We start from the raw sequence: 72,089 nt of genomic DNA, 5'->3' as shown, positions 1-72,089 counted from the left end.
TTTTCTGCATTTAGATGGAGAACATTCTGGCACACAAGACACACAAGACCAAGAGTGTGCAGAACTCAAGAGAGAGGTGGAAAACGAGAAGGAAAAGGAAGCCGCACAGAAAAAAGAGCTGCAAGAGGAGACGAATCAATGAGATGAACAGGAGACGAAAGAACTGGAGAAAGCGCTTGGGCGTCTCCGGGTCTCCCGGGGGGGGCTGGGCCGTGGACGTGGGGGCCCCACTCGGAGGGCCCGGCCCTGGGTGTCTATGTCTTATGTTGTCAGTATGAATGGGAGGATGTTGGACCGTTTCCCTCCGTCTGGGGGCTCCGGCGGCGCCGGGGGCGCCCGTGGAGGTACGGTGGGGCCCTGGCCCGGCTCGGAGGGCTGGCCCCCGTCTACTGGATGGCCGGTGGGGGGACGCGGGTGTCTTATCAGGGCCGGCTTTGCTGGTCCTGCTTCCTGGCTTCGGCCTCTTCTCCCCCTCCTTCCCCCCCTACACGATTCATACGTACATAGGCGAAGGGCGGGGGGCCCGGGTCGTGGGGGGCATTGTCCCGCGTGGCCCGGCACTCCCCGCCTCACGGTTTTAAGCAAAAGAGACACTGCACATTCAACACTTAATAAATACATTTGACAAGGACACGTAGTTCGGGGGGGGGAGGGGGGGGGGGTCGGTGTCAAATCGATACTTGGCCCTCCCCCTCCCTGTTTTTATGGCATTAATCACATGCACTCAACACCAGGGGCGGGAGGGGGTCCCACATCACCCGCGCTCCCTCACCGGCCTGGGATAGGTGGGTCGGGGTACCCGGGCCCGGCGGGGCTCGCCGTGCAGCCTGGGGTGCCTTCTGGCAGTGCTGGACCCCCCAGGGGAGGGGGAAACGGTGCGTGATTGTGTGTCTGTGTCTGTGAGAATGCGGTATGGAAGGGTCCTGCCATGGAGGATTTGAGCCTCCATTGGCAGGACATCAAAACTTAATAATAAAAAAAAAAAAAAAAACCCTCCAAAAAAAATAAAAAATGATAAAGATCAGTCCGCTGAGCATCTGTTCTGTAATGTTAATATTACGGTGTCATGTTAAGCCATATCTCCTGGGATTATTACAATATAACTGAATGTATTTACACAGAAACAGGTTTGATGTGAACTGGATACTAGAAATCTCTCATAATTTTCGCTAACTTCATTTTTATTTTGCTCATGTTTATGCAACTCTTGGGGCCACATTTTCTCTGGTTAGCATGTTTTAGCCACAATATTGTTGATTTACAGATTATAACAACCATTGCAACAGCAGCTGAGTGTCTGTAATTTCTGAAATAAGCCCCGAAATGTGGTCCATCATTGTTACAAGAGGGGAGGGAAAAGCAGGAGTTCTTGTGGTTGAGGAAAGAAAAAGTTCTCTGATATCTGCAGAGAAGCTGAGATGACAACAGGTCTGTCTGAGGGAGCACGACGGACCGATACCGACGCTGAATGATCACAAGAACTCATCTGGGCTCAAACAGAACCTTTAAGGAAGCTTCAGAATGAGCAGAGCCGGATTAACGCAAAGGCAGACTAGGCACGTGCCTAGGGCCCGACAGGGGGGGGGCCCAGACAGAGGGACAAAAAAAAAAAAAAAAAAAAAATCTTTTTTTTTTTTTTTTTTTTTGTCTGCACACATATTAATGGTTGATAACATGCCGGTAAAAACCTAAGGCATATGTATATGTGCATTATTACTATATTTAGTATACATACATATATATATACGCATACATACGCACAGGGCCGCCGCAAGGGATGTGCGAACCGTGCGACCGCACGGGGCCTGGCGCCCCAAGGGGGCCTGGCGCCCCAAGGGGCCTGGCGCCCCAAGGGGCCTGGCGCCCCAAGGGGCCTGGCGCTATGGGCCGTTTTTTTTTTTCCCCCAATTTTTTCTTTTTTTCCTTATAAATATCAACAGTTCCATTACAGACCTAAATGTGTACTAGTCTGTGCATATCAATAAATATATGTGCAATGATGACGCGTGTCTGTTGTTCAATACAACTGATCAGACCAAGCGCGGACACAAGCTGCTCTGATCCAGACGGGTGGAGTTGGAACAAACTGTCACACAATGTCGAGAGAACGAGACAGATTCAGGAAATTTCCATCAGGGGATGAAAAAAGAAAAAAACAAAAGAAAATGGAAGAGTTTAATGTCTCTCTGAAAGGCACGTTTGATAAATTTGTTACAAAAATCACGATCCGCCCGGGTCTCAAGCAGCCATGGGGCCCCGCGTCGACGTAAGCCCAGATGATGATGAGGCAGGGGAAGGTATCCAGTATTTTGCTAATTGGAGAGTTAAAATTGCGCATAAAGACACCCGATCCGACCCGAAAAACCCAAAAATTTCGCGCGCGCTCGCTACGCTCACGCGCAAGGGCCCCCCTGGCTATTTCACACAGGGCCTCGCAAATCTCTCAAACGGCTCTGCATACGCATACACATATGGCGCTTTTGCATTAGTATCAGTTCAGCTCGGTTCTACCCGTTTTGCGCTTTCGCACTAGGGCTGAGACGAGTAGAGCCGCTCCAAGTCGATACTTTTTTCTGTAACCATTTCAGTGAGGTTCTGAAAGCGGGCTGAGAAGGGACTATTTCTGACGTCACCACCTCCGCGCCTCTGATTGGTCGGGGGGCGGGGCCGTCACCACCCTCCACACCTCTGATTGGTCGGGGGGCGGGGCCGTCAGACGTTTGAATCAGGAAGCGGGAGTCAGCGCGAGGGGACTCGCGGCTCGCGGCGATTTTATTATAAAGCGCAAAACGTCTGTTTGGTGATCCAACTCTGAGGTGCAGATGTTCATAAACCTGGTGGCTGTCGAGAAAAAATTAAAAAAGCGATGTAGACGGGCTGTTTTTTTCTCAGCCGCTCCCGGCTCCAGCTGATTTCTCATCAGCGCTGACATGAATAAAGCGGTTGCGCAATCGAGTACGTCACAGCAGCTTCACCCAAACCTGCCCGCTTCTCCCCTGGCAGTGCGAAAACACATGGGTGGAGCCGTGTAAAGCCGCGCCGAGCCGAGTCGGGCCAAGTAAGTCCTAGTGCGAAAGTGCCAATACATACATATACACATACAGACATACGTACTACAGCACACTTTGTCTTACTGCAAATTGTATTGGTCTTTGTAGATTTGACTTCTTATTTAACTATTCAATTTAATCAACACATTTAATTAAGATTTTCTGCAAAATGCTCACAATCGATAAGATAAGGATAATTTAATAGCATTTAATAGAGCATTGTAATAACGTATAAATAATAAAAATCTAAAAATAGTCTGATAGACTGTTTAATATACAACACATGACTTATTTTGGAATACAAAGAACCAACTTGACTATGACTATGCTATGTAAAATGTGAATTAAGTTTTATTAGTAACTTTGGTAAGTTTAAGATTTCATAAATAACATCGATGGGGGGGGGCCCAAAAATCACAGTCTGCCTAGTGTAGTCCATTTATTTAATCCGGCTCTGAGAATGAGGAGATGTCGATTTCGATAAACAGAAATAAACACTGATGGAAACTTTAGATTTCTGATTCTGAAATGATGCTATCTATTAAGAAGTACAACCAACATGCATTACATGGATGTTTGTTCATGCAGTAGAAGAAGAACAAAATGAATCAAAACGTTTCCTGAAAGCAGCGTTTACTAGAACCGAGATCATTTTGAGTTGACTCTTTGCAGAAGCAAGCACCTTCTAACGTTCAAGAACAGTCTGTTATATATGATATATTACCTATGATCATTTAATATTAACAGGGAGCAAGAAAAGACATGCTGTTCAAGGCTGGAAAGACGTCCCAAAGATGTATTTCAGTGGATCAGACACATTGTAGCTGCTGAATGAGGGTGCTGCATGTTAGAATAAGGAATTGGTCTACTCATGTTCCTGGTGATCTTTCACTGTTCACTTACGTTTCAGGGAATGAGAAAGTTCTGTGTGGAGGGGCAGCGGGACTTTAGGGAGTATTTTAACACAAGACCTAAGTGTCATGGGCAGCACTAGAGGAGACTCGAGGTCTAAATGTGAACAATGCACCGTTCATAATCACTGACAGAACCAAAGTTACAACTTTCTATGTGAGCTCACGATGACACCAGTCTCAAAACCAGCGCCTCAGACGAACAGTTGCTGCTGATGTGTTGTGGCTTGGACAGATCGCAGCTAGTCCTCAGAGGAGAACAGCTATGAGAGGTTTTATTGTGGAGGAGGGGTATTTTTAAGGTTGAGGTTGTGTGTAATAGTAATTAGGGTGGAGGTTGAGTTAAAGAATCTAAGAAACATGGTTTCATAGATGCAGCAGCTCATTGAGCTCCCTAGAAGAGGCCAGAGTGTGAGGAGGCGACTGGGAGGGAGATCCAGGAGCTGCAGTATGGAGGTGTGGACTGATGAAGAGGAGGTTACCTGAGAGGGGGAAGAGGGCGAGGATCTGGCTGGACCCCGCGCAGCTGCCGCAGGTTCCACCACAGACTCACTGGGCTCCAGTGGTGGACAGTAACGGAGTAAATTTACTTGAGTACTGTACTTAAGTACATATCCAGAGGATTTGTACTTTACTTGAGTATTAGATTTCTTTGGTACTTATTACTCTTACTTGAATACATTTCCAAGACAAATATTTTTACTTTTACTCGAGTAAATTTCTAGGAAGGCTGAAAAGTACTCGTTACTTTCAGGTCTGCTCTTTTATCTTCTTCCCTAAAATCCTATTTTTAGACGGATATTGGGAGACAGGCACAGAGACAGACATTGGGAGACAGTTTGTTATGCTCTATATTGCTATATTGTGCTGGTACATGTCCTTCCTGTAAAGTTAAGTGACTTCAACATTGAGTTATTGAAAGCAGAGATGTAGTTTTTTGTAAACAGTGGTCTTTGAGGGGGATCCAGACTTTGTTGGATGGTGCAGGTTCATTTGGTTTCAGTCCATGATTGTTAATAAACTCTGCATCATCTGCTGTCCTCTTATGATGCCATTCATTTGATTTGTTTTTGGTGTTTCTGCAGGTTTTATATAACATTGTGGTTCTAAAAGCAGCACAACAGTGCAGCTGGTTTCAAAGAGTTAATTCTCAGAAACAATAGTTAAAAGATCCTTAAATTAATTTAGAAAAAATATAGTAATTTACTGATGTGGAAAATAAGAAATTTACTCTTACTCTTACTCTTACTTTTACTGAAAGTAAATTTAAAAGCATTTACTTTTGGATACTTAAGTACCTTTAAAAGCAAGTACTTTTCTACTCTTACTCGAGTAATATTTTGACTGAGCTACTTTTACTTGTAACGGAGTAAATTTTGACCAGTAGTATTTGTACTCTTACTCAAGTACTGGGGTCGAGTACTCTGTCCACCTCTGCTGGGCTCCTCCCCACTCATAGCAGTATCTACAAAAGCAAGCGATCCCATTCATCAGCCTTACTTAAAGTATAAAAGTAAAAGTAATGTAAGGGGGAAAAAAGCCATTAAGGACAAAAGACATTGAAAATGAATGCATCTTAGTATAATGCAAATATATTAAAGAACCATATATGTGTACTATTGAGCATTAACATGTGTTTCAGAGAGCAGCAGATATGATGACTAGTTGCCTATAAGTATTGTAATGGTGCAAAAAGTCAAACTTCAGAGGCATGTTATCATTTATTCTAACCTTTATTGGAATGTACATCCAAGTTTAGTTGCAGGAATCTGAGGGAACGGATGTAAGAACAAAACTGGACAAGAACATCTGAAACAACCACAACCAAATTCACTCTATCCGGATGGAGCAATTTAACTGGATAGTTTTTTTTTAAAGGCCGAAATGAAATAGAGTAACAAGGCTGTTTTTAAAATGTAAGGAGTAAAAAGTACAGATAATTGCGTGAAAATGTAAGGAGTAAAAGTAAAAAGTCGTCTGAAAAATAATTACTCCAGTGAAGTATAGATAACCAAAATGTATACTTAAGTAAGGTAACAAAGTATTTGTACGAAGCATACAAAGTGATTTTTATTTTCTTGGCTGTTATTGGTGGTGCTGTTTCAGCACATGCTGTCCCGTTTACTTCACGTCTGCCTGGCTCTCAAATGAAGATCCAGTGCCGGGGCTGAAAACTAACGCGTGTGGTCAGAGGAGTCTCGAGACCTCTGAACATGTGCTGATCTCGCATTTTCCTCTCATTACATCCGCCATATGAAAACCAATGTCAGCGATGAGCTAGTTAGAGAAGCATGTAATCCAAGCCCTCTTACTTGATAAGTAATCAGTTACAACACAAAGTAACTGATGTTCTTTTGCTGACTGCTGGATAGAGAAAAGACTTTGAGTTGTTCATATATTTTCCTCCTGCTCTGTAAGCTTCAAAAAGCTGTCAATAACCCTTTTAAAACCCTGGCAATAACCCGGATTTGCACGGCCATGTAAACGCCAATAACCCTTTTGAATAACCCGAATTTGCTCATATTCCGGTTTTTAAAAACCCGAATATGACCCCTGGGTTACTCCTTTTAAAACCCAAATATTCGGTCATGTAAACGCCAAACAGAATATCCCCATCAAACGGAACATGAATTTGTTTTCTGCACATGTTCTGTTCACAAGGAATCCTGGTCTTTTTTTTTTTTTTTTTTTTCTGGTCTTTTGAGTCCAGGAAGTTCTTCTAAACACGGTGAAACGCAAGACCACGTCACACTTTTGGAGTGAGGAGGAGACTAATCACTTCATAAATGTAATGAAGAATATGAACATTTTGGCATTTGTAGACAGTAGAAAGTACGGGGATAGCGAATTTTACAAGAAGGTGAGCGAAAAGTTGCGCGAAGCAGCATTTGTTTTGAATTTGAATACAGGAAGAAGAAGCGGAAATGGCGGGAATTGCGTCATCACGTTCTCCGTGCGTCACTGGTTTTATCCAGATATCCCGAATGATTAATTACCATGTAAACGGAATATTCCGAATGTTTCAGTAACCAGAATATTAGCAATAACCTGAATTTTGACTGCATGTAAACATAGTAATTGTTGTTGCCCACACGACTGGGCCGTGCCCTGCCGGGCCTCATGGCTGCAGGCCGTGGTTACTCACGCCCAGACAAGGGGGACGAGGAGGACATGACATTTATATCTGTAAAAAATGTTATAATGCAAACTGTAGATGCTGCAAGGTAAAAGCTGAAGGTCCACAGAGTAAAAAACAAAAATCCCAAACTACAATAAAGAGTGTGAGTGACTGTCGTTCCTGTTCTGAGTAGCCGTCCACTTGTCTCATCGAGCTAAATGTCTCTGCAGGGAAGAAAAATCACTGATGAAACAGTTTGGACTCCGTGCAATCTGGAGACGGGAGACAGGATGTGTTTCAAATATCTAAAATGTCAAACATGAGTACCGGCATCAGAGACGGGGATGAAGGCATCTCTTGTTTTAGTTGCTCAGTGAAAAGTTCAGGCCTAAAAAGCCAACACAAGTTTTGACACCCAGGTTCAAATGTAGCATAAATAAGGAAATATTACTAAAAGAGGAAGGATATCCATCTGCATCATGAAACTCAGGTCTGTGAAGATTATTTGGTTTATATTTTACCCAGCTTTTGATAACAAGCTGGATCTGACTGCTGGCATACAAGATCTTGCATGATGTGGTCTTCCCAGGGAGATTCTCTCTAGCAGCCCCGTCATGAACAGATCTTCTGGAAACATCTGGAACTTGGAGTACGGCAGCTTGGCTGCTTCAGGAAGACTTCAGCCGGGGAAGAGGAGATCATGTGTTTATTGATTTAAATCAAAAGTCAGGCTCTCATATTTAGTGTGTTTGGCCTGATTTCAATGAGCGACCACAAAATTATCTTCTATGCAGTAAGTCTGATTTTTAAGTTCTGGGAGCATATACTGTATTTTTCGCACTATAAAGCACGCTTAAAATACTTCAGTTTTCTGGGTTGCAACTTCAGACAACGTTAGATGACTAATTATGTAGTGCTTGCAAGCAACCGTCATCCAACATCTAGTCAACGTCACCTTAAAGTTTGAATGACCTGACTGTTTTATATGTTTTATCATGTGCTTTATAATGCATTGTGCTTCGTGGTCCGCAAAAATCGGTATTCACCGATGCTCAGGTTAATTAATCACCATCAATACTTTTCCCTCAATGACAGGTTTCATATCCTGTTTGTCATATCCAAATAAACACACAAATAAATCTCCACTCATTTGATGAAATCAGCCCCACAATCAAGTAAATATCAACAGTGAAACAACATCCATACGCAGTACTCGAGTTGTAAAAAGAAATCAGGGGGGGTGGTGGATTTTATCATATGGGGACAGATAATTTGTGCTGATTACAAATAATATAATATATTACAAATAATAGCAGTGACCAAAACACCTGCAGAAATACTGCAGGAATGACATAGCAGCAGTTAAATGCAGCCTTCTGTAAGCTTTAAATATCCACTGGGCTTACATCAAATACATCAAAACACAACAATAAAAAACACTTTTCTGAACTTATCAATATGACTCTGTCCTTCACAGGATAAGTAACATGGATCACTGCAAAAACTCACAATCTTAACAAGAATATTTGTCTTATTTCTAGTTAAAATGTCTCATTTTAGTAGAAACATCTCATTACACTTAAAACAAGACTCATCACTGGAAAAAACAACAATTTTCACCTGTTTCAAGTAGATTTTCACTTGAAATAAGTAGAACAATCTGCCAGTGGAACAAGATTTTTTTGCTTGTAATAAGAAGATAAATCTTGTCCCACTGGCAGATTTTTCTACTTATTTCAAGTGAAAATTTACTTGAAACAGGTGAAAATTGTCAAATATTTCTGGTGTTATTTTTCTGGTGTTATTTTTCTGGTGATGACTCTAAATGTTGAAATAGCAGTGAAACCACATTCATTGATGAAATGACATAAGGGATGGAAAGGGGGGATGGCAGTTTTACAGGGGGGATGATTTGGACCATTTTTATTTCAGGGGGGATGCCATCCCCCCTCATCCCCCCTCAATTTGAGTACTGTCCATACGGGAACATATCCCCCCATTTGGGAGGATGTATGTTTGTGTGACGCTGAGCTGTGGAGTCACTGGAGTTAACTGTAACTCTCTGTGTTACCAGAAGTTTGACAAACATTTGTACACGAGACTAAATGCTCCTGAAATGATTGATGGAGAGATGCAACACTTCATGTCTGATTCTGGAGGGAGAATGTCAGAGGGTCAACTACCCTGTTACGTCACAAACTTCACTCAAGAAACACCGCATCTGCAATATTGTGTTGCAAACACCACAAGTATTGTCTGCTGAGTTACTGAGGGGTCTGGTCTGGTTTGATTTAAATCTGCATGTCTGAGCATCATAAACATTTACTGTAAATAGCAGTGAAAGATATGATCAGTATTTCGTAAAACTCTGATCGATGTCATCAATCACTAAATAAAAGGAAAATAAATCCAGTTTCACCATCAAATAATGTGAATATCAAACATTCCTCCCAGTTCAGAGAGAATGTCCATGTGTGTGAATCCTCCGTTATAATGACGTGTTTATGAACCTCATGTCTGCATTTGGTGCTTTTAACATGTGTTACATTTTTAATATCTTTAAAATCTGTAAAGGTTCAAATTAGGGCTGGGCGATATATCGAGATTGTAATATATATCGATATATTTTCAAACGCGATATGGTACGAGACAATATCATTTATATCGATTATTAAAAAAAAAAAAAATATGATTTTGATATAGCTTATTTTGTGACAAATTGACTTGAATGTTTTATTTGAGATTTGCACAAATGTTTTGTTATTTGCACAACTGTCAACCTCAGTGGAAAAGTCTGCCTGTTACTGTCTACATTGTATTAATTGCACAGTGTATTTTAATTTAATTGTTATGCAGGAAAGGGATATTTGTTTTATTTTATTCAAGAAGCATTTTTATTCTATATATGCAGGCAGTTTATTTTTATTTCATTTGTTTCATACATTTTGATATTGTGCAGACCTCTGTTCATAAAGGAACCTGTGTGACATTTGGCACGAGGCTTTGTATTAAAACTTACTGTTTTTTTAAGGGTTTGCCTCAGAAAAAATGAAGCTAACAGAGATGCTATGCTATAATGCTTTGGGGGAAACCCCAATTATGGCACAGAAAGATATCAATATATATCGAGTATCGCCATTCAGCTAGAAAATATCGAGATATGACTTTTGGTCCATATCGCCCAGCCCTAGTTCAAATCACATTTATTGACGTCTTCATCTCATGGATTATTGTTAAAAGCTAACTTGTGTTTGTTCAGTGGTGGGTGTTGCATCATAAGGAGGTTCAGCGGTCACAAAGGCGAACATTCTAGAATCCGGTGCCTATAAATACCAGCATGGAACTTTGCACTGATCTGTAGTATGTTGTACCTTCAAGACGCTGCCTGTCGCAAGCTTCTCTGGTGAAAACGACGTCTAAGACTCAGAAAACACCACAGAAAACGCTTCAGAACCTCTCACGAACAATTGATCCACTTCCTTCTGTGCACGTTGTTGAAATGGCTTTTAGAGGACGTCCAACAACGAGACCGGGATTTGTGAGCTCTGCCAACAACGGTGCTCAATCCCAGGTCTCGGACGGTCTCGGCCAACTCCAAATGGAGGAAGAAGACTGCAAAGCAGAAAACGATTTCCTGTCCGACTACAACAACAAGCTCCATCTTAAAGTTGTTGGACTTGAGGAGGAATTGAGCATATTTTTGATGATAAACCAGAACCTGTACTCACAAAGAACTGAACTGGAAGAGCAGGTCCAGCAGCTGCAGGAGGAGAACAAAGCCCTCCGTGAGACAAATAAAAAACTGTCCAAAATGGAGATTAACCATGATGAAAAGATGGAACAGGCAAGATCATGGTTAAAGCTGAAGGAGGCTGTAACGCAACTGAAAACTGAAAGACAGCTGTTGAAAGAAAAGGAGGAAGAGGTTGCAAATGAAAAAAGGATACTGGAAGAAAGTAAGAAGCAGTATCGGGGGATGACATCCAAAGTAGAGAATGATGAGAACATCCTCAAAGAGAAACAAGGTTTGGAGGAAGAGATGAGGAAAGTTACTGAGAAGAACAGAGACCTCCAAAAACAGAAAGATGAACTGGAAAATGAGAAAAAGAAAGTGGAAGAGGTAAAAAGACAGGCTGAAGAAATTAAACAAGCAATCGAGAAGGAGAGGGAGTATGTGAAAGATAAGAAAAATGACTTGATAAGACAAGGATGGCAAATGTGTGAGGACAAGAAAACACATAAGATGGAAATAGAAGCTTTCCAAGCAGCAAAAGCTGATCTGCAGGAGAAAAGTAAAGACCTGCAACTGCTGTGGCGAACGATGAACGAGGAAAAGGCCCAGATAAGATCGATGAAGGTACAAGAAAAGGAAAATTCTCTAAAAGTACAGAAAGAGAAGAAGAGGCTCTTGAGAGAGAGAAAGTTCTCAAGAGACTACAGGAAAGAACTGGAAATGGGACTGAAGGAACTGGAGATGGAAAAGACACGAATCTTTGGCAGCACACAAGGCAAGGCCAGACAAGGCAAGTTTATTTGTATAGCACAATTCAACACAATGTAATTCAAAGTGCTTTACATCAACATTAAAAGTGGCAAGACACAATTAAAACATAAATAACAAATAAAATGAAATAAAATGATAAGAAAAGAGGTAAAATAATAGAAAGCACAAGTTGTTAAAAAGTAAGGGCAGTAGAGTACAGCAGGTACACATCATATTCTTAAAATGGCAAGAATTACGTTTCTATACGGTCAAAACGTACAAAGACCGGGTCAAATACATTATTACAAAAGTAATCTGTCACAATTCGTACGGTGAATTAAACCAATTTGACAATTCTATGCCACAATGCCTGTTTCCAGGTCTTATTTCACACAACAGACGGGAATTACGTTTCTATGCGGTCAAAACTTACAAAGACCGGGTCAAATACAGTATTAGAAAGAAATCTGTGCCGTTTCGTGCGGTAAATCAAATCAATTTGACAATTCTACGTCAAAAAACCTGCATTCAGGGCTTATCCATAACTTTGCGCAGTTTTCAAAAGGTATTTAATTTGAGAGTACGCTTAAATAACAAATAAAATGAAATAAAATGATAAGAAAAGAGGTAAAATAATAAAAAGCACAAGTTGTTAAAAAATAAGGGCAGTAGAGTCCAGCAGGTAAGTATTTAATTTAGGAGTACGCTTGAGTAAACAGTAATGTTTTTAGGCCTGATTTAAAGGATCTACAGTTGCAGCAGACCTCAGGTCTACAGGAAGTTTGTTCCACCGGTGAGGAGCAGAATAACTGAACGCTGCTGAACCTTGCTTGGTTCTGGTTCTTGGGACCACAACAAACCAGATCCAGATGAAGCTCAGGGGTCTGGGAGCTTCATAGGAACTAACAGATCAACCATGTATTTTGGTCCAAGACCATTCAGGTGTTTGTAGACCAGCAGTAAGATTTTAAACTCTATCCTTTGACTCAGTGGAAGCCAGTGTACTGATTTCATGACCGGTGTAATGTGGTCCAGTTTACTGGTGTTTGTAAGGACTCTCAGCGTTCTGGATCAGCTGCAGCTGCCTGATAGATTTCTTGTTAAGGCTTGTAAAGATGCCATTGCAATAATCCAACCTACTGAAAATGAGTGCATGGATAAGTTTTTCCGTGTCTTGTTTAGACAGAATCCCCTTAATTCTAGCAATGTTTTTTAGGTGGTAATAGGCAGATTTAGTGATAAACTTTAGATGGCTGTTGAAGTTCAGGTCTGAGTCAATAATTACACCAAGATTTCTGGCTTGATTTGTAGCTGTCAATGACATAGAGTCAAGGTGATGTTTTCCCTTTCACTTTTAGGGCCAAAAATGATCACCTCTGTTTTTTTCTGCATTTAGATGGAGAACATTCTGGCACACAAGACACACAAGACCAAGAGTGTGCAGAACTCAAGAGAGAGGTGGAAAACGAGAAGGAAAAGGAAGCCGCACAGAAAAAAGAGCTGCAAGAGGAGACGAATCAATGAGATGAACAGGAGACGAAAGAACTGGAGAAAGCGCTTGGGCGTCTCCGGGTCTCCCGGGGGGGGCTGGGCCGTGGACGTGGGGGCCCCACTCGGAGGGCCCGGCCCTGGGTGTCTATGTCTTATGTTGTCAGTATGAATGGGAGGATGTTAGACCGTTTCCCTCCGTCTGGGGGCTCCGGCGGCGCCGGGGGCGCCCGTGGAGGTACGGTGGGGCCCTGGCCCGGCTCGGAGGGCTGGCCCCCGTCTACTGGATGGCCGGTGGGGGGACGCGGGTGTCTTATCAGGGCCGGCTTTGCTGGTCCTGCTTCCTGGCTTCGGCCTCTTCTCCCCCTCCTTCCCCCCCTACACGATTCATACGCACATAGGCGAAGGGCGGGGGGCCCGGGTCGTGGGGGGCATTGTCCCGCGTGGCCCGGCACTCCCCGCCTCACGGTTTTAACAGCAAAAGAGACACTGCACATTCAACACTTAATAAATACATTTGACAAGGACACGTAGTTCGGGAGGGGGGGGGGGGGGCTCGGTGTCAAATCGATACTTGGCCCTCCCCCTCCCTGTTTTTATGGCATTAATCACATGCACTCAACACCAGGGGCGGGAGGGGGTCCCACATCACCCGTGCTCCCTCACCGGCCTGGGATAGGTGGGTCGGGGTACCCGGGCCCGGCGGGGCTCGCCGTGCAGCCTGGGGTGCCCTCTGGCAGTGCTGGACCCCCCCGGGGAGGGGGAAACGGTGCGTGATTGTGTGTCTGTGTCTGTGAGAATGCGGTATGGAAGGGTCCTGCCATGGAGGATTTGAGCCTCCATTGGCAGGACATCAAAACTTAATAATAAAAAAAAAAAAAAAAAAACCCTCCAAAAAAAATAAAAAATGATAAAGATCAGTCCGCTGAGCATCTGTTCTGTAATGTTAATATTACGGTGTCATGTTAAGCCATATCTCCTGGGATTATTACAATATAACTGAATGTATTTACACAGAAACAGGTTTGATATCTCTCATAATTTTCGCTAACTTCATTTTTATTTTGCTCATGTTTATGCAACTCTTGGGGCCACATTTTCTCTGGTTAGCATGTTTTAGCCACAATATTGTTGACTTACAGATTATAACAACCATTGCAACAGCAGCTGAGTGTCTGTAATTTCTGAAATAAGCCCCGAAATGTGGTCCATCATTGTTACAAGAGGGGAGGGAAAAGCAGGAGTTCTTGTGGTTGAGGAAAGAAAAAGTTCTCTGATATCTGCAGAGAAGCTGAGATGACAACAGGTCTGTCTGAGGGAGCACGACGGACCGATACCGACGCTGAATGATCACAAGAACTCATCTGGGCTCAAACAGAACCTTTAAGGAAGCTTCAGAATGAGGAGATGTCGATTTCGATAAACAGAAATAAACACTGATGGAAACTTTAGATTTCTGATTCTGAAATGATGCTATCTATTAAGAAGTACAACCAACATGCATTACATGGATGTTTGTTCATGCAGTAGAAGAAGAACAAAATGAATCAAAACGTTTCCTGAAAGCAGCGTTTACTAGAACCGAGATCATTTTGAGTTGACTCTTTGCAGAAGCAAGCACCTTCTAACGTTCAAGAACAGTCTGTTATATATGATATATTACCTATGATCATTTAATATTAACAGGGAGCAAGAAAAGACATGCTGTTCAAGGCTGGAAAGACGTCCCAAAGATGTATTTCAGTGGATCAGACACATTGTAGCTGCTGAATGAGGGTGCTGCATGTTAGAATAAGGAATTGGTCTACTCATGTTCCTGGTGATCTTTCACTGTTCACTTACGTTTCAGGGAATGAGAAAGTTCTGTGTGGAGGGGCAGCGGGACTTTAGGGAGTATTTTAACACAAGACCTAAGTGTCATGGGCAGCACTAGAGGAGACTCGAGGTCTAAATGTGAACAATGCACCGTTCATAATCACTGACAGAACCAAAGTTACAACTTTCTATGTGAGCTCACGATGACACGAGTCTCAAAACCAGCGCCTCAGACGAACAGTTGCTGCTGATGTGTTGTGGCTTGGACAGATCGCAGCTAGTCCTCAGAGGAGAACAGCTATGAGAGGTTTTATTGTGGAGGAGGGGTATTTTTAAGGTTGAGGTTGTGTGTAATAGTAATTAGGGTGGAGGTTGAGTTAAAGAATCTAAGAAACATGGTTTCATAGATGCAGCAGCTCATTGAGCTCCCTAGAAGAGGCCAGAGTGTGAGGAGGCGACTGGGAGGGAGATCCAGGAGCTGCAGTATGGAGGTGTGGACTGATGAAGAGGAGGTTACCTGAGAGGGGGAAGAGGGCGAGGATCTGGCTGGACCCCGCGCAGCTGCCGCAGGTTCCACCACAGACTCACTGGGCTCCAGTGGTGGACAGTAACGGAGTAAATTTACTTGAGTACTGTACTTAAGTACATATCCAGAGGATTTGTACTTTACTTGAGTATTAGATTTCTTTGGTACTTATTACTCTTACTTGAATACATTTCCAAGACAAATATTTTTACTTTTACTCAAGTAAATTTCTAGGAAGGCTGAAAAGTACTCGTTACTTTCAGGTCTGCTCTTTTATCTTCCTCCCTAAAATCCTATTTTTAGACGGATATTGGGAGACAGGCACAGAGACAGACATTGGGAGACAGTTTGTTATGCTCTATATTGCTATATTGTGCTGGTACATGTCCTTCCTGTAAAGTTAAGTGACTTCAACATTGAGTTATTGAAAGCAGAGATGTAGTTTTTTGTAAACAGTGGTCTATGAGGGGGATCCAGACTTTGTTGGATGGTGCAGGTTCATTTGGTTTCAGTCCATGATTGTTAATAAACTCTGCATCATCTGCTGTCCTCTTATGATGCCATTCATTTGATTTGTTTTTGGTGTTTCTGCAGGTTTTATATAACATTGTGGTTCTAAAAGCAGCACAACAGTGCAGCTGGTTTCAAAGAGTTAATTCTCAGAAACAAGAGTTAAAAGATCCTTAAATTAATTTAGAAAAAATATAGTAATTTACTGATGTGGAAAATAAGAAATTTACTCTTACTCTTACTCTTACTTTTACTGAAAGTACATTTAAAAGCATTTACTTTTGGATACTTAAGTACCTTTAAAAAGCAAGTACTTTTCTACTCTTACTCGAGTAATATTTTGACTGAGCTACTTTTACTTGTAACAGAGTAAATTTTGACCAGTAGTATTTGTACTCTTACTCAAGTACTGGGGTCGAGTACTCTGTCCACCTCTGCGAATATTATAATATTAATACTATATAATAATATTATTATACTTATGACATATACGTATCTGCGCAGCACTTAGCAACCAAACACCGCTGCATTGCATTGTGGGAAGTTTCTGCTTAGCTAAACCAGAGACGTTCAATAAACTGTATAGAGGATCTTTGGCTAAACTGCGTCCGAAAAGAAAAACCAAAAAGAACCGGTGATAGGTGAAATCCATGAAGTAGTAACCTTTATTTTTTTTACAATTATTATACAAGTCAGATCAGCACCGCCCACTGTGACCCGATTAACTGAATCTGAACAGGAGAATCGGTGCTGAACGTTTTTTTCATTATGGGTTTTGGAGAAAAAATTTGCAAACGTAAATTTGCAAACTTAAATTTGGCAAACTGTTTTACGTACATGTAGGCTACATGTACAGTACATATTACACTGTAATGTTATTGACACACAGAAAGTGAAGAGCAGGGAGACTGTTTAACCCAAAGTCGGTCCTCGAGGGCCAGTGTCCTGCATGTTTAAGTTGTTTCCCTGCATCAACACACCTGATTCTAATTAACGGTTGTCACCACCTTGTCATCAAAGTCTGGATAGTTCTGTTGATGACCAAGCTCCTTGTATCACGGTTTGATAAAAAAAAGGGACACATCTAAAACATGCAGGACACAGGCCCTCGAGGACCCACTTTGGACACCCCTGGTTTAATCAATCAGAATGCAGAACACAATGCAAATCTGTGAAGCAGCGAGACGTGAAAGGTGAACCGCGTTATAGCGAGGGATTACTGTATAATCATTCTTATTTTAAAGATATGTCTTGTGTTAACTGCCCAAGGAGACCACTGAGACCAGCTCTGGGTTGGTCTGAAAGGGTTTGGGGGTAAGGATGAAGATAAATTCAGTCAGAGACGACCGAGAGGCACAATCTGTGTATGTGCGCAGCCTTGCGTGTAGCCTAATGCAGTGTTTCCTGCTCGTTCTCTGATATTTTCACCATTTTCCTGTATTTTACCCTTTAGCTTTCTTTTGTCCAGTAACTTCGTAAGCTGTGCCCTCCCCAACTATGTTGGTTAAGAGACTTTTAGTCGTCATTCTAGCAGTTTTGGACCCGGACACACAGTATCAGGGATCAGCTGATTACACTGAAGCCACCAGCTTTGTGGAAAGTCCAACCGATATCCCGGCAGAAATCTAGAGGAAGACACACAGAGGATGCAGGGGAGGAGAACAATGAGGGAAGAGAGCTAGGTCGAAACCACAGTGGCTTATAGGGGAGAGAAGATGTAAGCCATTTCTCCAATGTGAGACGTCTTGCAAACAAGATTGTAAGAGCCATTTGTGTTACTTTGTCAGATGTTTACCTTGTGTTTTTGGTCAGTCTTCCGTCCACTAGGGGGAGTAGTGACACAGTCAATTGGGTTCGGTCTACTTAATCAAGCTGTAATCACACACAGGTGGCTGTGTGGGGGCAAAAGTTTTTTGACCGTGCGTGTGTGTGTTGAAGAAGTGAATATAGAAATAGCAGGCGGATATTTATGTTTGTTTATTTTTGGATTACAAGTGACAAAGTAGCAGTACCTGCTTGGGAATTCTAACAGTTGCTACAATCAACCGTAACCGTCTCCGTGGATGTACCCTCAAGAGTGACAAGGAACTGTCAAAGGCTGGGCGTGGTGCGTATGAAGTAAAATACGAAATGACAAGTTGGATGGCCACCATGAAGTGGTATGATAACAAGGCAGTGTCACGGGCATCATCTTTCATTGGCCCTGATCCTGTTGATAGACGTAGAAGGTGGTCGAAAGAGAAGAAGGAATATGCTGCACTGCTGCGGACAGGGAAAGGCTGCAGAGGTGAAAGCAGCGCAGAAGATCACCGGCTGCCCCCTCTCCCCCCCGACGGACATTTACACCTCCCGCTGCCTCAGCAGAGCCACTAAGATCATTAAAGACAGCTCCCACCCTGGCTCTGACCTGTTTGACCTGCTGCCTTCAGGAAGATGTTACAGAGTCATCAGGTCCAAAACCAACAGACAGACCACGTTTACACATAGCCGGGTATTTACAAAAACGGATATTTCCCCCTCTACGTTTTGAAAAATTCCATTGTTCACACAAGATCGTTTTCAAAATCTCTCCATTTACACGAACCCGCATAAATAGGCTGTTAACGTCATGCCAGCCAATCAGAATCCTGGAAAAAACATCAACAAATGACACGTGACGTGTAACTTCCAGGCTGATTTATGGTTCCGCTTTACACCAACGCAGAGCTTACGGCGTAGGGCACGCGGGGACGCACACCGTACGGCGCGCATCGCCGCGTACCTACGCTGTAGGCTCTGCGTCGATTTAACGCGGGACCATAATTCAGGCTTTACTTCCAAGACGGAACGAGAGTCTTTCATTTGGAGTGACAGAGAAGTGGAGTTACTTTTAAGTTTGACTTTAGAATATAAAACAGGTAAAATACAAGAAAATATTGACGTTGGCCAAACTAATTGTAAACACAGGTCGCACACATGACGCTGGTGACGTGTCTGTTGCATAATGTGACGTTCTGAAGCCTAAGTTTTCACAATTGATCGTTTTTGGTGAGTTTGAGCTCCGTTTTCGTGTAAACGAACGGCCAAAAAGCATGAAAACGCCTTGGTTTTTGCTCCGTGTAAACGGGGCCTGAAAAACAGCTTTTTCCCTAAAACCATAACCGCCCTGAAAAAAATGTGAATGCCTTCATGTGTATTTACTGTTTTTACCGTGCAATACTTTTTCCCGGCCTATCTGTGCAATATTCCACCACATGTGTAATTATATGTAATTATCTGTGATACTGTAGGATCTCAGGTCTTGATTTGACTATTTAAAAATCCACCTTAACCTTTTTTATATTATTTTATATTTCTACTGTCTTGCACGGGAAAGGTGATGCTGCTTTTAATCTCACTGTACCCATGCATAGGGATAATAAAGTTTTCTATTAGAAGTGGACAGACCCCACATTGTCAAGGTGTTGTTGTGATCGAACCTGATCACCCCGGGTTTGTTGATCGAGCTGGAAAAGTTAAAAAGGACACAAGACTGAGATAGAGTTTAAGAAGCCTCTGCAGAGGGAGAAGTCAGCCTGCCTCGCTGAGTTCTGACTGCTGTCTCTGTGAAACTGGTTTTATTGCTTTTAGAAAGTGGGAGGATGACCCCTCTTATTTCGTGCCTGGTACAGAATTTCTCCTTTCAGAGACAAGTCAGAATACACTCACATTAAGTTTTAACACATAGACACATTTAGTTAATCAGCACATGCAGTTTACATATTCAGTGTGGTTTTTAATTATTTTATTCAACAGTGTACAACAACATGGGAGGAGTTGACTTGGCGGACATGTTTGCAGCTCTCTATCGCATTGACATTCGCCAACGTCGTTGGTATCTGCGCATCTTGTACTACATGATTGACCTATCACCCTTATCTCACCCAGAACCAGTAGAAGTGTGTGCTGCTTCTTGACTTCTGTGCTGAAGTTGCAGATGCCCTCGTCAAGGTTGGAAAACATGCTGACTTGAACAGCAAGAAAAGAGGGCGACTGTCATTGGAAGAGGCTCCAGAACCCCATCAAGCTTCCCACCCTCCACTTCAGAGGATCGTTGCATCATCGGTTGAAGTCAGGCTGGACCAGGTCGATCATTTTCAAATCCATGCTGATAAACGTGGACGATGCAGACTTTGCAAGACTGGCTACACGCAAATAGCCTGTCAGAAGTGCAAAGTACTTTTGTGCTTTACAAAGGACAAAAATTCTTTCTTAGAGTACCACATGAAAAAGTGACATTCAAACATGGCCTTGTCAATTAGGATTTGAGACATTGTTTGTTATTGTTCTGCCACTTTAAAGCAGTTTGTAACATTGTTTTGAAAAGTGCTATACAAATAAAGTTAGCGTTCATATCATGTTCAGTTATTATTCTAATTAGTCGTCAGTATTAATTTACCACTCTGGGCCTATGATGCAATCTGCAACATTCCAGAATGCATTGCACGTGAAGGTCTCTCTCAAAAAAAATTCAGAATTGTATATTACTACCCCATATGATAATTTTCACCAAATATCAGATTTTTCCTGCTACTGAAACTTAATTTGAGCCCGAAAGGGCTAGAGACATTTTATATTTCCCAGCTTAAATTTGATGGCCGTAAAAAAAATACTTTCCAACTGAAAACCAATTCAAAAAGAAAAGAAAAACAAACCCTGGATAAAAGGGTTTCCATCTTAAGCTCTTCTATACCTGTCAAAGCAGCTTAATAGTTTATGTATTTTATATTTTATCATTTATCCTATTGTGTAACTGGGGGCAAAACAATTACTAACAATTAAGATTGTTACACAAACAGGCATTAACAATAATAGATGAGAAATCTGTCCATTGTTGGTAATCTTATCTAAATGTCCACTTCCTGTGCTGAGTTCTGTCAATAAGAACATTTTATTGTATTTATTTAATGTATTGTCTGTAGTATTTAAAAAAAAAAAAGTTTCTTTTTAAACCTATCTTGATGTTGAAAACCTAAACATGGAACGATGTATAATGCATTTGTCCCTGTCAAATAAGCCTTCATAAAAGAAGCACCATTGTCCATCCTTGCAGAACATCTAGAATCAGTACGTGGATTTTATTTTCTCCCGGACGGGAGTTCAGGATTTTCCCCTTTTTTTTCCTAAGGAGCTGAAAGCTACAGATGTCTAAGTTTTGAGAAGGTGTTTTCCAGCAATTAGTCATCAGTCCGTATTGACCACCGGAGTGTAACACAAGACGGTGTATAAATGTGTTTTATGTGTCACATGAAACTCTTGAAGGAAAACAGAAGCCTGTGATGGTAAGACAATACAATATGTGAAATAACTACATTTGTTTTGTGGACTTGAGGCTACGTCTTCCAAACCCTGGTCCTCAGGACCGACTGTCCTCCATGCTTTAGATGTGTCCTTACTTCAACATGTAGGACAGGACAGCGCGTCCCGAGGGCCGGGACACACTGCTGTAGCACGGACAGAGTTCAGGAAACTCTCTGGGGAAGGAACCAATAACCTTTGGTAAAACCAAGTGTGATTGAAGATTAAATGATAGAAGAAATGACAATCAATAATAAAATTTTTTTTCATTTTATATAAAGATTTTTATTAATAAAAATTTCCTGCTGATCCGATCCTATATTTATTACAAATAACCACAAAAAGCAACAAACAATTTTTTTTATAACTTACAAACACACAGAGTCCATAAACCACAGCTTGTTCTTCTCTTATTTCCTGAAAACACAAAACTGTTTATCAAATGTTGACATCCTCTTTTTAGCTGTCTGGCTCATCTGACACTGAAACTATATTATATTAATTATATACATTAATTATTCACTTTTAACTACTGCTACTCACCTGTCCACATAAACTGTATCAGACGAACTGGACACACCCATGACATCACCAAGTTTTCGGAGGCTCGTAGCTGTGGGCATTTGTACACGGTCATATCTAAGGAGTGGCTTGATTGATAACTCTCAGGAACCTTCACAACCAATAGAATCCATAGAAATTCACAAACACAAATCCAGATCCAAACACAGATTGAAATAAAACTCAGAAAATGTAGTTTCTTCTCTTTCCTTCCATCCAGTTGTTTCAGTATATTAACATACCCAATGATATTTTCTTATCCTATATGTTCATTCAGCTGTAATATGCAGCAACAGTCTATAAACAACGAAACAGTCACTGGTGCAATTTCACAAGTACTTTACGACCCCCTCCCTCCGCCGCGGCGCACTAGGATACAGGACCTTTCCTCTCCCGCTGACCTGCCGGAACGGTACCCTCTCGATGTTCCGGGACCTCTTCTTGGACAAATTAAGCACTGAACATGGGGACGAGTTATTACAGTTAAGGTAAGACCGTGTCGTTAAAAGAAAGTTGGGATGAGATGAAGGGAGTTGAGTTTGCACTGGAAACTGATTTATGATGGTGACATTTCGAAAGTGTGCTGTTATTGTTTTTGTGTCAGAGTGGTCATCCTTATGTGGTTACAAGCTTTGGCTCTGACTCCTGGTTTTCCTGTTCGGAAAAGGTTCAAACATTTCCTGAGATGCTGTGCTGGGGTGTTGTGGCCTGCAGGACTTGTTCATGTGGACTTTAAAAGCAGACAGTTGTCCAAAAGATTGACCACAGTTCTGACAACAAAAGGGCTTGACGCCAGCATGCCTCCTCACGTGCGTCTTCATGTTGCCGTTGCTGGCGAATCTTTTACCGCAGATGTGACAGGAATACGGCTTCTCTCCTGTGTGGGTCCGCATGTGGATAGTCAAACAGGTACCGGCGGCAAAGGTTTTACCGCACATTTCACAGGAAGGCTTCTGTCCTGTGTGATCCCGCATGTGATTGTTCAGGTGACTGGCTTGGGAGAAACTTTTACCGCAGGTGTTACAGGAATACGGCTTCTCGCCTGTGTGGATTCTCATGTGGGTGGTCAAAGTCCCAGCGCGGTAAAAACTTTTACCGCACACGTGACACGTAAATGGCCTCTCGCCGGTGTGGATACGAGTGTGATTCAACAAGTGTAATTGTCTGAGGCAACTTTTACCACAAATTTTGCAGGTCAACTGACTTGATTGTTCGTACTTTGTTTCTTGCTGATCCGGTTTCCCAGTTACTGGAGAGATCTGAAGTTGGACCTGATCCATGTTTGGTTCTGGTTCACTGTGGCCATTTTCACCAAAAGTTGGAGTCACCATGACGACATCAGTCTCCTGCTTCAGTTCAACCTGACCATCCTTCATTTCCTCCTTAACCTGTGGAGGATCTGGTTCCTTCTGGTAAAATCTGAGGTTCCTGTCCTGGTTACAGAGCTGCTGGCCAGGAAGAACCTCATTAGCAACCCGGATGAAACCATGTTGGAGTTCTGGGGAGACAAATGGACATAGGAAAATGGTATTAACCCCTCTGAACAAGCCGCATATTTTAGAGTCCTGCTCAAAAATGACAGACCCAAACCAAACTGAGGACAAGCCAGCAACCACTGAGCTGTGTTTGTTTGTTGGAAGTCATATATCAGGAAAAACTTGGCTGTCTCTGTGGAAACGTCTCACCCAAAATAGTCTAGGAAACCTAACTTCAGCGATTATTTATTTATTTAAAGGTTTAGTTATCAGGGACAATGCACATTAATAATACATTTAAACCAAATTTATGATTATCCAATCATACAATCATATTGCCCCTCCTTGAACTGCCACCTTACTGTGGTGGAGGGGTTTGTGTTGCCCGAATGATCCTAGGAGCTATGTTGTCTGGGGCATTACGCCCCTGGTAGGATCTCCCATGGCAAACAGGTCCTAGGTGATGGGCCAGACTAAGAGCGGTTCACAAGCATATCATGGTGAAGAAAAATCAAAAGGACTGTAACGTCGCCCGAATCGGCGTCACCGGGGCCCCGCCCTGGAGCCAGGCCTGGGGTTGGGGCTCGATGGCGAGCGCCTGGTGGGTGGGTCTTTGCCCGTGGGACCCGGCCGGGCTCAGCCCGAAATGGCGACGTGGGCCCGCCTTCCCGTAGGCCCACCACCTGCAGGAAGGACTGTGATGAGCTGGTGCCATGTGGGCTGGGTAGCAGTCGTGGCGGGGTGCCTCGACGACCCAATCCCTGGACCAAAACCCTCTCAGTGGGGACATGGAATGTCACCTCGCTGGGGGGGAAGGAGCCGGAGCTTGTGCGTGAGGTTGAGAGATACCGACTAGAGATAGCCGGGCTCACCTCCACACATAGCTTGGGCTCTGGAAGCCAGCTCCTTGAAAGGGGCTGGACCCTCCACTACTCTGGAGTTGCCCAGGGTTAGAGGCGGCGAGCTGGTGTGGGCTTGGTTATAGCACCCAGCTCAGTCGCCATGTGTTCGAGTTTACCCCGGTGAACGAGAGGGTCGCTTCCCTGCGCTTTCAGGTCGGGAAAAGGTCTCTCACTGTTGTTTGTGCCCACGGGCTGAATGGCAGTGCGGAGTACCCGGCCTTCTTGGAGTCCCTGGGAGGAGTACTGGATAGTGCTCCATTGTTCTACTGGGGGACTTAAACTCTCACGTGGGCAATGACAGTGATACCTGGAGAGGCGTGATTGGGAGGAACGGCCTACCCGATCTGAAGCCGAGCAGTGTTTTGTTGTTGGACTTCTGTGCTAGTCACGGTTTGTCCATAACGAACACCATGTTCAAGCATAAGGGTGTCCATCTGTGCACGTGGCACCAGGACACCCTAGGCCGGAGGTCAATGATCGACTTTGTTTTGTTGTTTCATCTGACCTTCGGCCGCATGTCTTGGACACCTGGGTGAAGAGAGGGGCTGAGCTGTCAACTGATCACCACCTGGTGGTGAGTTGGATGCGCTGGCGGAGGAGGAGATTGGACGGCCCGGGCAGACCCAAACGGATTGTGAGGGTCTGTTGGGAACGTCTGGCTGAGCCCTCTGTCAGGGACATCTTCAACTCTCACCTCCGAGAGAGCTTCTCTCAGATCCCGGGGGAGGCGGGGGACATCGAGTCCGAGTGGACCATGTTCTCTGCCTCCATTGTTAACGCGGCGGCTCGAAGTTGTGGTTGCAAGGTCTCCGGTGCCTGTTGTGGCGGCAATCCTAGAACCCGGTGGTGGACACTGGAAGTACAGGATGCCGTCAGACTGAAGAAGGAGTCCTACCGGGCTATGTTGGCCGGTGGGACTCCTGACGCAGTAGATAGGTACCGGCAGACCAAGCGAGCCGCAGCTCGGGCAGTCCTGGAGGCAAAAACTCGAGGAGTTCGGTGAGGCCATGGAGGAAGACTTTCGGTCGGCCTCGAGGAAATTCTGGCGGACCGTTCGGCGCCTCAGAAGGGGGAAGCAGTACTCTGTCGGCACCAATTACGGTGAGGGTGGGGAGCTGTTGACCTCGACTGGGGACATCGTCGGACGGTGGAAGGAATACTTCGAGGATCTCCTCAACCCGACTGACATGCCTTCCACTGAGGAAGCAGAGAGTGAGGACTCTGGGGCGTGCTCATCCATCACCCAAGCCGAGGTCACTGAGGTAGTTCGTAAGCTCCTCAGTGGCACCGGGGGTGGATGAGATTCGCCCCGAGTACCACAAGTCTCTGGATGTCGTAGGGCTGTCTTGGTTGGCAGGCCTCTGCGACATTGCATGACTGAAGGGGAGAATGATGCTGGGGTGGCAAACCGGTGTGGTGGTCCCTCTTATTAAAAAGGGGGACCGGAGAGTGTGCTCCAACTATAGGGGATCACACTTCTCACCCTCCCCAGGAAAGTCTACGCCAGGGTTCAGGAGGAATAATGCGGTTTTCGTCCCGGTCGAGGAATACTGGACCAGCTCTACACCCTCCACAGGGTGATCGAGGGTTCATGGGAATTTTTTCCAACCAGTCTACATGTGTTTTGTGGATCTGGAGAAGGCATTTGACCGTGTCCCTCGTGCCATTCTGTGGGGGGCGCTCAGTGAGTATGGAGTCCAGGGCACTCTATTAAGGGCAGTCCGGTCTCTGTATGATCGAAGCAGGAGTCTGGTTCGCATTGCCGGCAGTAAGTCAGACTTGTTCCCAGTGCATGTTGGACTCCGGCAGGCTTGCCCTTTGTCACCGGTCCTGTTCATAATTTTTATGGACAGGATTTCTAGGCACAGCCAGGGGCCGGAGGGGATCCGGTTTGGGAACCATGGGATTTCGTCTCTGCTTTTTGCGGATGACATTGTCCTGTTGGCTTCCTCGGACCGGGACCTTCAGCATGTGCTGGGGCGGTTTGCGGCCGAGTGCGACACGGCAGAGATGAGAATCAGCACCTCCAAAACCGAGGCCATGGTTCTCCACCAGGAAAGGGTGGCATGCCTTCTCCGGGTGGGTGGAGAAGTCCTGCCTCAGGTGGAGGAGTTCAAATATCTCGGAGTCTTGTTCACGAGTGAGGGAACGATGGAGTGGGAGATTGACAGACGGATCGGTGCAGCGTCCGCAGTTATGCGGTCGATGTACCGGACCGTCGTGGTGAAGATTAGAAAGAGCTGAGTCGAAAGGCGAAGCTCTTGATTTACCGGTCAATCTACGCGCCTACCCTCACATATGGTCATGAACTTTGGGTAGTGGAGGACAAGATCGCGGATACAAGCGGCCAAGATGAGTTTCCTCCGCAGGGTGGCTGGACGCTCCCTTAGAGATAGGGTGAGGAGTTTGGTCACCCGGGAGGAGCTCGGAGTCGAGCCGCTGCTCTTTCACATTGAGAGGAGTCAGCTGAGGTGGCTTGGGCATCTGTACCGGATCCTCCTGGATCCTCCCTAGAGAGCTGTTCCAGGCATGTCCCTCCGGGAGGAGACCCCGGGGAAGACCCAGGACACGCTGGAGAGACTATGTCTCTCGGCTGGCCTGGGAACGCCTCGGACTCCCCTCAGAAGAGCTGGAGGAAGTGTCTGGGGTGAAGGAAGTCTGGGCATCTCTGTTGAGACTGCTGCCCCCAAAACCCGGGAACGGGTACTGTCCTCGCTGAGGTGTGTTAACGCCAACTAGACAGTCAGCTAAACTCTCTTATATTCATGAACATGAAGAATGCCGGGAATTCTTTTTGTAGATTTATTTTCACTCTTCACGTTGTACTGAATCCTCATTTAAATGATAAAGAGAGATGAAGAGAGTGAAACTAGGAGCAAAAAAGTAATGTAATCAGTCAAACCACCTAGTCTTCATGAACATTAGTTACAGCTATAAAAATCAACAATCAGACTTATAAGTTCACTTAGTTAAAACAAATATGAAATATACATACAAGCGATGCCTCTGCTAGGGAATCAACGGGTAAGAAAAAGTGTTTTGTCTCTGGTAAAAATGAGTGTCTGTTAACCAGCCTGCTGTTACAAAGTGTTGCCATGGCGATCCTAGCGCCGTCCCTCCCGTTTTCTTTTTTACATCCAGCTTCCGGTTTAGCTCGGAAAACAAACGCCAAAATAAGAGTCTGCAGGAAACCGAAAGACCGCCAAAATAAAAGCACAGAAGTTACAAATAGATGCCTGAAGGGCAGAACATATGTATAAACCCCTTTCAGACAGAACTGTTTTGGCGGGGGAGCGTGGGCGTCTTCCAGGGCCGGCTCTGCTGGCCCTGCCTCCTGGCTTCGGCCTCCATTCCCCCTCCTGCCCCCCTACACGATTCACAAGCACATAGGTCTGAGGGGGCAGGGGGGACACTGTCCCACGGGTTTAATAACATCTTAGACACTGCACATTCAACATTTAATAAATACATTTAACATGGATACTTAGCGTCCTGTAGGGGGGGGGGGGGTGGGTCATTGTCAATATGATACCCTGACCTCCCCCTCCTTTTTTTTTTATTGCATTAGCCACATGCCTCAACACCAGGGGCAGGAGAGGGTCCCACACCACCCGTGTTCCCTCGCCGGCCTGGGACGGGCGGGTTGCGGTGCCCGGCAGGGCTCGCCACGCAGCCTGGGGTGCCTTCTGGCAGTGCTGGACCCCCCCCCGGGGAGGGGGAAACGGTGCATGAATGTGCGTCCCTGTCGGTGAGAATGTGGTATGAAAGGGTCCTGCCATGGAGGATTTGGGCCTCCATTGGCAGGACAACAAAATGTAAATGTATTAATATTATTACTATACAAAGATGGTTATTAATATTATTGGTGGAATTATTATTATTAGTATATTATAGGAATCAGATGGGTGAATGGATGAATGGGATGCCTGGGTCTGGGGCCCTCCGTTGTCGGGCCCGCGCGGGTGTCGCCCTGTTGGGGGGTTCCCTCTCTCCGCGCCCGTCTCCGGTCCCCCCTGCTGCCTCCGCGGCGGGGCGCCCCTCTGGTCCTGGAGGGCCACTTTCGTGGGGGGCGGGTGCGCCTGCCCGCGTTGGCGGCCGGGGCGGCTCCGTCTCTCCGGGCGGGCTGGCCTCTCGCTGGGTGGGGGTCGTTGGCTTGGAGGGTGTGGCCCTCCTGGCCATGTGTCCGGCCCGGGCCGGATGGTCGGGCTCGCCTGGGTCCCGGTCCGCCACCGTGGGTTCCCTGGCTGCCTCTTCCCATGGTCGCCCCACCCGTCCCCTCGGCTGCCACTCGGGGGGGGGGGCTCGCTGGCGGTGGGTTTCCTCCCGCCCTCTGTGGGGTTGCTGCTGGCCTTGGTTCTTCCTTGTCGGCAGGGTTGCTCCCCCCCTCCCCCACTATAGGTACACTTCAGGTGGAGCTTTGATAGGACACACACACACACACACACACACACACACACACACACACACACACACACACACACACACACACACACACACACACACACACACACACACACACACACACACACACACACACACACACACACACACACACACACACACACACACACACACACACACACACACACACACACACACACACACACACACACACACACACACACACACACACACACACACTTTTGGGGTTAGTTAATCGCGGCAGTTTAGCTCAGATTGAGATTGGATCTCGAGACTTGGGCCGGTTGCTGCTCGTGTTTTGGCTGTTTCGTGTCTGTTCCGTTTTTTTTTTTTGCAGATTTCCAGTGCTCGACGTGCGCTTCCATGTGTGTTCTCGCGTCCTGGATTACCAACGGTTGGTGGTCTGTGGACATCCCTGCATTTGTGTGTGAATTTTGAGACTCCCCTGACTTGCCTCAATCCACAAATGTCTTTTTTTAAACACAGAATGATCTGCAACCAATCACATATCTTACTTGTTTCTGCCAATCATAAGAACGTACCCCACGTGGGGGACAATATATCACATTAAGCCATTCAAACCACTATATGCATGTGAATATCAGTCAGTTCAACATGGCTTCCAGCAAAGACGGCAGAGCAATAAGTCAAACATCTAATTGAAAATGTCTGACTACTTAATCCCCTTGAGTGTTTAGTTATTAATCTCAATTGCTGTAACTGTGCAACTACCAATACAAGTCTGCCAGCTCAGCAAGTGAGCTATGCTGGTCCTTCTGCATATCGAGAGGTTCAGATATAAATTCAAATATAAAGCGGCCCTTCGACACACGCCATACTACATTTGCATCGAAATATCCTGCGGGGGACAGCAGGGAGAAAGCATGTGCAGAGCGCAAGCTAGTCAGCAACAACTCTGTGTTTGGACCCAACAAGGTGACTGGAGTTCCGCTAGCTCGGCTGGTGCTTTAGCAATTATGAGAAACGGAAAGCCATTCACTAATGAGTATGCCAAAACATTTACGCTTGATGTTGCCAACGACTTTTTCGGATAAAGACAAGATAATCAAGCGAATAAAAGACTGCCTTTGTCGGCAATAACTGTTGGTGATTGTACCATCATGATGGGAAATCAAATTGAGGCAACAGAAGTGAAGGACAAAAATGCAGCACCATTGTTTTCTCTCGCTTTAAATGAGTCAACAGACATGATTGGTATTGCCAAAACCCACTTCTTTAGATTTATACAAGTTAGGAATTACATACAGGGTGTAACACCTCAATTCCCTCACAAACCTCAAGTCAATCCTCTCGATATTTTTCTCTCTGTCAACCCCACAGCTAAAAAGGTACCATATCTAACTTATACAACCTAATTTCCAGATTACACTGCTCCTCTGTGTGGTTTTATCTGCGGTTTCCTACCTGTTCTGTGCAGGTTAGTCTGTGGATTCCTACCTGTTCTGTGTACCGTATTTTTGCGACCATACGGCGCACCGAACTAAAAGGCGCCGCCTACACACACATATGGCGCGCCGCCTTACAACAGACACACAAGCATACAAGTGTGCGTATTTAAAAATAGAGCGTGAGCAAAACTGAGTTTGATTGTGCTTTATTTAAGTCTTTATTACAATCGATATTGCATTAATCAAACTCATCGAATTCCTCATCCTCCGCATTAAACAGCTCCGCTAAATCAACTGTGCCAGTCCAACTTTCCTCGCTGTCAGAGTCACTTTCCGTGCCGTGCGGCACCTCGGAAATGATGCCGGCTTTTGCGAAAGCTCGAACAACAGTCCCAGCAGACACGTTAGCCCACGCATCTACAATCCATCCGCAAATTGTGGCGTAACTTGGCCGGCGCTGCTTTCCACTCTTCGTGTAACTGTGGTCTCCCTCAATCATCCATCGCTCCCACGCCGCTCGAAGCCTCATTTTGAACGGCCAGTTCACACCGACGTCCAGCGGTTGGAGTTCCTTCGTCAGATCTCTCGGAATAACAGCAAGCACAGCGTTCATTTGTTTTACTTCTTTTTTCACATTGACTCTGAGATGGGCACGCAAAGAGTCACAGATCAACAGCGATGGTGGTGGGTAGAAAAAACCACCTGGTCGCCTTACATAGACCTGCCTCAGCCACTCTTTCATCATCTCTTCATCCATCCAGCCCTTTTCATTTGCCTTAATAATGACTCCTGCTGGAAAAGTCTCTTTAGGCAAATTCTTTCTTTTAAAAATCACCATAGGTGGCAGTTTCTGTCCATCAGCGTGGCAGCCAAGCACAACAGTGAACGATAACTTTTCATACCCCGCTGTGCATGTCGCTACTGTGCTGGTCCCCGTCCATTCCTCTGTGTGATCCACCGGGATGTCGAAAGTCAGCGGCACCTCGTCCATGTTGGTGATGTGGCTGGGCTGAATGTGTTTGTCGGAGATGTGTTTGCTGCAGTAGGAGCGGAAGTTCGCCAGCTTTTCAATATGATCCGCCGGACGCTTCTCCAATACCGGTGTCCCAGTCCGGATGGAAAGATGGCACCGTTTCATAAAACGATCGCACCAAGATGGACCTCCTTGAAAATGTTCAATTTTCATTTCTTCCGCTAGCTTTATTGCCTTCAGTCGAATAGTGACCGTCGAAACCCTCCTTCCACCCGCTCTTTGCTCCATGATCCACTGCTCAAGTCTTTCCTCCAAGTCGGGCCACCTCGCCTTGTGTCCACGGAAACTCAGCTGCGTCTTCTTCACCTGTCGGAGTTTGTCTTCCAGCTTCCTCCACTTGCGAACCATCGACTCGTTGATCTTAAATTTTCTCGCGGCTGCTCGATTTCCATGTTCCTCCGCGTAGCTGATAGCCTTCAGTTTAAACTGTGCTTCATAAGCGGTTCTCTTATCCATCTTCTGCGCTGTTAAGACAAAATTGTTCTGCATAAAGCACATATCTCTTCTTTTATACACGTCCATACTTCTCCCTCTAACGTTCTCATGGTGGCCTCAATTACGTCTGCCATACAATAACACACTGGGCGCGCCGCACATTTTGAAAAAGAAATAAGACGTTTATATGCGCCGTATGGACGCGGGAATAGGGTAGTTTTATCTGTGGTTTCCTACCTCTTTCATTTAGATAATCGACATCAGTCTCCTGCTTCAGTTCAACCTGACCATCCTCCATTTCCTCCTTAATCTGTGGAGGATCTGGTTCCTTCTGGTCCAATCCGAGGTTCATGTCCTGGTTACAGAGCTGCTGGCCAGGAAGAACCTCATTAGCATTCAAGATGAAATCATGTTGGTGTTCTGGGGAGACAAATGGACATAAGAAAATTGTATTAAGCACTCTGAACAAGCCGCATATTTTAAGAGTCCTGCTCAAAAATGACAAACCCAAACCAAACTAAGGACCTCCTTCAGACCGCTACAGGAGAATCTCCATTTGCATAACTTCAAAGACTTTATAAAACTATCGAAAACCCATGAACAAATAGCAATATTCACCAAAATCACAGGACTTTTATCTGTACTTTCAGATTAGACATTTTGTCAGTGACAAAGTTAAATGTGTAGCAAACATTTGTTAGACCAGTTTAATAATGAATCCTATAGCAGGGCATATAGCTAGAGAAAAAAGATAGAGGCATTAACTATGGCGCTAGAACAGTATCAGTATTCACAAATGCACATGACAATTCACACGTGAAGATTCACAAATGTATTTCTGGCGCACACAGGAGAGTTACGCTTATAACCGCGAATTCAGTTTTGCCGAAAAGTTAAATGAAACCGCGACTAAGAAAACAACAGCGAAACTAGTTATTACAGTTAAGGTAAGACGGTGTCGTTAAAAGAAAGTTGGGATGAGTTGAAGGGAGTTGAGTTTGTACTGGAAACTGATTTATGATGGTGACATTTCGAAAGTGTGCTGTTATTGTTTTTGTGTCAGAGTGGTCATCCTTATGTTGTTACAAGCTTTGGCTTTAACTCCTGGTTTTCTTGTTCGGAAAAGGTCCAAACATTTCCTGAGGTGCCGTTGTTGGGGAGTTGTGACCTGCAGGACTTGTTCATGTGGACTTTCAAACCAGACAGTTGTCCAAAAGATTTACCACAGTTCTGACAACAAAAGGGCTTGACGTCAGCATGCCTCCTCACGTGCGCCTTCATGTTGCTGCTGCTGAGGAATCCTTTACCGCAGATGTGACAGAAATACGGCTTCTCTCCTGTGTGGATCCGCATGTGGATAGTCAAACAGGTACCCGCTGCAAAGGTTTTACCGCACGTTTCATAGGAAGGCTTCTGTCCCGTGTGACCCCGTATGTGATTGGTCAGGGTACCGGTTTGGGAGAAACTTTTACCACAGGTGTTACAGGAATACGGCTTCTCGCCTGTGTGGATTCTCATGTGTGTGGTCAAAGTCACGTTGCGGTTAAAACTCTTACCGCACACTTGACAGGTAAATGGCCTCTCGCCGGTGTGGATACGAGTGTGATTCAACAAGTGTAATTGTCTGAGGAAACTTTTACCACAAAATCTGCACGTCAACTGACTTTTCTCTGAGTGGATTTGTCTGTCTGTTTCATTTAGATATTTGTTCTGAAAGTTTACAGATTCATTACCTGCATCAGAGTCACCACGACTCTCCGGCATGGGAGAGTTGTCCATATCTGTACCGGCATCTTCAATTCTGGTTGATTGTTCGTACTTTGTTTCTTGCTGATCCGGTTTCCCGGTTACTGGAGAGATCTGAAGTTGGACCTGATCCATGTTTGGTTCTGGTTCACTGTGGCCACTTTCACCAGAAGTTGGAGTCACCATGACGATATCAGTCTCCTGCTTCAGTTCAACCTGACCATCCTTCACCTGTGGAGGATCTGGTTCCTTCTGGTCCAATCTGAGGTTCCTGTCCTGGTTACAGAGCTGCTGGCCAGGAAGAACCTCATTAGCAACCCGGATGAAATGATGCTGGAGTTCTGGGGAGACAAATGGATATTGGAAAATGGTATTAACCCCTCTGAACAAGCCGCATATTTTAGAGTACTGCTCAAAAATGACAAACCCAAACCAAACTAAGGACAAGCCAGCAACCACTGAGCTGTGTTTGTTTGTTTGTTTGTTTGTTTGTTTGTTTGTTTGAAGTCATATCTCAAGAAAAGCTTGACTGATGTCTCTGTGGAAACCTCTCACCCAAAAAGGTCTAGGGAACCTAACTTCAGCGATTATCAAATCATACAATCACATTGATCATGGTGCATTCATTATCAAATCAACCTACGAGTCCAAGTTTTTAGTTGCCAACAAAATGGTCCAGGTGACATCACACAAGGATGTACGTATAAACCCCTTTCAGACAGAACTGTTTTGGGTTTGTTCAGATCAGCTGACCTCTTAAGTATGAGGGCTCTTCCTTCAGACCTCTACGGGAGATCCCTCAGACCTCTACGGGAGATCCCTCAGACCTCTACGGGAGATCCCTCAGACCTCTACGGGAGATCCCTCAGACCTCTACAGGAGAATCGCCATTTGCATAACCTCCAAGACTTTATAAAACTATTGAAAACCCATGAACGAAGAGCAATATTCACCAAAATCACAGGACTTTTATCTGTAGTTTCAGATTAGACAAAGTTAAATGTGTAGCAAACATTTGTTAGACCAGTTGAAAAATGAATCCTATAGCAGGGCATATAGCTAGAGAAAACAGATAGAGGCATTACCGATGGCGCTAGAACAGTCTCAGTATTCACAAATGCACATGACAATTCACACATATTAAGAGATATAAAAATATAAATTGAAATATAAAGCGGCACTTTCGACACACGCCATACGATGACATAGCTAACCGGATTTTAAATATAGATAGACAATATTCAAATTCAGTTTCTGCTGAATTATACAAGGCTTGAAACTTCAGACAGAATTTAATCTTCTTACTTTTCACCTCGTCGAAAGACAGTTACTTAGGACTAAAAGCTACTATTATGAACATGGCAAAAAAACAGGCAAACTCCTGGCCAATCCGCTGCGTGGGTTGGGAGCGAAGCAACTTATTGATGGTGTACAGACAGATAAAGGAGGTATAACTTCTGACCAGAAATTGATCAATGACAAGTTTAGAACCTTCTATGATTGTCTTGCGTGGCAACGGGAAGATACAGTTGATATGAAAGGCAGGAGTTGAGCTTAAGGTCTCGTTGTATGCGGACGACTTACTTTTGTTTGTCTCAAAGCCAGCCTCTTCTCTACAAGTACGCCTTTCTGTGTTGGAGCTTTTCACTCTACAATACACAATAAAAGAAAACTATTCCCTATTAATAAAAAAGTCTCTCATTGAAGGTGGTGAAAGATCACTTAAACTATCTTGGAAAATGTGTAACTAGAGACCTTAAAGATTTATTTAAATTCAATTTTCTCACTCTATTTAATCAGGCGAAAACACTATCTAAATGGTCTCCTTTCAAAAATAAGAAAAATATAGAAACATATTTTCTCATTAACAAAGCATATTTTACATTTTTATACATTATATTGTTATTGTTATTTTATTGTCTGAAAAATTGTTCAAATATGTTATTTTGTTATTTGAATTTTTTTTTATTTGTTTTGTTGATGAAAAAATATTTATTTTTGTGAGGGGGGATATATATTGTTTTTCGGCACTACCTTGTTCTCTATAGCTGATATAACATGAATTACTCCTATGAGGGATCAATAAAGTTCTTATTTTTGCCGCCTGAAAAAAAATTAAATATATTATATTTGGTGCCTAACTGTTTCCCAAGTATATTAGTGCGTGTGTGAATGAATAAATGAGACGTAAAACGTACATTTCTTTGTAGAAAGGCGCTTTATGAAAATAAGTCCATTTACTTTATTAGTTTGCAGCGCAGTCTTGCCACATCCAATATGGCGGCAACGTCAGTAGGCGATGCAATGTGCTGATTGGCTCTCCAGTTTCACCTTTTAAGTTGAATTATTTAAATAAATTAACTTTTACGCCATATTCTAATTGAATTATTGAAATAAATTAACTTTTACGCCATATTCTAGTTGAATTAAATTAACACCATATTCTAGTTGAATTATTAAATAAATTAACTTTTACACCATATTCTAGTTGAATTATTGAAATAAATTAACTTTTACACCATATTCTAGTTGAATTAAATTAACTTTTGCACCATATTCTAGTTGAATTATTGAAATAAATTAACTTTTACACCATATTCTAGTTGAATTATTGAAATAAATTAACTTTTACGCCATATTCTAGTTGAATTATTGAAATAAATTAACTTTTACACCATATTCTAGTTGAATTAAATTAACTTTTGCACAATATTCTAGTTGAATTATTGAAATAAATTAACTTTTACACCATATTCTAGTTGAATTATTGAAATAAATTAACTTTTACACCATATTCTAGTTGAATTAAATTAACTTTTGCACCATATTCTAGTTGAATTAAATTAACTTTTACACCATATTCTAGTTGAATTAAATTAACTTTTGCACCATATTCTAGTTGAATTGTTAAATTAACTTTTACGCCATATTCTAGTTGAATTAAATTAACTTTAACACCATATTCTAGTTGAATTATTGAAATAAATTAACTTTAACACCATATTCTAGTTGAATTATTAAATAAATTAACTTTTACACCATATTCTAGTTGAATTATTGAAATAAATGAACTTTTACACCATATTCTAGTTGAATTAAATGAACTTTTGCACCATATTCTAGTTGAATTAAATGAACTTTTACACCATATTCTAGTTGAATTATTGAAATAAATGAACTTTTACACCATATTCTAGTTGAATTAAATTAACTTTTGCACCATATTCTAGTTGAATTATTAAATAAATTAACTTTTACACCATATTCTAGTTGAATTATTGAAATAAATTAACTTTTACGCCATATTCTAGTTGAATTAAATTAACACCATATTCTAGTTGAATTATTAAATAAATTAACTTTTACACCATATTCTAGTTTAATTAAATTAACTTTTGCACCATATTGTAGTTGAATTATTGAAATAAATTAACTTTAACACCATATTCTAGTTGAATTATTAAATAAATTAACTTTTACACCATATTCTAGTTGAATTAAATTAACTTTTGCACAATATTCTAGTTGAATTATTGAAATAAATTAACTTTTACACCATATTCTAGTTGAATTAAATTAACTTTTGCACCATATTCTAGTTGAATTAAATTAACTTTTACACCATATTCTAGTTGAATTAAATTAACTGTTGCACCATATTCTAGTTGAATTGTTAAATTAACTTTTACGCCATATTCTAGTTGAATTAAATTAACTTTAACACCATATTCTAGTTGAATTATTGAAATAAATTAACTTTAACACCATATTCTAGTTGAATTATTAAATAAATTAACTTTTACACCATATTCTAGTTGAATTATTAAATAAATAACTTTTACACCATATTCTAGTTGAATTATTAAATAAATTAACTTTTACACCATATTCTAGTTGAATTATTGAAATAAATTAACTTTTACACCATATTCTAGTTGAATTAAATTAACTTTTGCACCATATTCTAGTTGAATTATTGAAATAAATTAACTTTTACACCATATTCTAGTTGAATTAAATTAACTTTTGCACCATATTCTAGTTGAATTATTGAAATAAATTAACTTTTACGCCATATTCTAGTTGAATTAAATTAACTTTAACACCATATTCTAGTTGAATTATTAAATAAATTAACTTTTACACCATATTCTATGAGTCCTGGCCGGGATGGTCTCTGTGCCCCCCCAGGAGGTCTCATAGCTGCGGGCTATGAGACCTCCTGGTGTGGACGACTCCCTGTTACCGTTTCCTCACCTGGATCCTCTGTGCTCAGCCATGTCTGCACCGTGTGTAACTTGGGTGAATGGTGGTGTGCTTGTGTCTGTCTGTGTGTGTGCGGGGAGGGGGGAAGGGGGCAGGGCATTAATACGTTTTATGTTTATTTGTTTTATGTAAAGCACTTTGTGTTTATGTATGAAAGGTGGTTTATAAATAAAGTTTGATTTGATGATAAACACATTTCTATGCAGTTTAGAAGTGTTGGGGCTTTTTTTTTTGGCTCCTGCGCTGCTGAAATTGGGGCGTTGTAGTGGCCACTCTTCTTCCACAAAAAGCGTTTCTCTGCTCTTTTGTTTCCAAACTCCTACAGCGTCCCTTAATTCTATTTCTGAAAAGGTGGCAATCCTATTTGGGAGGTTTTATGAGATAAATATAAATCTGCACAATAAACACAGTGAACGTCTCCAGAGTCCAACACGAAACTAACTTCGCCATAGCAGAGCGATAATAGAAGTATTAAAGACATTTAAATGAGGATTTTACTTCACCCAGGGTCTGTAGACCTGTAGTTGTATCTGTGGTTTCCTACCTGTTCTGTGTAGTTTAATCTGTGGTTTCCTACCTGTTCTGTGTAGTTTAATCTGCAGTTTCCTACCTGTTCTGTGTAGTTTAATCTGTGGTTTCCTACCTGTTCTGTGTAGTTTAGTGTGTGGTTTCCTACCTGTTCTGTGTAGTTTAATCTGAGGTTTCCAGGTGATTTCCAGCAGTCTTCTCTGTCGGTCGATCTCTTCTTCGTACTGGACGATGGTTTTTTCAAACTCTGTGAATATTTCTTCAGCAGCAGCAGTTAGTCGCTGACTGATGAACTCTCTCAGAGACCCAGACGAACTCATCCTCACTGGAAACACCACGATATCCAGATCGGACCACGGAAAACACAATAAAAGTGAAAAACTATTCAAAACACACGTGATGGTGTGGCGCCCCCTGTTCACTTCCGCCGGATGTTACACCTTCTTCTTCTTCTCTGTTTAATTGGCGGGTCGCAAGCAGCTTTAAGGTGCATACCGCCACCTACTGTACAAGAGTGTGTAAGATCATTTCATTTAGCCTGTTTTTAAATTCTATTTATCAGCCTAGTGTATTTTAAGAAATGAATCAGTGCCTTTCCGGATGTTACACCAAACGTCTCCAGTGAAAAAAAAGTTAATTTTTTGTTCCGTGGGAATATTCTCTCTCTTTTCCTGGTCTTGGTTTCAAATATATTGTAGCGACCCTCTCTGCCTGTCACCGGGAGGTTTAGAACTCCGGGGTTTCCTTCTCCTGTTGTTCTTGTTAAGGGGTTGTTTTTAAGTTCTACCGGAGACGTTAGACGTTAGAGTGTTTGTCTGCCGTTGGGATTGTCAGAGAACCTGGTTGTTTGTTTTCCTGCTCGGGAATAAACTGGCAAGAAAGTACGAGCCGTCTCCTCCTTGTCTGTCACACATTACACTGGTGTCAGAAGTGAAAATTCGGACATCGGACAAGCCAGAGAAGAAAAAGAAAGAAAGAAAGAAAGGAGGAAAGGAAGATTAAAAAAAAAATCTTCAGTGACGGCGGCTCTAGTTAACGGGCTGGCTGGCGGCAGTTGGAGCATGAATTACGGTGCGAGACCAAAGACGGGAGAGAGGAGGGGCGGAGAGGAGGAAGCTGCAGGCGGGTGGTCAGTAGACTTTGCCAAAGAGATGGAGAGACTTTCACGGGAGGCAAAGGACCGCCTGAGAGAATCAGCTGTTAGGATGGCTAGTGAGGCGGGCATGACGCCTTCCCCGTCAGTTCGAGCCGGTCCCCCAACCCGCTTAAATGAGGCTCGGGAGGTAAACCCCGCCCCTCGCCCTACGTCATGCTCAGCTGTCAAAACACCCAAATACTCCGGTAGGTCAGAGTGGGAAGCCTTCCATGCCCAATTTGACCTACTAGCGGAGGCAGAGGGATGGACAATAGAGACTAAAGCCCTCCAGCTGGCTTTGTGCCTCACAGAGGATGCCCTCTCATGCCTGCTGATGCTCAGCCCTGAGGAACGTCGTAGTTATGAAGCTTTGGTGGGAGCTCTGCAGAGGCGTTTTGGACAGTGTTCTCAGCCGGAGCTCCTGCGGACGGAGCTGAGCAACCGTTGCAGAAGATACGGGGAGCCGCTGAGGGTCTTAGCCAACGACATAGAGAGCCTGACACGTCGGGCTTATTCACACATGCCCCCGGGAGTGCAGAGCGAGTTAGCCCGAGACCAGTTCATCAGAGCTCTGTCCCCCACTGACTTGCGTGTTCAGGTTCAGCTGCAGCATCCTCAGACCTTGCAGTCGGCCTTGGAGCTGGCCGTAGAGAGAGAGCAGGTGTGGGGCGGAGCCGCTGGGAGCGAGCAGAGGGTGACTTCACCTGCGGCCCGGGCTGCAGTAGGGAGCTCCCCAACAGAGGACAGACCGGCTTGAGTGGCTGAAATAACCGAACTAATACGTGCAGTCTCGCTGCAGGCGCCACGCAGACCACGCCCGGGCCCTAGGGTCTGCTGGGGCTGTGGCCAGCCTGGGCACTTAGTGAGGGAGTGCCCCCAGTCACACACAAGGCAGGGAAACGGCTCGGGGCACGCGTAGAGAGGGATATGCGGACCCCGGGCCCCACCCCACCCTCAGCGGTTCCTACCTCTCCCTCGGCGGGGGGAGGAGCCCCATCTGACAGCAGCCAGAGCCGGGCTCCACCCCCCATGGAAACAGAGGACATCGCAGCCTGGGAGCCTGTCGTAGCAGTGGGTCACACCGGTGTGGGGGACTCATGCTATGTCCCGGCCTCAGTGGAGGGGGTGCCCTGCTTGGCCCTAGTTGACACGGGATCAACAGTAACCCTGGTGAGGCCTGACTTCCTACCAGCGGGGACTCAGTTGGACTCCACCACAGTACGGCTGCGCACGGTCACGGGTGAGATGGCCCAGCTGCTAGGCACATGCCAACTGACTGTGGAAGTTGGTAAAAGAGCAGTGCGTCATCCAGTGTGGATAGCTGCAGTACAGGACCAGTGCATCCTAGGTTTGGACTTCCTGAAGGCCATGCACTGTCACCTGGACCTGGGGAGGAGCATCATACGCTTCCGAGGGGGGCCAGCTATCACTTTGACTCCCTATGACCCCACCTCTAGTCCTCTAGTCAGGCTTTTCATGGCAGCCGATGTTGCAGTGGAGAGGGGAGGGAGTTGCCTCTCCTCCTCTTCCCCCCTCCCCACTAGTACTATTGGGAGTGATTCCACAGCCGATCCGGCCAGTCAAATACGCCACTCGTCCCTAGCTCCACCTCTGGGGCCCCCGTCATGGAAGCAGGGGGCGCTGCCTGCAGTAAGAGAGGTGTGGAGTAAGAACAGTGGTGGCCTAAACCCCCTGCAGCAGGAGCAGCTGTGGCAGCTGTTGCTGGAATTCCAGGACAGTTTTGCATGGAGCGAGGAGGAGGTTGGGTGGACTCAGCTCATGCAACACGTTATTGATACTGGGGACCATCGTCCTATTAAGTGTCGACCACGCCGCCTCCCCCTGGCTAGACAACAGGCTTGTGATGAAGCTGTGCAGAACCTGCTGCAGGCCGGTATCATTGAGCCATCTGACAGTCCCTGGGCAGCAGCCGTCGTCATGGTTCCTAAGAAGATGGGCAGCTGGCGGCTCTGCCCAGACTACAGGCCGGTGAATGGAGTAACCACAAAAGATTCATACCCCCTACCTCGCATAGATGAGTCGCTAGACCTGGTCTCAGGGTCCTCCTGGTTCTCCTCCCTTGACCTCCGCAGTGGCTACTACCAGGTCCCACTAGCTCCCGAAGCCCGACCAAAGACAGCCTTCTGCACAGGTCGGGGGCTGTGGCAGTTTAAGGTCCTCAGTTTCGGACTTTGCAACGCCCCTGCCACTTTCGCGAGGCTGATGGACAAGGTGCTGGCTGGGGTCCCCCGTCAACAGTGCCTGGTTTACCTGGATGACATACTGGCGCATGGCAACTCCTTCGAGGCCGCCCTGTCAGCCCTGCAGCTGGTACTGGAACGGATCCGAGCCGGGGGCCTGAAGCTTCACCCCGACAAGTGCCACTTTATGCGGAGAGAGGTAACCTTTTTGGGACACCAAGTGGGGGGGGAGGGCATCAGCACTTTGGAGGAGAAGGTGCAGGCAGTCACAGGCTGGCCAGCCCCCACCAACCAGAAGCAGCTTAAGAGCTTCCTGGGGCTGGCCTCCTACTACCGGAGGTTTGTGAGGGGTTTCTCCTGCATCGCTGCCCCCCTGTTTCAGCTGCTTCAGAAGGACAGGGAATATGTGTGGACAAAGCAGTGTCAGGAGGCCTTCACCGGCCTTCAACGAGCCCTGAGCCAGGCCCCAGTGCTCGCCCCAGCGGACCCCACCTTGCCTTTCACCCTTGACACAGACGCTAGCGGTGTGGGGGTGGGGGGTGTACTGTCTCAGGTGGGTCCCGAAGGGGAGAGAGTAGTGGCGTACTTCAGCCGGGCGTTCAGCAAGGCAGAACGGCGCTACTGCGTCACCCGCCGGGAGCTCTTGGCAGTGGTGTTGTCAATCAGACATTTCAAGTACTATCTGTGTGGCCCTCTTTTCACTGTGAGAACTGACCACTCAGCCCTGCAGTGGCTCATGACATTTAAAGAACCTGAGGGGCAGGTAGCCAGGTGGCTAGAGGAACTGCAGGCTTTCCACTTTAAAGTGGAGCACAGGCCAGGGACTCGTCACACCAATGCCGACGCTCTCTCCCGGCGCCCATGCGCAGCTGAAGGGTGCAGCTACTGTGCACGGAGAGAAGACCGTGAGAGAGAGTTACGGGAGGAGGAGAGTTGTGCTGAGGGGCGACCCTCAGAAGTGTTCATCTGTCGGGAGTTACAGACAGTTGACACAGCAGATTGGGGGCAGCATCAAGAGCAGGATGCAGACCTACGGCCAGTCCGGCAGTGGGTAGAAGCTCAGCGGCGGCCGCCATGGGAAGAGGTGTCCACTCTCTCCACACACACCAAGGGGCTGTGGTCCAAGTTTGAGGCTCTGCGGCTTTGTCAGGGGGTCCTGCAACGTGCGTGGAAGGAGCCAGCCACCGGAGAGGAGAGGTGGCAGGTGGTGGTCCCTAGGGGCCTGAAGGAGGCGGTGCTCAAGGCCATGCATGGAGCCGCCGGGTCGGGGCATTTCGGGGTCACTAAGACACTCCGACGCCTGCGACAGGGCTTCTACTGGGGGCAGTGCAGGAGGGATGTACAGGACTTTTGTCGCCGCTGCGACGCATGTACTGCGCGTAAGGGTCCTCCTGACCGTTCCCATGCTCCCCTCCAGCAGTTCCCTGTGGGGGCTCCCATGGAAAGAGTGGCAGTAGATATAATGGGCCCGTTACCTCGCTCAGACCGGGGTAACCGTTACGTCCTCTCCGCCATAGACTATTTCACCCGATGGCCCGAGGCGTACGCAATCCCAGATCAGGAAGCAGAGACTGTTGCAGACGCCCTGGTGGAGGGCATGTTCAGCAGATTTGGAGTGCCGGAAGCCCTGCACAGTGATCAAGGGAGAAATTTCGAGTCCCGGGTGTTTGCAGCCATGTGTGAACGTCTGGGCATACGCAAAACGCGCACCACACCTTTGCGGCCGCAGAGCGACGGCTTGGTGGAAAGGTTCCACCGCACCTTGGGTCAGCAGCTGGCCATTCTCACCTCTCAGCACCAGCGTGACTGGGACCTCCACCTCCCCCTGGTGCTCATGTCGTGTCGCTCTGCGGTGCAGGAGACCACATCCTGCACCCCCACCCTCCTCATGCTGGGGAGAGAGCTCCGCACCCCTGCAGAGCTGGCCTTTGGTCGGCCACCAGATTCCCCAAACTGGCCACCAGGCCCCGAGTATGCTAGCAGGCTGCAGGACCGGCTCGAGTCTGCTCACAGGTTTGCCAGGGAGCAACAGCTGAGAGCAGGGGTGCGTCAAAAACGTAATTACGATGTGAGGGCACACGGGAGGCATTTTCGGGCCGAGGAGCTGGTGTGGGTCTACCTCCCTCAGAGGAAAAAGGGCCGTTGCCCTAAGCTAGACAGCCAGTGGGTGGGCCCTGGCAGAATACTGGAAAGGCTGGGAGAAGTGGTGTACCGAGTGCAGCTGCCACACACCCGGAGGAAGGTGGCGCTCCACCGAGACAGACTGGCCCCGTACAGAGGGGACGCTTCACTTCAGTCTCACTCCGGGGAGAGTTCCTCAGCGGGAGCCCGGTGGGCTCCTGAGTCAGTGTCCACAGCACTCCACCCCATTCTTCCAGACCCCCCTCCCGGGAACCCAGATTCACCGGGTGTCCGCTGCCCATCAGTGACTGATTCACCTGCCCCTCCCTCCCCGTCTCCCCCATTTGAGGCTGCATCCTCGGTCCCGTTCCCCGGGTTGTCAAACGCCCAGGCGGTGCGTCCGCAAAGGCAGAGGAGGCCGCCAAGCCGCTTCAGAGACTTTGTTTGACTTTGTTTGTTCATTTTTATGGGGGTACTGGGTTGTAGTGAGACCATTTGTTCCAGAAGCGGGCAATAATGTGCCCCAGTCTCAGTGGAAGGGAATGCGTCCACCCTGTTCTTAAAAAAAAAAAGAAAAAAAAAAGAATGTTGTTTTACTGTGTGCCGAGTTGCCTATTTCGTTTTGGCTCATTGGTCCCTCGTGGGCGAGGACTTTTGTAAGGGGGGGGTAGTGTAGCGACCCTCTCTGCCTGTCACCGGGAGGTTTAGAACTCCGGGGTTTCCTTCTCCTGTTGTTCTTGTTAAGGGGTTGTTTTTAAGTTCTACCGGAGACGTTAGACGTTAGAGTGTTTGTCTGCCGTTGGGATTGTCAGAGAACCTGGTTGTTTGTTTTCCTGCTCGGGAATAAACTGGCAAGAAAGTACGAGCCGTCTCCTCCTTGTCTGTCACACATTACAATATAAACATTTTGTTGGATCAGTTATTTATAACTGTATTTAAATACTTTATTTTGGTATGTGCTGAGCCGTGTTTAGCTTTTGGGGGAACCATTTTCAAAATGCAGGGTTAAAGGACCATTTCAAACCCTTTTACAGATAAAATTGTGACCCACATTCACAAGTAAGATCATGATAATGGCCCAATACGCTATAATTAGGGATCTTGCTGGTGAAATCTCTTATTCATGGTGTAATGTTTAGTCTTATAAATAACTTGACAGGACGACCAGGTTTTCGTGTCACAGCTAGACCAACTTTTACTTCACTTCTATTCCGAACCTCATACAATATAACTCTAACCGGAGGTCTTGTTCCGCCCCCCATCCGGTTACCTTTCACAATAAAGTTACAGTAACAACACAATACATTACAGATAGAACAACATAAAAGACAAACGGTGCGTCTGAAATGCCATAGTAAACAGTACATACTCAAAAATTATACTTAAGTTCGGCACACTTTTGAGTAAATATCAGTAGTCTTGTTCCGCCCCCCCATCCGGTTACCTTTCAGATTAAAGTTACAGTAACAACACAATACATTACATCCCCCTTCTCAAGATTTTTTTTCTTTTTTACTGTTTATCTTTACTAAACTATAAAGACAGTATAGAACATAACATCAGGCACATTTTTTATAAATGATCAACTTATCACTGAAATAAAGATGCCTCTTCAAGAAAATAAAGCCAGTCCATAGGAATAAACAACAAAACTAAATTCAATTCAATCTTTATTTCAGACTCAGGTCCATATAAATACAATAAAAGAGACAACAACAACAGTAGACAAAACAACAAAGGACAGAATAAGAACATACCTAAAAAATATACAAACACCCTCTCCAATGCCTCCAAAAACTAGAAAAGAACCTAGTACTGCTCTTTTTGGGCATGGTTAAAGCCATAATAATTTCATTTTTTGAGTCATTCAGCCTTCCCATAAAATTATACATGAGATTCCTAAGGACAGCGTCTAAGGTAGAAACACCACTGCGCACAAACAACTGACTGGCACTCGTCCACCTAGGGAGCTTCAAAATAATTCTAAGTGCATCATTGTATGCCACCTGTAGCTTATTAAACTTAGCCTTACTGTAGCTGTGGGGGCAGTGTACAGTGAAGTACAATAGGCTTTAAACAAAGCAATTTTAACATCATCAGTACACATAAAAAATTTACGTGCCAACATATTTGCTTGTGCGTACAGTTTACAGTACTGTCGCTGAATATCATCATCATCACAAAGGTCATCCCTGATGATGTGACCAAGATATGTGACCTTATCCACAACATTCAGCAATTTGTCTGCCAGGAAAAAGGTGGGGAATGTTCTTTTGCGGTCTTCCTTAGTCTTTACAATCATAACCACACTCTTTTTTGAGTTAAACTTGATATCAAACTGCTTCCCATAGTCTGAGCAGACTCTAAGCAGTTTCTGCAGACCAGCAGAGTAGGGAGACATGATGACCAAGTCATCAGCGTACAGTAGATGACTAATGAGCCTTTCTCCGACCATACAGCCAGTCCCACACTCTTTAAGCCTTTTAGAGAGCTCATTCATGTACAAATTAAATAACATAGGTGACAGAATCCCACCCTGTCTAACCCCATTTGTCACTAGGAAGGGTTCAGATGTAGTATTCCCCCATCTTATTTGCATGGTTTGATTTGAGTACCAAAAATGTAAAACCCGTAATAAATAAGGAGGGACCCCTCGCTCACATAGTTTCACAAACAGTTTACCATGGTTAATGCGGTCAAAGGCTTTAGAGGTATCCAGGAAGCACATAAACATGGTAGAGTTATGTTTTCTGTACCTACTGACAGCCTCTTTCAGAGCATAAATACACATGTCAGTGCCATGTTTACTCTTAAATCCAAACTGATCCTCTGTGGTGACTATATATTCCTGTAGCCTATCTAATAAGATTCTTTCTAATACTTTTGACAATACACTGGCCAGAACAATGGGCCATTTAATTTTCTATACTGGATATCTTCCCTGTTTTATCTTTAATAACTGGCACCAGCAGAACTGAGAGCATAGAGTCAGGTAGTGTACCATGCATCAACATACCCGTAAAACACAAAGCAAGTAAAACAGAAACTCTGGGGCTAGAAAATTTCAAATGTTCTGCTGTGATCTGATCAGGACCACAAGATTAGTTTAAAGCCAATTTCCCAATGAAGTAACTGACTTCATCAGGCCTAATATCCACATTGTCATGGGAAACATCACCAACAATAAAAACATCACTTTTAACACAGTTAAAGAGGTCCATATAATGTCTTTTCCATAAAGCAGCAATATTTACACTCCCAATTACCCCTTCGATACTAGATGGCAAATGTATTTTACTATCATTCATAATCTTGACTTCTTTCCAAAAATCTTTAACATCATTTTGTTGCAGCTTTCTGGCCATAGAATTTGCTCTCAAGGTCTGTTCGCTCCTCTTAATGAATCGCACCGCATATTTGAACCGAGTAACAGCCTGTTTCTTAATTTCACACTCAGGTCCATGCCTTGATTTGCCTGCGATAACCCAGTCTTACCCCTGGTGAGCTCTAAGGCATAATAAACATTAAATCAGTCATACACTCAAAGTGTCCATTTCCACATTTTCATTCCCTGAATCTCAGTGGAGTCTTGACCACTCTGCCTGATCTGGTCTGGTAAGGCTGTGTGAGTGTAGATGAGCCGCAAGTGTCCTTGCTCTGAGTTGGTTCTGAAGTCTGAGCCTGTGAACTGACCCTGTCAGCCAGCAGAGTGTTGTCACAGTCCATATGAACAGTTACATTACTCCCAGCAGCAGGTGGAAACACTGTCTCAGCCGTCTGTCTGAGATGTCTTCTGTTACGCCTGAAGCTTCTTCCTTGGGGCGTGCGCACCACATATGAACGTGGCTGATCATACTCTTTCAGAACCACTGCTGGCTTCCATTTGTCCCCCGACTGCATCCTTACATTTTCTCCAGTGTGCAGCTCAGGCAGCCTTTTAGCATGACGATCAAAGTCTCTCTTTTGATTCGCTTACCTCTCTTTCAGCCCTTTGTGCACACTGAACGCCCTTTCAGGAGTGAGAAGAGAGGTGGAGGCTGGCAGTCTCGTCTTTAACCAACGCCCCATCAACATCTGGGCAGGAGACTGTCCCACACTCTCCAGCGGCGTATTTATGCATTCCAGAAGTGCTGGGTCACCAGCAAACCTTCTGAGACTTTTTGAGTAGTCTTTTAACTGTTTGCACCGCTCTTTCCGCCTGACCATTGGATTGTGCATGACCAGGGCTTGAAGTAAGATGACTGAACTCCCATCTTTCTGCAAAGCTCCTGAATTCCTCGCTTGCATATTGAGGTCCATTGTCTGAGATAACAATGTCAGGGATCCCATGTCTAGAGAAAATAGACTTCATGGCAGTTATTACACCCTTAAGGCTGAATTATGGTTCTGCGTCAAATCGACGCTGTGCCTACGTCGTCACCGTGACGCCGTCACCGTGACGCCATCGTGAACCCTTCGGACTTCTCCGTCACTCCATTTCACCGCGGTCCAATACCCCCCGCGACCTAGGCTACGTTCACACTGCAGTCCTTAATGCTCAATTCCGATTTTTTCCCAATTCCGATTTTTTTGTGTGGCTGTTCACATTATCTTTTAAAATGTGTCCTATATCCGACTCGAGTGTGAACGCATCGCGGCCCTGAACTGACCCGCATGCGCAGAGGCGTGTGATGATGACAATGATGGTATGATTGTATCCAACAGGTGCCTATGAACTGCCAATTATCCATCAAGCTCCACAATTATCATGTTAACATTAAATCAGATAGATTTGTCAAGGACGTTTCTCTTGCATCTCTATCATTGTGCGGGCATGAATTCAGAGTTTTGCGGGAGCGGGAGCGGATGAAAACACTGCGGGCGGGAGCGGAACACACACGTTGCGTCCTGCCCACCCAATCAAAGTTATGGGGATACTTTATTTTTTTATAATTTTATTTTTTTATAAATATAAAAAAATATCACAGAATATCTGTACCGTTTGGTCAGAGGGGGGGACCACTAGGACCTGATCCAGACCTGCAGTCCCCCCTCTGACCACTAGGACCTGATCCAGACCTGCAGTCCCCCCTCTGACCACTAGGACCTGATCCAGACTTGTTCATAGTCATCTCTGTAGTCCACCAACTAACCAGGTATCAGTCACATGTACGTAGAACTGTTAGTTCTCCAGTTAACAGATAATTAATACTCATTGTTGTGTTTAAGTGACCTTTATTAATAATGTTAATATTAGAAATGTGAATATCATTTGTAGTAAGTAAGACATCTGAATGGAGCAGACATTATTTCATTCATGTTTTCGCATACCCCTTTAAATGGGGGGCGTATCCCACACCGGCGCAGGTGAACAGCTGACAGACAGCCAAAAGCTTTATTAGCAGTGTGATCAGAAGCATAGTGGTACTCACATGAGCCTCAATCGGCATAATTGCCAACTGGTTATTACTGTTCTGTTTTATTGGACTTTCCCCACGGAACGGGGCTCTCAATCAGCATAAAGAATGGATATTACTCAGCGTTCTCTCTTTTTCTTCCTTTATTTTTCTTTAAGATAGTTTTTCACTAAGTCCCTTTCTTCCCCAAGGGTCATCTCTTTACCTCCCGGTGGACACTTGCTGCACTTGCAGCCCCCACACTTTGGGTCACAAGCAGCTCCTATGCTATCCCACTTGAACCAATCGAACACCTCCTTGTTCGTGACAGTGGTGCTGCTGTGGGTTACCTCTTGCTTCTCCGTCAGGTCTTCACTCAGATCTTTCATGTCCACAAGGACCTCCTTGTATACTCTCAGGCTGCTCTCATAGACCTCGCAAAGTGAGTGTCGGACTGGTGCAGTGTTAGGTCGATTGCCTCGAAGAGGTCCGGGTGAGTAGCAGTTTTGACCAGTGGGCCATCCCAGAGGACTAGATCGGCTTTGGGACAAGGCGGCCTTCCTTGTGGCTGATTAAGAGGTCAATGTTTTCTGGACGGACCAGCTCTTCTGCAGGGACGTTAGGGAAGATCTTTTGCAGTTGCTGTGGGGTGACAGGCTGACTTATCTCTGCGATACTCTCCAGGCCATAGCAGAGCAGCTTGTGTTCGGTCACAGTACCTTTGGGGGTTTTCACTCTTAGGCGCAGGGAGTATCTCTTGGTTGTGACCACCTTCCTCATCCCACCGATCCCATGGACAATCAACTTAGAGTAATAGCCAGCGGCTGAGCGCATGAAACCCCATCTGCTGCATTGACCAGTAAGCAGAAAGAAGAGGGATTCAGCTGAATTAGAAGCCTTAAAAGGAAAGCGCTCAACAGCTCAAAGCCTCTTTAGCAAGAGAGCCAAGAAGCTAACCTTCACGCTTGATCTTCTAGAAGAAAGGGCACTTATCGACGAGATCAGAGCACTCTGTGTGGACTTTGGAAAGGTTCACGATATCGGGCTTGAATATGTCGATGCTCTTGAAGAAACGGCTCTTGTAGAAGAGAAGACGGCAAAGTGCTTCACCACATACACAGAGACACTCCAGCTCGCAAAGGAGACATTATGGTTCAAGTTTGCCTATGTCGATATTAAGCTGTATGCTAATGCTGCAGAGGACAAGTGTGCTGAGGTGGAGACAGACCACTGATGTGAAGGAGTTGCCAGAGGAAGACTTCCAAGCCCTGAGAGAGAACCTCATGGAGAGGATCCACATGTTCGAACGTAAAGTGGAAGATTGGGAAGGTCTTGTCTCTGGAACCAAAACAGTGGTGTATAAGGAGCAGCTGTACAAACTGGGAACTTTGAAAAATGATCTTAAAGGAAAATAAAGGACGAAAAAGAGAGAACTCAATAAAACGGAACACTCATGTATTCTCATTCTCATGTAGTCTTTCGTACCTTTGACATTATATCTGTGTCTAGAAACATTTCATATTTCCCAACTTAAATTTAAAGGCCGTAAAAAAATACTATCCGACAAGAAAAACAAACCCTGGATAAAATGGTTTCCATCTTAAGCTCTTCGATACCTGTCAAAGCAGCTTAATAGTTTATGTATTCTATATTTTACCACTTATCCTGTTGTGTAACGGTTTGGGGGCAAAACAACAACAATTACTAACAGTTAAGATCATTACACAAACAGGCATTAACAATAATAGAGAAATCTGTCCATTGTTGGTAATCTTATCTAAATGTCCACTTCCTGTGCTGAGTTCTGTCATTAAGAACATTTGATTTTATTTATTTAATGTATTGTCTGTAGTATTTAAAAAAATTGTCTTTTTAAACCTATCTTGATGTTGAAAGCCTAAACATGGAACAATGTATAACGCATTTGTCCCTGTCAAATAAGCCTTCATAAAAGAAGCACCATTGTCCATCCTTGCAGAACATTTAGAATCAGTACGTGGATTTAATTTTCTCACGGATTTTCCTCCTTTTTTTCCTGAAAGCTACAGGTGTCTGAGTTTTGAGGTGTTTTCCAGCAATTAGTCATCAGTCCGTATTGACCACCGGAGTGTAACACAAGACGGTGTATAAATGTGTTTTATGTTTCACATGAAACTCTTGAAGGAAAACAGCAGAAGCCTGTGATGGTAAGACGATACAATATATGAAATAACTACATTTGTTTTGTGGACTTGAGGCTACGTCTTCCAAACCCTGGTCCTCAGGACCGACTGTCCTCCATGCTTTAGATGTGTCCTTACTTCAACATGTAGGACAGGACAGCGCGTCCCGAGGGCCGGGACACACTGCTGTAGCACGGACAGAGTTCAGGAAACTCTCTGAGGAAGGAACCAATAACCTTTGGTAGAACCAAGTGTGATTGAAGATTAAATGATAGAAGAAATGACAATCAATAATAAAAAAAGAACATGTTTTTCATTTTTTAGAAAGATTTTTATTGAAAAACAACATCTCCTGCTGATCCGATCCTATATTTATTACAAATAACCACAAAATGTATGCGTATATATATGTATACTAGGGGTGTAACGGTACACAAAAATCTCGGTTCGGTACGTACCTCGGTTTGGAGGTCACGGTTCGGTTCATTTTCGGTACAGTAAGAAAACAAAATGCAAAATATAAACGTGATAGTTGTTTATTACACACACACACAATAACATTGGCTGTACGTGTGCCGGCGCTAGGACCCCGCGGATGCATGGTGTGTCGTCGGGCGGTTTTTTCCTTCATGCTTCCCTGCAGCGTCACATGCAAACACAAACACACGGACCTGCAGAAACATTTCTTTATATAATGTTGTCTGTCGCCCACAATATTTTTTCTTTTTTTGGCCGGCGCCATAGTTGGCTGGCTACAAACTCTATACATCCCATAATGTATAATAATATGCCCGCGCTCTCAGCAGCGGTACTCGCATCGTTAAGGCTGATTTATGGTGCCGCGTTACACCAACGCAGAGCCTACGGCGTAGGGTAAGCGGCGAGCGGCCGTACGGTGCACGTCGCTGCGTATCCTACGGCGTAGGCTCTGCGTCGATTTAACGCAGAACCATAATTCAGGCTTTACTAGGCAACGAAGCAGGTTGACTCCCGTTGCAGAACAGCGCTGCAGAGGCGCTCTTAAACGTAAATGATCATTGTTTTTTTTTTTTTAGGCCTGGCCAGGCCCCGCCAGGCCTAAACAATGGTAGGGGAAACACTGGACTTGTCACAATTATGTGCTTAGCTCTTTAGTTCTTCATTAGTTAGTGCTTTTTTCTTTAATCTTAATACTTTCTCGGTGTGAGCGCAACTGCAGCAGCGCTCTGCTCCACAACGTGCGGTCCTCTACTTAATATGTCCGTGTGGAAACTCGTTCGGTACGCCTCCGTTCCGAACCGAACACGCTATACCGAACGGTTCAATACAAATACATGTACCGTTACACCCCTAATGTATACAGTGCCTTGCGAAAGTATTTGCCCCCCTTGAACTTTGTGACCTTTTGCTACATTTCAGGCTTCAAACATAAAGATATAAAACTGTAATTTTTTGTGAAGAATCAACAACAAGTGGGACACAATCATGAAGTGGAACGAAATTTATTGGATATTTCAAACTTTTTTAACAAATAAAAAACTGAAAAATTGGGTTTGCAAAATTATTCACCCCCCTTAAGTTAATACTTCGTAGCGCCACCTTTTGCTGCGATTACAGCTGTAAGTCGCTTGGGGTTTGTCTCTATCAGTTTTGCACATCGAGAGACTGAACTTTTTGCCCATTCCTCCTTGCAAAACAGCTGGAGTTCAGTGAGGTTGGATGGAGAGTGTTTGTGAACAGCAGTTTTCAGTTCTTTCCACAAATTCTTGATTTGATTCAGGTCTGGACTTTGACTTGGCCATTCTAACACCTGGATGTTTTTTGTGAACCATTCCATTGTAGATTTTGCTTTATGTTTTGGATCATTGTCTTATTGGAAGACAAATCTCCGTCCCAGTCTCAGGTCTTTTGCAGACTCCATCAGGTTTTCTTCCAGAATGGTCCTGTATTTGGCTCCATCCATCTTCCCATCAATGTTAACCATCTTCCCTATCCCTGCTGAAGAAAAGCAGGCCCAAACCATGATGCTGCCACCACCATGTTTGACAGTGGGGATGGTGTGTTGAGGGTGATGAGCTGTGTTGCTTTTACGCCAAACATAACGTCTTGCATTGTTGCCAAAAAGTTTGATTTTGGTCTGATCTGACCAGAGCACCTTCTTCCACATGTTTGGTGTGTCTCCCAGGTGGCTTGTGGCAAACTTTAAACCACACTTTGTATGGATATCTTTAAGAAATGGCTGTCTTCTTGCCACTCTTCCATAAAAGCCAGAATTGTGCAGGATACGACTGATTGTTGTCGTATGGACAGAGTATCCCACCTCAGCTGTAGAGCTCTGCAGTTCATCCAGAGTGATCATGGGCCTCTTGGCTGCATCTCTGATCAGTCTTCTCCTTGTATGAGCTGAAAGTGTAGAGGGACGGCCAGGTCTTGGTAGATTTGCAGTGGTCTAATACTCCTTCCATTTCAATATTATCGCTTGCACAGTGCTCTTTGGGATGTTTAAAAGCTTGGGAAATATTTCGTATCCAAATCCAGCTTTAAACTTCTCCACAACAGTATTTCGGACCTGCCTGGTGTGTTCCTTGTTCTTCATGATGCTCTCTGCTCTTTAAAGGGACCTCTGACACGATCACGGTGCAGGTGCATTTAGACGGAGACGTGATTACACAATGGTGGATTCCATTTATCATCAGTCATTTAGGTCAACACTGGATCATTCAGAGATCCTCACTGAACTTCTGGACAGAGTTTGCTGCACTGAAAGTAAAGGGGCTGAATAATTTTGCACGGCCACTTTTTCAGTTTTTTATTTGTTAAAAAAGTTTGAAATATCCAATACATTTCATTCCACTTCATGATTGTGTCCCACTTGTTGTTGATTCTTCACAACAAATTGCAGTTTTATATCTTTATGTTTGAAGCCTGAAATGTGGCAAAAGGTCACAAAGTTCAAGGGGGCCAAATACTTTCGCAAGGCACTGTATATATTAAATATAGTAATAATGCACATATATATGGCTTAGGTTTTTACCGGCATGGTATCAATCATTAATATGTGTGCAGACAAGGTTAAAAAAAAAAAACAAAAAAAAAAAACACAAAAAGCAACAAACATTTTTTTTTATAACTTACAAACACACAGAGTCCATAAACCGCAGCTTGTTCTCTTTTATTTCCTGATAACCCAAAATTGTTTATCAAATGTCCACATCCTCTTTTTAGCTGTCTGGCTCATCTGACACTGAAACTATATTACATTAATTATTCACTTTTAACTACTGCTACTCACCTGTCCACATAAACTGTATCAGACGAACTGGACACACCCATGACATCACCATGTTTTCGGAGGCTCGTAGCTGTGGGTATTTGTACACGGTCCTATCTAAGGAGTGGCTTGATTGATAACTCTCAGGAACCTTCACAACCAATAGAACCGATGGAAATTCACAACAGTTTAGATCATTATGATTATTATTAATTATCGTTATCCAACAATATTTAGACAACTTGTGTCATAAAAAAGCACAACAAATACAGCACAACTTGCCATCAATAGCCGTGTTTCCATTACCCCATGAGCGAGAATCAAATATCAAAGAAAAACCGGAAATGGAAAAGCTTTTAATTAAAAGAAAATTGCCAAATATCACAAAAACCCTTTTTCAGACATTTATCGCAAAAGTGTAATGGAAACGCTTTTTTTAATCCCTCTCTGGCTCCGCTCCAAGTGCGCTCCATGTTAAATTGTCGGGGAGTTGTGACTTGCAGGACTTGACCATGTGGGTTTTCAAAGCAGACAGTTGTCCAAAAGATTTACCACAGTTCTGACAACAAAAGGGCTTGACGCCAGCATGCCTCCTCACGTGCGTTTCCATGTTGCCGGCCTGGGCAAATCTTTTACAGCAGATCTGACAGGAATACGGCTTCTCTCCCGTGTGACCCCGTATGTGATTGGTCAGGTGACCAGTTTGGGAGAAACTTTTACCACAGATGTTACAGGAATACGGCTTCTCGCCTGTGTGGATTCTCATGTGGGTGGTCAAAGTCCCAGCGCGGTTAAAACTTTTACCACACACTTGACAGGTAAATGGCCTATCGCCGGTGTGGGTACGAGTGTGATTCAACAAGTGTGATCGCTTGAGGAAACTTTTACCACAAATTTTGCAGGTCAACAGACTTGGTTGTTCGTACTTTGTTTCTTGCTGATCCAGTTTCACAGTTACTGAAGAGTTCCAAAGTTGGACCTGATCCATGTTTGGTTCTGGTTCACTGTGGCTACTTTCACCAGAAGTTGGAGTCACCATGATGACATCAATCTCCTGCTTCAGTTCAACCTGACCATCCATCATTTCCTCCTTAACCTGTGGAGGATCTGGTTCCTTCTGGTCCAATCCAAGGTTCCTGTCCTGGTTACAGAGCTGCTGGCCAGGAAGAACCTCACTAGCATCCGGGATGAAACCATGTTGGAGTTCTGGGGAGACAAATGAACATAGGAAAATGGCATTAACCCCTCTGAAAAAGCTGCATATTTTAGAGTTCTGTTCAAAAATGACAAACCCAAACCAATCTAAGGACAAGCCAGCAACCACTGAGCTGTGTTTGTTTGTTTGAAGTCATATCTCAGGAACAGCTTGACTGATGTCTCTGTGGAAACTTCTCACCCAAAAAGGTCTAGGGAACCTAACTTCAGCGATTATTCAATCATACAATCATATTGATCATGATGCATTCATTATCAAATCAACCTACGAGTCCAAGTTTTTAAGTTGCCAACAAAATGGTCCAGGTGACATCACACAAGGATGTACGTCGTATAAACCCCTTTCAGACAGAACTGTTTTGGGTTTGTTCAGATTAGCTGAACTCTTATGTATGTGGGCTCTTCTTTCAGACCTCTACGGGAGATCCCTCAGACCTCTACGGGAGATCCCTCAGACCTCTACGGGAGATCCCTCAGACCTCTACGGGAGATCCCTCAGACCTCTACGGGAGATCCTTCAGACCTCTACGGGAGATCCCTCAGACCTCTACGGGAGATCCTTACAGGAGAATCTCCATTTGCATAACCTCCAAGACTTTATAAAACTATTAAAAACCCACGAACGAAGAGCAATATTCACCAAAATCACAAGACTTTTATCTGTACTTTCAGATTAGACATTTTGTCAGTGACAAAGTTAAATGTGTAGCAAACATTTGTTAGACCAGTTGAAAAATGAATCCTATAGCAGGGCATATAGCTAGAGAAAACAGATAGAGGCATTACCGATGGCGCTAGAACAGTCTCAGTATTCACAAATGCACATGACAATTCACACGTGAAGATTCACAAATGTATTTCTGACGCACACACAAATATAACCTGATTTAGCAACGGTTGGTGGTCTGTGGACATCCCCGCATTTGTGTGTGAATTTTGAAACTCCCCTAACTTGCCTCAATCCACAATGTCTTTTTTTTTTTTAAACACGGAATGATGTGCAACCAATCAGATAACTTCTGAAATCATAAGAACGCACCCCACATGGGAGACAATATACTCATAAGCCAATCACATTCAGCCAATCAAACCACTATATGCATGTGAATATCAGTCAGTTCAACATGGCTTCCACAAAGACGGCGGAGCAATAAGTCAAACATCTAATTGAATATGTCTGACTACTTAAACCCCTTGTTATGAGAAGTGTTTAGTTATTAATGTCTGAAGGGAGAAAAAATATGTTTTGTGTCCTGAAGATGTCCTGAATTCCCAAAACACAGTCTGCACCTGCTGTTTAGTATTATTGTAACTGCTTGTTCACACGGGAAGCTCAGTCGTGTGTGAACCTGGACTTAGCGTGGGAACTGGCAGGCGGGGGTTGAAGGGGCAACCCCTTCCGCGAGAAAGGTATAAAAGACAGGGAAGCCGGAAGTCCAGTGAGAGTCTGCTGTGGGTCGAAGTGCAAGGACGCCCAGCCGGGGTTTCTGATGGCTGCTCTTGGCCTGGACTGTCCGGCTTTCCCAGTCCTCTGTGTTAAGGTGAGAGTTTATCAAGGCCTAGCCCCTATGTGATTGTATGTTGCTCTGTCATTTGCGGGGGGTAACCTGACACAGAGTTAACCTAGCAAACGAGTAATTGCTCAGCGATTTGCGGGGGATAACCTGACACTTTATCCTAGCAAACGAGCAATTTTGTGTGTACTGCTGTCTGTGGGGGGTGACTTGGCCCGTTATCCTAGCAAACGGGTAGTTTTGTGTGTTGTCTTCTATGTAAATGCTTGCTTTTTTGCTAATAAATGTATTCATATCTTATAGCAAAAGCGAGTGTGTGTGTGATTCATTTTGGTACAGCCGACCACTCCTAGAACCTAATTGAGATTTCTCCCAAAACAATGTCAATCGCTGTAACTGTGCAACTACCAATACAAGCCAGCCAGCTCAGCAAGTGAGCTATGCTGGTCGTTTTGCATATTAAGAGATATAAAGATATAAATTGAAATATAAAGGGGCACGTTCGACACACGCCATACGACTGACATAGCTAACCAGATTTTAAACATAGACAGACAATATTCAAATTCACTTTCTCCTGAATTATACAAAGAACGCTTGAAACTTCAGACAGAATTTAATCTTCTTACTTTTCACCTCGTCGAAAGACAGTTACTTAGGACTAAAAGCTACTATTATGAACATGGCGAAAAAACAGGCAAACTCCTGGCCAATCCGCTGCGTGGGTTGGGAGCGAAGCAACTTATTGATGGTGTACAGACAGATAAAGGAGGTATAACTTCTGACCAGAAATTGATCAATGACAAGTTTAGAACCTTCTATGATTGCCTTGCATGGCAACAGGAAGATACAGTTGATATGGAAGGCGGGAGTTGAGCTTGAGGTCTCGTTGTATGCGGACGACTTACTTTTGTTTTTCTCAAAGGCAGCCTCTTCTTTACAAGTACGCCTCTCTCTCTTTTCACTCTACAATACACAATAAAAGCGAACTATTTCCTATTAATAAAAAAGTCATCAAACTTAATTTTGCAGGTCTCCCATTGACGGTGGTGAAAGATCACTTAAACTATCTTGGAATATGTGTAACTAGAGACCGTAAAGATTTATTTAAATCAAATTTTCTCACTCTATTTAATCAGGCGGAAAACACTATCTAATTGGTCTCCTTTGTCTTTGTCTATGATTGGAAAAATAAATTCAATAAAATGACGTTGCTTCCAAAGTTTCTATATCTATTTCAGGGTCTCCCGATTCTCATCCCAAAATCTTTTTTTATGGCCCTTGACCATTTAATGACATCTTATATTTGGAATGGTAAACACTCACAGTTACGGAAAGCCTTTCTCCAAAGACCTAAGCAGGTGGGAGGAATGGCTCTGCCTAATTTCCAGTATTAATACTGGGCAGCAAATATTCAAGGTTTGATGTACTGAATGCATTTCCATCTTGAACCCTCTCGTCCTGCTTCGGTGTCAATGGAGATGTGCGCAAGTAGCCCGGTTTCCTTGCCTCCTCTTTTGGGCGCCGCACGTTTTGGACTGCAGGTTTTCTCACTTCAAAGTCCAATTGCAGCCAACCATTTATTTGTCCCTTCTATGGTAGATAGCACATATAAAATGTGGCACAAGAAAGGTCTGAAATGCTTCAAAGACCTTTATACTGGTAATCATTTTGCTTGTTTTTTGTCAACTGACAGAAGACTTTGGTATTGCCAAAACCCACTTCTTTAGAATTCTACAAGTTAGGAATTACATACAGGGTGTAACACCTCAGTTCCCTCACAAACCTCAAGTCAATCCTCTCAATATTTTTCTCTCTGTCAACCCCACAGCTAAAGGTACCATATCTAACCTATACAACCTTATTTCCAGATTACACTGCTCTTCAATGGCAGTTATAAAAACAACTTGGGAACAAGACCTAAATTACACTTTTACAGATGATATATGGGACTCAGTACTTGATCGGTATCACTCTTCGTCTTTGTGTTCCCAACACTCACTTTTGCAATTTAAAGTAATGCATCGCAACCAGGGCCGCCGCAAGGGGTGTGCGAACCGTGCGACCGCACGGGGCCTCGCGCTCCAAGGGGCCTCGCGCTATGGGCCGTTTTTTTTTTTTTTTTTTTTTTTTTCAAAAAAAAATTTTTTTTCAAATTTTTTTTTTTTTCGTTTTTTCCCTTATAAATATCAACAGTCACGTTCCATTACAGACCTAAATGTGTACTAGTCTGTGCATATCAATAAATATATGTGCAATGATGGGCGTGTCTGTTGTTCAATACAACTGATCAGACCAAGCTCAGACACAAGCTGCTCTGATCCAGACGGTGGAGTTGGAACAAACTGTCACACAATGTCAAGAGAACTAGACAGAATCAGGAAATTTCCATCAGGGGATGAAAAAAGAAAAAAAACTAAAGAAAAATGGAAGAGTTTAATGCCTCTCTGAAAGGCTTGTTTGATAAATTTGTTACAAAAATCACACATCCGACCGGGTCTCAAGCAGCCGCGGGGCCCTGCGTCGAGGCAAGCCCAGATGATGATGAGGCAGGGGAAGGTATCCAGTATTTTGCTAATTGGAGAGTTAAAATTGCGCATACAGACACCCGATCCGACCCGAAAAACCCCCAAAATTTCGCGCACGCTCGCTACGCTCACGCGCGAGGCCCCCCCCCAGCCGTTTCGCACAGGGCCTCCCAAATCTCCCAGGCGGCTCTGATCGCAACCATATCCAAAACTAAACTCTTGAATATATTCTGATGACGATCCTACATGTGACAAATGTAAAAGTGCACCTGCTTCACTCTATCACCTGTATTGGCCGTGTCCCTCTTTAGGTAACTTTTGGAAATCAGTTTTCAAAATAATGTCAAGAGATCATTTGCCACCAAAGACTTGGGCTTTTGTGTTTAGTGTTCTGGCTCTGGGGGAGACCTGGAGCTCTAACAGCATCACCAGAAGAACAAAGCTGAAGTTGTACAAGACACTAGTAGTACCAGTATTACTATACGGATGTGAGACCTGGAAAATGAACAAAGAAGACAACAAGGCTGTCGATGTATTTCATAATAGATGCCTACGAAGAATACTCCGAATAAGTTGGCAGGATCAAATCAGTAATATACAACTACTGGAAAGAGCTGATATGAGACCACTCAGCAATGAGGGGAAGTTGCGAAGATGAAAGATGATTGGGCACTTACTGCGGCAGGACCACAACAACGACTGCAACATAGCAATGACTTGGGCACCAGAAGGGAAGAGAAGACAGGGAAGACCAAAGAGCACCTGGAGACGTACCGTCGAGAAGGAGAAAAGGAAAGGAGGATGGAAATCATGGCTGGAAGTGAGAACTGCAGCAGCCGACCGTCAGACGTGGAGGAGCTCTGTTGAGGCCTTATGCACAAGGCACGAAGTGGATAGGTAACAGGTAACAGGTTCTGGCTTTTGCTTCCTTATTGGTTCGACGAGGTATCACAATTAAATGGAAGGAGTTTGCACATCCTTCTGTCTCACATTGGCTTAAAGAAATAATGTTATGCATGAATCTGGAGAAGATTCGATACACTATCCGGGGATCAGAGAATAAATTTTACAGATTGTGGCGTCCCTTCTTGGCATTTTTTGAGAAACCCACAACGGTAGTCTCTGAGTAGTCCCCCCCCTTTTCTTTTATTACATCTACTTAATTATTTATCTATTTTTTATTATATGTTTTCTGCCTTGATATACACACACACACAATTAAAGTGATAGAGATTAAGTATGACATAACATTTTATCTGTTGCCCATCCATTATCCAGCTAAACAGACAGACAGACAGACAGACAGACAGACTCTGCAATTTAGACAAAATGCCTGTTTATTTGTCTTGTAGTACTAGAATTCAGCTTTGTGTGGGAGACACAGGGTCGTGTGGTTTGGACAATACTACTACTACTAACAACAATCTTTGCTAAATATCTTAATGACAGACTTCACTGCGGTCTTGAAATGATGTATTGAGCTAATATTATCCACCGAACAAGAAGCTTTAAATGGTTTCCTACCTGTTCTGTGTAGTTTTATCTGTGGTTTCCTACCTGTTCTGTGTAGTTGGTGGTCTTCAACCAACCAAGAGAGCTCATATCACTCCGCTGCTAATCTCTCTGCACTGGCTTCCAGATGCAGCATCAAGTTAAAGGCTCTGCTAACGGCTCCTGCGCTCCTCCCGTGTGACAGAACTCCTCACCCTATCTCTAAGGGAGCGTCCAGCCACCCTGCGGAGGAAACTCATCTCGGCCGCTTGTATCCGCGATCTTATCCTTTCGGTCACTACCCAAAGTTCATGAACATAGGTGATGGTAGGTGCGTAGATTGACCGGTAAATCGAGAGCTTCGCCTTTCGACTCGGCTCCTTCTTCACCACGACGGTCCGGTACATTGACCGCATAACTTTGGACGCTGCACCGATCCGTCTGTCAATCTCACGCTCCATCATTCCCTCACTCGTGAACAAGATACCAAGATACTTGAACTCCTCCACCTGAGGCAGGACTTCTCGACCCACAACACCCTTTCCCAGTGGAGAACCATGGCCTCGGTTTTGGAGGTGCTGATTCTCATCCCTGCCGCGTCGCACTTGGCCGCAAACCGCCCCAGCACATGCTGAAGGTCCCGGTCCGATGAAGCCAACAGGACAACATCATCTGCAAAAAGCAGAGATGAAATCCTGTGGTTCCCAAACCGGATCCCCTCTTTCTACGCCTAGAAATCCTGTCCATTTTTTTTTATGGAGAATATTTTATGAAATCAATAAACAATTTCATCATCAAAATTATAACAAATAAAGATTTAACATATCTTCCTTTGTATGTAATAAGACTAGGTAATATATTAGTTTCACCTTTTAAGTTCAATTATTTAAATAAATTAACTTTTACACCATATTCTAGTTGAATTATTGAAATAAATTAACTTTTACACCATATTCTAGTTGAATTATTGAAATAAATTAACTTTTACACCATATTCTTCACCTGTAGGCTATATTCTACATCTTGGCTGATGTGGACATAGGAGCACAGGAGGTTATTTCAGTTGCTATATGGATGTCTGTCTGTACAGTCATGCAAGTTCAATGCTATTAAAGCACTTTAAACTTTAAATCAAAGCATTTTGTTTTTTCATATAAAATAAACACATTTCTATGCTGTTTAGAAATTTGGGGGCTTTTTTTGGGTCCTGCGCTTCTGAAAAGGTGGCAAACCTATTTGGGAGGTTTGATGAGATAAATATAAATCTGCACAATAAACACAGTGAACGTCTCCAGAGTCCAACACGAAACTAACTTTGCCATAGCAGAGCGATAATAGAAGTATTAAAGGCATTTAAATGAGGATTTTACTTCACCCAGGGTCTGCAGACCTGTAGTTTAATCTGCGGTTTCCTACCTGTTCTGTGTAGTTTAATGTGTGGTTTCCTACCTGTTTTGTGTAGTTTAATCTGCGGTTTCCTACCTGTTCTGTGTAGTTTTATCTGTGGTTTCCTACCTGTTCTTTGTAGTTTAATCTCCGGTTTCCAGGTGATGTCCAGCATTTTTCTCTGTCGGTCGATCTCTTCTTCGTACTGGACGATGGTTTTTTCAAACTCTGTGAATATTTCTTCAGCAGCAGCAGTTAGTCGCTGACTGATGAACTCTCTCAGAGACCCAGACGAACTCATCCTCACTGGAAACACCACGATATCCAGATCAGACCACGGAAAACACAATAAAAGTGAATAATTATTCAAAACATACGTGATGCTCTGACGCCCCTTGTTCACTTCCGCCGGATGTTACACCTAACGTCTCCGGTGAAAAAATAGTTAATCGATTTTTTGTTCCGGGGGAATATTGTCTCTCTCTTTTCCTGGTCTTGGTTTCAAAATATAAACACTTTGTTGTCAGTTATTTATAACTGTATTTAAATACTTTATTTTGGTATGTGCTGAGCCGTGTTTAGCTTTTGGGGGAACCACTTTCAAAATGCAGGGTTAAAGGACCATTTCAAACCCTTTTACATTCACAAGTAAGATCATGATAATGGCCCAATATGCTATAATTAGGGATCTTGCTGGTGAAATCTCTTATTGATGGTGTAATGTTAAGTCTTATAAATGACTTGACAGGACGACCAGGTTTTCGTGTCACAGCTAGACCAACTTTTACTTCACTTCTATTCCGAACCTCATACAATATAACTCTAACCGGAGGTCTTGTTCCGCCCCCCATCCGGTTACCTTTCACAATAAAGTTACAGTAACAGCACAATACATTACAGATGGAACAAAAGACAAACGGTGCGTCCGAAAGGCCATACTAAACAGTATACTCAAAAATTATACTTAAGTTCGGCACACTTTTGAGTAAATATCAGTAGTCTTGTTCCTCCGCCCCCCCCCCATCCGGTTACCTTTATTTGATTTTATTTGGATCCCCATTAGCTGATGTAGTTTACATCAACTACTCTTCCTGGGGTCCGATCAATCTTTCAGATTAAAGTTACAGTAACAACACAATACATTACATTCCCCTTCTCAAGATTTTTTTTTTCTTTCTTACTGTTTATCTTTACTAAACTATAAAGACAGTATAGAACATAACATCAGGCACATTTTTATAAATGATTTAATAGGGTTGTCCCGATCAGGATTTTTTAGCTCCCGATCCGATCCCGATCACTTGAGTTTGAGTATCTGCCGATCCCGATTTTTCCCGATCCGATCACTTTTTTTGGCTCCCGATACATTTACGATACTTTTTCCCAATCAGATACCTTTTGGCAAAGAATTAAGTAAAAAAGTAAAGTAAAAAAAAGTAAAGTAAATTAAGTAAAAAACTGTATTGTCCATTCTCTCCAACATGGACATAATTTTGTTTTTTCACTGACTGCATCATTGGATCAAAACAAAGCTTATCTGCACTGGTGCCACAAAATGTAGAAACATGAAATTGTAAACTAAAACAAAAAGTTCAGAATAGTAAAATAACAAAAATAAATCAATTTCACTTCAAAAGGAGGTAGTTCACTTACGAGGTTTAAAAGTTGAATGACATCCAGTCAAACTCACAATCAATAAGAAAATGAAAATACATTTTGGCTTAACCGTAGTGCAGAATTCTCAACAGCATGAAATGAATAGCAGCAGATATTCATTGTGGCTGTTATAGTTTTCTGTCACTGTGTTGTGCTGATGTCACGCAGAGCGTAGGAACCAATTGTGGTTGTTCAGACACAGACCCTTTAGACCGTAACACCAGCCTGCAAAATAGCAGTCCGTCATCCCTGTGTTGTTACCGAGTCAATAAAGTGGACCAAAAGATGATTTACGAGTGACGGATAATCATTTACATAACACTACAGTCACTTTTCTCCGACAGCTTTTCTTTGTTTTTAAAACTTTCAGACCGTTTATCTGAGCGTAGCCTAGCTGCTGTTAGCTCTCTGTTAGCCACGCTTCCTTCCCCCACCAGCACAAACGATTCTTCAGCCGCCGGCGCTGCCCAAAATCTTACAATAAACACACATCAACTGTCTGTATTGTTAAATGCAATTATAAAATGATTAAATAATTAATATATGTTAAAACATAGGCACAGAGCAATAAGCAAACAAATAAGACGAACTGGCCTGGAGCTGCTGGAGCCGCTCTGAGCTGCAGCTGGGGCTCAGAGCAGAGCCGCCCGGCTCTTCTGGCCGCTGCGCCGACTCCGCGCTCCCAGCGCTACCGGGTCGCGGAGTCGGAAACCAGCCGGCCGAGCCATAACAGTATGTCCCGATACTTTTTTGGCCGATCCCGATCTTTTGAAAATGACGTGATCGGGCCCGATCGATCGGCCACCCGATCGATCGGGACAACACTATGATTTAATAAAGATGCCTCTTCAAGAAAATAAAGTGACCTAGGTGTTGTTTTCGATCAGGATTTGTCGTTTAAACCATATGTTAATCAGGTTTGTAAAATAGCATTTTTCCATCTCCGTAATATTGCATAGATTAGGAAAATTCTCTCGCATAGTGATGCAGAAAAACTAGTTCATGCGTTTGTATCTTCTAGACTGGATTACTGTAATGTGTTGTCAGCAGGATGTCCAAGTAATTTGCTGAATAGACTCCAGCTGATCCAAAATGCAGCAGCACGAGTACTGACAGTAATCAGCAGGAGAGACCACGTCTCTCCAGTGTTAGCCTCGCTCCATTGGCTACCTGTAAAATTCAGAATCCAATTTAAAATTTTATTACTTGCGTATAAAGCCCAAAACGGCTTAGCTCTGCATTAATTGCAAGACCTGATAGTGCCTTATGTTCCTGGCAGAGCTCTCCGTTCTCTGAGTGCAGGTTTACTCGTAGTTCCTAGAGTATCTAAATGTAGATCTGGAGGGCGGGCGTTCTGCTATCAGGCACCATTACTATGGAACCAACTTCCAATCTGGGTTAAGGAGGCTGACACCACCTCCACCTTTAAAACTAAACTTAAAACCTTTCTGTTTATTAAAGGCTATAGTTAGTGTTTAGTAAACCTCTAGCTGGTGTTGGTAAATCTCTAGGTAGTGTAAACTCTAGTGTGTTAGAGTCAGTAGTCATAGTTGCAGCTATAGAACAAGACTATAATAGTTAGTCTCACTAGCTTCGTGGTAGATATGCTGCTATAGGACTTTGCTGCCGGGGGGGCACCGAAATGATCCGCTGGGTGCCTCTCACCCTTCTTCTCCTCTCCTCTTCCCTACCTCTCTTCTCCATTTCCATTTTTATTTATTATAAGTATCTCATAGCCAGGGGTGGACTGGGACAAAAATTCCGCCCTGGCATTTTCTGTCCAGACCAGCCCACTACATTATCAGCGGACACCACATACAAGTCCACAAATCTCACGGCGTCTTCTCTCATGCATACTACAAAGGAAAGTCATATTTCTTGATAGCAGTGAACAGATAAAGCACATAGCTATGAACTCAAGAACTAAAATTGACAGCAATAGCAATCAATTAATCAATCTTTATTCATTATAGTGTCAAATCACAACAGAAGTTATGTCACGACTAGGGGTGGGACGAGGCTAACGGGAAGAACGCTTAGTTAAAACCAGACTCGGGGTGGGCGCTACTTCTACTGGTTGGGTGGAGGGGGAAAAGAGAGCGAGAGAGACAAAGAGACAGAGACAGGGAGATAAGGACAAATAGGGACAATAATAACAAAATATCCTGACAAATAATCTAAATAGAAACAGATTACAGACAGCAGCAGTATTAGAGCTGGAGCTCATTTGTATTAACGGGGACTCAGTCATTATGAAACCATAAATAGTAGAGAATTGAAAAAAAAATGATTATCTATAGCTATGTGAAAATGACATGGATTACAGGTCTGAATAGATATGCATTGTCATATGTGTATGTGCACAAGTACGTTTTGCCCTACTTACTCGTCCGCAGCCAGCCAGCTCCACTCCTCACCAAATTAGTGACCTGCAAGAAACAGCAAACAGAACTTGTACTCAGTATCTGTATACTGACAAGACTGGTTGAAGCAAAATCAGAAATGTACGCATTTTTAATCACCTGTAACCACTAATAGTAGCTATTGTAAATAGGATATAGCTTAGCTTTGCATGTTGAAAATTCAATGTATTTTTGTATTATTTTTCTCCTTTCTTTCATTTTCTTTTACTAAAAGCCTAACTAGGGACAGGAGATGGAAACTAGCAATAGCTATACTCTCTGTATGCAGAACATCAGTCACATTGGCTTGTTTGTAATGAGTGAATGTGATCACATGTAAACCTGCATTGTCCCTATTAAATAAAATAAATTAAATTAAATTAAATATGTAGCCAGGTAGCCTTTTTGTGACGTTGTGACACCTAGTGAACAAATGTATCTGTCATGAAGGATGACTTAAAAGTCTCAAAAGAGCCCCTAAGGCAGGCGTATTCAACTAGATTAGGCCGGGGGCCACATCTGCAAAAGGACTGTATGGAGAGGATATTGAATATAATATTAAGCATTGCGCACAAGCATTTCAGTCCATAGTAGCCAGTTTGATGTTATAAATAAGCAACCAAAATATTAACCATAAGCTCCTTTATTTATGACACATCTGTGCATTATATCAGCAAAACAAAACAATCACATGAAATTATAGGAGGCTTAGAAGTTCATCTGAAATGCAAAGTCCTCATTTAGAGATTCAAATGAAAAACATTTCAGGCCAATCCTAGAAAGCCTAATGATGTAAACAAGTCCTCTATAAACGGAGGTTAATAACAAATAATGTGACAAACATTATCACTGTGCAAAACTGGCAAAAAATCTGAAGTAGTAAAAAACATCTCTAGCAGAGATTAACATGTACAAACACTGTCCATTGAGTCATTAACCAACTGAAAAGGCTACCAAGCATCTTAAACTTTTATTAATGAACCAAATACGATATGTAAACCATGTTAGTTTCGCTTACTGCCGATCGATCGGACAGCCGATCGATCGGGACAACACTACTTTCCCCCCCTTTTTTAAAATATGACCAGGGGCCACATAAAAGCTCCTGGCGGGCCGCAAGTGGCTCGCAGGTCGCCAGTTGAATATCCCTGCCCTAAGGCCTACCTGCATAACTGCTTATTCACTTAAAAGATATGCAGATGTTGGAAATTAAAATCATCAATATGAAAATCTTCAACCAGGAAATAATCAAGATAAAACCTTTTTTTTCAATCTGAGACTAAAACAAGCTGCATAATAAACTCACAAAGTCAAGACGAAGGTCTCAGACATGATGGATGACTCAAGCACCATAGAAGAACTTCTAGCAGGTCAGGAAAACCTGTTTGACAGGAGATTATGGTAGTAGAGAATATAAAGATACATTTATGAATTACCAATTGTCATTTTATCACACATATAGTATGTTTTTTCACGTAAACCTTTAAACATACACATAGTGCATTCCTCTCACCACATGAAATAAGCTCAGGAAGGAACCCAAAAGTGTCCCAGTGAATGATGGAGGAGAGAAAGCAGGTCCTCAAAAGGGGACAGAGGGAAAACAACTCCTTAGGCTCTCATATATAGGGTGGTCAACCTTAAAGAGACATGGAAACATTATTAAGTCTCTCATCATCATAAATCAAGTATAAATTCATATAACATTATAAGACACGTGACATACGCAACAAATCAATGACGTCTCAGTAGCCAAAAAGTGGTGAAGTGGAGGCATTAAGAGAGCAAATCCTCGAACATGGACAGAGGGGGAACAACTCCTCAGGCTCTCTCTAGTGGTCAACCTGAGAGGGACATGGATACATTATTAAGTCTGAAAAATAAAGACAATGTTTTTCCCTCTGTCCTGCACCTAGAGTTACTTTTTTTTTTTACTTTTTGGATGTGCGTTTCTTTTAAAACTTTTTCAAATGATGAATTATTATAATTATGAAGTATGAATTTATACATTCAAAAATACATTATAAACTTGATAATGATAAACATAATAAACCCCAGGGTAACGTTACTCACCATGTCTGCCTCCACTCGCTCCTCATTGTCGGGTCCGACTCTGGGACCAAATAGGTCTGTCAATTTAGCACATTTACCAGCCTCCACCTCTAGATATTTGCGCTTTTTCAAACGCTGTTTCTCACCACCACCCGGCCGTTTTTTCTTTATGTCCATTTTTTTCCACAAGTTACCGAACAGTTTCAAAGCTGCTCTACTCCTTAAGCCTGAATTATGGTTCCGCGTTAAATCGACGCAGAACCTACGCCGTAGTGTTACGGCGTAGGGTGCGCGTCGCTGCGTACCCGACTCTGCGTTGGTGTAACGCGGACCATAAATCAGCCTTTAACTGGCCCAGCAGCAGCCCATCCCGCCCACCCTGGCCCGTGCAGTGATTGACAGAACTGTCAGGGCTCTCGGAGCCTGTCAGCCCAGGATTGATTGACAATGACAAACAATAGACGAATAATATATGTCGATGCTGGCAACACACTGCTAGCCCTCTGTAGCCAATTGGCCGGCCCAATTGGAAGAAATTTAGAAAAAAAAAAGAAATAAAAAACGTAGAGGACCGGATCGGCCCACATTGGGTTAACGGCCCACGGGGACGATGCCCACTATGCCAGATGGCCAGTCCACCCGTGCTCATAGCCATAGACGGATTACCGCATGGGCAAAGTGGGCGTGTGCCCAGGGCCCTGGAGCCAATGGGGGCCCTCTGCTTTCAAACATTTTGTTTTTTTTTATGTGTAAATTAAAATAAATTTATAAGCTCATAGGGCCCAATGATAGGGCCCCGTTTTGTGTGATACGTTCATATATAATTGTAAATTGTAATTACGATAAAATGTGCATTGTGCTGTCAGTGTAGACTAGTTCTTACTTTACAACTGTCCTGAACGCATCAGGGCCATGAGCCAACGCTGATTGGCTGTAAAGCCTGATTTATGGTCCGCGTTAAATCGACGCAGAGCCTCCGCGCATCGCAGCGTATCCTTCGCCGTAGGCGCCGCGTTGGTGTAACGCGGAACCATAAATCAGCCTTAACAGTTAGAGCCAATTTGCCGACTCGGCAAATTTGCGGCCATGAAGGAGATGAGCGCTAAACTTTAAAAGAGGACTAAGCATGTACACAGTTTTATGGAAGAGTCAACTACCGTTGGTGAGTCAGTGGAACCTTCATAAATAATTTCTTATCAGAATGTTGTGTATTCTTGACCACCGGCCTATTTGAATGAGCTTTGTGTTGTTGTCAACTAGACTAGAGTCTATTCTCTGTTCTAGAGCTCAGAAATGATGTTATAGACCGCTGTGTCTATATCTATCTAGATAGATTGTGTAATGTTTTTTTTTTTTTTGTATTTAAACTGTATCAAAGATGGAACTGAGTCAGTCCGTGACAATCTGAGTTTTCAGCTCCAGGTGATTGACAGCTGTCAGGCCGATGTGTGTGTGTGTGTGTGTGTGTGTGTGTGTGTGTGTGTGTGTGTTCTTCTGAACAAGTTTGTGACTTTACTCTGCTTTCTGCAGCATAGGCCTATAGGCTTGCTTAGCTCAATAAAAGTGAGAATAAATGTTGATTGATGGGTAGGATGAGGTGTTGTTGAACGTTCAAATGACTATCATAAGGGTCCATGGAGAATGCTCCGCCCCCTCTGGACTGAGACCTGCGCTCCGCCACTCCGCCATCCACAATCACACGGTGTGATTGTGGATTCTCTGCGCCATTGTGTGACCAAACTGAGTGATTGGGGAGGGCATGCACCGTGCACGTAGGATATTATTGTAGGTAGGGGCCAATAGCGAGTTTGTGTCCAGGGCCCGTGGTCATGATAATCCGTCCTTGCTCATAGCTATCATTTTTGTCCATCGCTCCTGTAGTTTCTTGTCCTGGCCCCCTTTTCTTTTCTTTTTTTTTCTCTTTTGTACATGGTGCAGCATCCTCTGCTGGTGGCGAAGAGCATCTCTGAATGCACAACACCGGAACCTGCAGCGTGGGAGTGAGAGGGGCAGGGTAACGGCCCGGTCAGGCGGGGGAGAGATTTGTCCGTCAAGACTTCTCTCCCTGCCTCTTCTCAACCTTTCCCCGACTCTGCACCCCAACCTGGGGCTTGCTGATTGGGCTGGAGCTTCGGGAGCTGCATGCTGGCCTGTGGTCCCCACCCCCGGTCATCCCGTTGCTGCTTCCACCTGCCTGCTGTGCTGTCGACGTCCCTGACTCCCCCAGTCTGGCCCTCGGCAGGAGGGTTCCCCCCTTATAAGCCTGGTCCTGCTCAAGGTTTCTTCCCTCCTAAAGGAGAGTTTTTCCTTGCCACTGTTTGGCTTAAGGTTTTTCTCCCACTATGGGAGTTTTTACCTGCCATTGTTTATGTAATAATTGCTCGGGGGTTTATGTTCTGGGTCTCTGGAAAGCGTCTGGAGACAATTTTTGTTGTATTAGACGCTATTAGGCCTGGAACGATAACAAATTTTGCTGGACGATATATTGTCCCACAAATTATTGACGATAAACGATATTATTGTCGACATTGTCGAGACCAAAATAAGCACTTATGTAATGTTAATATATAATAATAATGCAAGTACACCCTTTCAAATGTAATAATTAAACCTTTATTTGACATTGGAGAACTTTTAAATATGCAAAACAAATAAAACAAGCAAACGGGGGGTTCGAGCCTTCGTGCCCCCAAGTGCAGACCGTCGGGACGTCCGGTCGCGACGTGCGGGACCCGCACCCCTCGCAGAAACCGCCACCCCCCAAACAGCAGCTCTCACCCGCGGGGGTGAGAGGAAAAAGAGAGTGCCGTCTCCGTCGAGCCCCGCTTGCGCGGTGGACTCAGGTCTCTGCGCTGACCGCGTACCACTGCGCCTGCGAAGGCCGGCAGAGGCGGACACACGCTCCCATCCACTTGGGGATCTTGGCGGCGGACGCGTGGGGTGACGGAGCTCCGACCGGCTCGTCCCCTCGCCGCGCCGGTGCGCCCGGCAATCACCCGAGCACTGAGCCGCGGACTGGAGGGAGAGAGACGGCCGGCCTCCGGGCCGCCACCGCCCCTCTCCTCTCCACCCGCACTCTCCTTTTTTTTTTGCCTACGACCTCAGATCAGACGAGACAACCCGCTGAATTTAAGCATATTACTAAGCGGAGGAAAAGAAAGTCTGCCCGGGGGATTCAACTCGGGGGATTCAACCCGAGGCTCCGCCTCCCCCCACAGATACAAAAAGTCTGAATGATTGACAAGATGGTTCACTCCGTTCATTTTTTTCCGCTAAGGAACAAACGGGCCCAGGTGCTAAGACCGATGCACAGAGTGAGCCCTCTTGTCATCCAGTGTGTTTGGAGGCCGGAGACGAAGAAAACAAATATGCGTGCATATGGCCATTTATCGAGGCCGGAAAAATGATCGAGTCCATTTTCATTTATCGTGCGATTAATTGATTTATTGATTATCGTCCCAGGCCTAGACGCTATATAAATAAAATTGAAAATTTAAATTGAAAAATTTCACTTTTAGGCGCAGGGAGTATCTCTTGGTTGTGACCACCTTCCTCATCCCACCGATCCCATGGACAATCAACTCAGAGTAATAGCCAGCGGCTGAGC

General features: G+C 44.1%; 1 protein-coding gene across 1 annotated transcript; it reads right to left on the bottom strand.

Annotated features, from left to right (window-relative positions):
- Nucleotides 1-52,451: 52,451 nt before the first annotated feature.
- LOC133458027 (zinc finger protein 32-like) lies at nt 52,452-62,771 on the bottom strand. Its single transcript, XM_061737493.1, has 3 exons — nt 62,750-62,771; nt 62,502-62,678; nt 52,452-55,444 (listed from the first exon to the last, which is right to left on the bottom strand). Exons 2-3 carry the CDS (start codon nt 62,671-62,673, stop codon nt 54,675-54,677), a joined length of 942 nt encoding a protein of 313 aa, XP_061593477.1. The 5' UTR covers nt 62,674-62,678; nt 62,750-62,771; the 3' UTR covers nt 52,452-54,674.
- Between the last annotated feature and the right edge of the window lie 9,318 nt (nt 62,772-72,089).

Source organism: Cololabis saira, chromosome 13, assembly GCF_033807715.1.
Source record: "Cololabis saira isolate AMF1-May2022 chromosome 13, fColSai1.1, whole genome shotgun sequence".
NCBI classification, from domain to species: Eukaryota; Metazoa; Chordata; class Actinopteri; order Beloniformes; family Belonidae; genus Cololabis; species Cololabis saira.
The sequence above is the reverse complement of the archived record's forward strand: the minus strand, read 5'-3'. Positions and strand labels throughout refer to the sequence as shown.

What these genes read in the sequence shown, in the direction of transcription:
- LOC133458027 (XM_061737493.1), bottom strand. Translation starts at nt 62,673, where the DNA reads ATGAGTTCGTCTGGGTCTCTGAGAGAGTTCATCAGTCAGCGACTAACT. An exon ending in GATTAAACTACAAAGAACAG is followed by an intron (nt 55,445 to 62,501) that starts GTAGGAAACCAC and finishes TTGTCTCCCCAG; the next exon opens with AACTCCAACATGGTTTCATC.